Source organism: Erithacus rubecula, assembly GCF_903797595.1.
Source record: "Erithacus rubecula genome assembly, contig: scaffold_333_arrow_ctg1, whole genome shotgun sequence".
Taxonomy (NCBI): domain Eukaryota; kingdom Metazoa; phylum Chordata; class Aves; order Passeriformes; family Muscicapidae; genus Erithacus; species Erithacus rubecula.
The window spans coordinates 6809-77831 of record NW_027635998.1 but is presented as its reverse complement, the minus strand read 5'-3'; the positions used below and the strand labels follow the sequence as shown (position 1 = coordinate 77831).

General features: G+C 50.7%; 1 protein-coding gene and 1 pseudogene across 2 annotated transcripts; one reads left to right on the top strand and one right to left on the bottom strand.

Moving 5' to 3' along the window:
- Positions 1-19804: 19804 nt before the first annotated feature.
- On the bottom strand, positions 19805-28631 carry LOC306816013 (olfactory receptor 14C36-like; annotated as a pseudogene). The gene is made up of 2 exons: positions 28550-28631; positions 19805-20757 (listed from the first exon to the last, which is right to left on the bottom strand). The product of its transcript is annotated as an olfactory receptor 14C36-like (transcript).
- An 8079-nt stretch (positions 28632-36710) lies between these two features.
- On the top strand, positions 36711-39087 carry LOC306816014 (olfactory receptor 14A16-like). The gene is made up of 2 exons (XM_079332513.1): positions 36711-36925; positions 38134-39087. The coding sequence occupies exon 2, from the start codon at positions 38152-38154 to the stop codon at positions 39082-39084; it is 933 nt and encodes a 310-aa protein (XP_079188639.1). The 5' UTR covers positions 36711-36925; positions 38134-38151; the 3' UTR covers positions 39085-39087.
- Positions 39088-71023: the final 31936 nt, after the last annotated feature.

Sequence of the window (71023 nt, the reverse complement as noted above, 5' to 3'; positions counted from 1 at the left end):
CACCCTTCTCCAAAATCATTGCTCCAACAAAACCACATCTGTCCTTCCAAGAAAGCTATAGGTACCATTATTCAGACTGAGCAACAGGGTTACAGGCTGCATTCTAACCTTGCCAGTGTTTTGGTCTTTATATTACTATACTTTTATTTTCATTTTCCCAGTGAAAAACTGCTATTCTAAATCCCATATCTTTGCAAGGCAGCTCCTTAATTTCCAAGTCATATTAATTTAGAGGGAGGGAGTTTACATTTTCCGTTTCAAGAGAAGCTCCAGAGCTCCTTAGCAGACACCTGTCTTTCAAACCAAGACAGTGCCCTGCTGCAGCTCCATCCCCATGGCAGGATCCGAGCTGGATGATCCCCAGGGACCCCCGGTGGGCAGAGCCCCCCTGAGCCCTGGTGCTGCTGATCCATGTTGGGAAGAGACCTGGCTGGGGGCTCCACATCCTCCTGGCTCATGGTGGCCTGGATTTTCTTTGCATTTTTCTTTGTCCTTCCAAAATACCCAAAAGCAGGGTAAAAATAGAGATGTTAAATAACGACCTGCTTGGGGACACGGGGGGATCTTCCGGGGGGTATGGGGGACGCTCGGTTCCAGGGATTTGAGGGGTCCTGGGAGGGACCTGGGGGTTGCTCAGGACATTGGGCACCCCAGTTCCAGCGGCTCTGGCTGTTATGGGAGACCCTGGTGGAGGTTTTAGGGCAGCTGATGACGGACCGCCTGCCCTGGACCTGTCCTTATCTCCCCCCATCCCACCTTCCATTGTCCCCTGTCCAGGATCCCCCTCTCCCCGCTGTCACTCCTTTTGGCCCCAGCCCATTCCCGTGTCACCCCATCTTTGTCCTGTGCCCCTCCCAGTCCAGATCCCATTCCTGGTCTCATTCCCATATTCTCGCTCCCTGTCCTGTATTCTCTGCCCACTTGCTGTTCCCATAGTCCCAGTTACATATACCCTGTCCTGTTCTCATTCTTGTATTGTCCGTCCCAGTCCCATTCCCATATTTCCAATTCCATATTCCCTCTCCTGCTCCCATATTCCCATTCCCAGTGCTATTCCCATATTCCCTTTGTGTTCCCTGTTCCCATCCCTGCTGCCTTGCCATTCTTAATCCCCAGCCCATATTCTCTCAACTATTACTGTTTCCATATTTCCAGTCCCTGACCCCATTCCCAGAACAATTCCTGAGGGCGCCTCTGCCATGGGGACCTGAGGGCTCCACAGCTCGGGCTGCCTGTGCCACACGAACCTTCAGCCCTGCTGCTGCCCTTGGCCAGCTGCAGAGAGCACAAGGCTTTGGGCATTGCTCACAGGCGCCCAGATGGCCACAGCAGCCCGTTCCCCTCGCCATTCCCTTCTCACTCCCATTCTCCATTCCCAATGCCTGTCCCCATTCCCACTCCCTGTTCCCATTCCCGATCCCTGTCCCCATTGCCTTTGCCTGACCCCATTCCCACTGCCTGTCCCCATTGCCTGTCTCCATTGTTTTTCCCCATTCCCGATCCCTGTCCCCTCTCACCAGACGCCGCCGCCATCGCTCCGTTCCCCTCACGTGACCGCGTAAACCCCGCGCGACTCCTGCCCACCAATGCCAGCGCGCGATCGCTCCTGGATTTGCATAACCACGCCCTCGGCTCTGGACCCGCCCAGCGCCGGCCGCAGCTGCCTCTGGGCGCTCTTTGCTCCCAGTTCCCTCCCAGTGCTCCCAGTAAGAGCACCCCTGGCAGGGCAAGCGCTCCCAATTCCTTCCCGGGGCTCTCAGCATCGCTGCCGCTGTTCTCGCTGTCATACCCAGTGCTCCCAGTATCACTCCCAGCACCGCACAGTTTGCAGTCGCTTTGTAACCGCCCAGGGCAGAGCGCGGCTCATTTTGGATGTCAGCACCAGCCCGGGCCGGACTGAGAACGGAGAATGAGTGGGAGGAAGAGGAGGGGCGATTTTGCAACCTCGCGCTTTCCTCACCCGCAGCTCCACCAGGTCCGGCAGCATTGCTCCCCCAAAAACCTGCAGGTGAGCGGGGAGGGGAAGCCTGCCCCAAATCCATCATGGGGGGCTCCGGGAGGGTTTTATTTTGTGGTTCAGGGGATGTTTGGATCTTACAGGTGCCGGAAATGCCCCTAGTAGGATTGTGGCGGGCCACGCGTGGTGATCGCGCAGTATCGGCGGGGACGAGGCGATATCGGCTCTGGGGATCCCTGGCAGAGCCGGGGGGAAAGGTGGGAGCTCCGGAGCAGGGAGAGCGCAGATGGGCGATCCCGGAGCCGGGGGACCCCCGGCAGCCTGGAGGGGTGCGGGAGGTTGGTGCTGAGCGGGCTCCGGGCCCCCGAGGCTGAAAGGGGCGCTGACTGCTCCAGCTGCCCTTGGGCAGTGCCACCATCAAACCCAACACGCTCAGCCCTTGTTTTTCCCCCCAAACCAGGATTTCCCAAACCTCGGCACTAAGGAGGAGGAGGAGGCCGTGAGGAAGAGGAAGATGGCCCGGGAGCCGCATGCAGGTGAGGAGGAAGTCAGTGCCCCTTTCCCCCTGTGTCCTCCATCTCCCAGCCCAGCACGACCGGGCTGCAGCACAGCCCTGGGGGGATCTCCTTGCCCTTGCCTCTGGCATGGAGGCAAATCCCATCCTGTCCTTGTCCTTCCTCCCCCAGACACGGAGCTGAGCACGGACACCAGGGAGGACAAATTCCCACAGCACAGCCTCGGGCAAGAGGCCGTCTGCAGCAGCTCCATGGCGCGGGAATCCAATGGGGAGGAAAAGCCCCACATATCCTGCAGCAGGAGGAGCTGCAAACGCACAGCCCAGGGATCCCAGCAGGAAAGAGCCAGCCCGGACCAGGGAGGCGGCCAGAGCTTGGAGCTGGGGCTGCGTGAGCAGCTTCACCATGGGGAGAAGCCCCACAAGTGCTCGGAATGTGGGAAGGGCTTCAGTGTGAAAAGCAACCTCATCAGACACTGGAGAATCCACACAGGGAACTGCCCTACGAATGTGGGGAGTGTGGGCAGAGATTCAGAGACAGATCAAACCTGACTGCGCACCATAGGAGCCACAGTGGGGAGAGGCCCTACGAGTGTGATAAATGCAGGAAGACATTTCAGAGCCGCCCCCCTCTCCTCCTGCACTATTGCACTCACATGGAGGAGAGGCCTTATGAGTGTCATGACTGCGGGAAGGGCTTCAAGCTCAACTCTGCCCTCATCAGGCACCGGATTTTCCACACTGGGGAGAGACCATAAGAGTGTCCTGAGTGTGGGAAGATCTTCTCAAGGGGCTCTACCTTGACCCAACACCAACTGAGGGAAGTGTCCACTGAGGGAAGCCCTGTGAGTGCCCTGAGTGCAGGAGGAGTTTCGTGCGGTGCTGCAGCTCCATCCCCCATGGCAGGACCCGCACTGGATGATCCCCAGTTACGCCCGGTGGGCAGAGCCCCCCTGAGCCCTGGTGCTGCTGATCCGTGTTGGGAAGATACCTGACTGGGGGCTCCACATCCCCCTGGCTCATGGTGGCCTGGATTTTCTTTGCATTTCTCTTTGTCTTTCCCAAGCATCCAAAGCCAGATTAAAAATGAACATGTTGAAAAAAGGTATGGTTGGGGACTTGGAGGGATCTTCCAGAAGATGTGAAGGATGCTAGGTTTGAGGAACAGGAAGCTGGTCCCTATTTCAGAATGGGGCTGAGCACATGTTTATGGGACAGGAGCACTCCAGGGCTGTCAGGGACCTGCAGCTTTCAAGGTGCTCTGCTCTCCCTCAGCTCCTCTCTGAGAGATGCCAATCTCAGCTCAGCGCCTCAGGGCACTGGGGCCCTGCAAGTGGCACTGCCTGTTCATGGGCAGACAACTGATGTCTGCCTGCAAAGGGGCACAGGTTTAGTACTTGCACACTTCATAATATGCAAGCATATTTTTATTACCTGGGTCATTGGAGTATGTCCTGGTTCAGGGCAAATTTGGGAGGAAACTCCAAAAGGGATCCCCCTAGAAAGCAGATTCAAGCCCCTTCTCCTACTGCTTCAGGAAAATATTTCCTTGGAGAAAAGTGGAAAGACCCATATTTGTTTAACAAGTGAAGTATTCACAAGCATAAAAAGGGAAAAATATTGAACAATAAAACCTCTCACTGTTCTGAAGAGATGGCAAATTCAGAAAGTCCTTTTTGTGGGTGTAGCTCAGCTCACTCGGTCTCTTATCAGTCCCTCTGGGGCTGGAATGCAGCGTCCCAGGCCCCAGTGGGTCACAGGTGTGAGCTCCTGGTGTTCTTGTGGGTTTTCAGTCCAGAGCAGGTTTGAATAGTTCCAAGAAAAAGAAAAATCACAGTCTAGGGAACTTCACTGCCTCAGCTAGCTAAAAAAATACTGACTAAAAAACAGAGGAGAGCTCCCTCTCACTGCCCTTCTATGCTGCAGACAACACAGTCAGGAGAAGGAAAGCTGAAGATCTTATCTATATATTTTGAAAACAACTGCCTCAGACATTCCCCACTTCTTCTCCCCCCACTTCACTCTCAAATCTAGTTTTAAAGGTGCAAAACTTATTTCTGGGCTAAACAGATGGATGGGGATATAATTCAACATGATAAAGTCACCCCAGGACAAGATGTAAGCTGAGTTAAATGGTGTTAAGTGTTGTTCTTTTCCTAAGTTAAGTTTAATATAAGTTATAAGCTGACTTAAATACTTTTAAGTGTTATTCCTCCGTTAAATTGTTTTAGTCATAGGTTAAAAGTTAGGTTAAATACCGTTAAATGCTTTTCTTTTGCGAAATTGTGGAGATTGAAGTCTAAGTTAAGGTTAAGGTCTAAGTTGTCCTGTTAAGTTTGAGCTCTGTTAGGCTTTGATGCCACATTCCTTTTATCCTTGCACTCACTGTCCTTATGTCACACCCACCTGAGCACACACACACGGACAATTCTCGGTTCTTTTCTGGTTTGATTGACTGGATTTTGTTTGGTTTTGTTGTTGCTTTGTTTCCTTGTTGTGCCTGAAGTGTCCAGTCAGGAGTAGGGTGACTCTTGCCAAGGAACTTTGTCGTGCTGCAGCTTAACATTAAATCTGTTTTTTGCTGATCCCATGCTGGGGATTTTTTAAATGCTCTCAGCCCCTGGCTCATAACAGGGTGAAGGAGCCCTGGCCCAGGCTCTGGCCCTGGGACACGGGGACGCTGCCGGGGGGTCCCTGTCCCCCTGTGCCACCCCCAGGGCCCGGCCCCTGTCCCCATGTCAGGCTCTGGGGTCGATCTCATGGAACATCCTCTGGGGGAGGCTGCGGCATGGGGGACGGGGGGGACCTGGGGGGACAGAGGACCCCCCTGTGCACGAGCAGCGTTGGACTGTGAGGGGGGAACGGGACAGAGTGACCTCCCCAGTGACCTCACACAGCCCTGTGATGTCACACAGCTCTGGGATGTCACACAGCACCCTATGATGTCAAACAACATCCTATGATGTCAGACAGCTCTGTTATGTCACACAGCACCCTATGATGTCACACAACACCCTATGATGTCACACAGCCCCTGTGATGTCACACAGCCCTGTGATGTTACACAACCAATGTGATGTCACACAGCCCCCAGTGATGTCACATGGCCACATGTGCTGTCATACAACACCCTGTGATGTCACACTGCCATGTGATGTCATATAGCCCCTGTGATGTCACACAGCCTCTGTGATCTGTGAAGTCATAGTCATTGCTGTGATGTCACACAATCTGCTCTGGGATGTCACATGGCCATTCTGTGATGTCACATCCTGCTCCAGGATGTCACAGCCCCTCTCTGATGTCACATAGCCACCCTGTGATGGCAGAACACGCTCTCTGATGCCACAGCCTTCTCTGGGACATCACACAGCTGCTCTGTAATGTCACAGCCTGCTGTCTGATATCACAGAGCCACCCTCTATGATGGCACAGTCTCCTCTGTGACCTCACTGCCCTCTCTATGGTGTCACACAACCATCCAGTGCTGTCACAGCCCACTCAGCAATATCACAGCCTGTTCTGTGATGTCACAGCCCAATCTGTGACCTCACACAGCCCACCCTGTGCTGTCACACAGCCCCTTTCTGACATCACAGCTGCTCTCTGGCTCCATGACACAGCCACAGAGGTGCTGCTGTGCCACAGCCCCCTCTGGGACATGACACAGCCCCTGCCAGTGCTGAGCACTGTGAGCTCTGCCTGTGCCCTGCTCGTGTCCTTGCCATGTCCTGGCAGTGCCCCAGCCCTGCTGGGCTGTCACAGGAGCTGCTCCTGGGCAGAGCCGTCTCTGCAGCGCTGCCCTTGTCAGGAGCTGCCTCTGTGCTGGAGCCTGGCCCAGCTCAGCAGCACAGGCACAGCAAAAGGACTTGAACCACCCTTTTGGGGCTTTGGTGCTGTTTGCATCAGACTCAGTCCCTGAGAGAGTGTGCTCAAAAAACTTCTCAAGAGCTCCAAGTGAGATTGAAGCACTGAAGTTTCTCATATATAACTAGATCCCAGTGAGGACTGAGAAAGTGTCCCCAGGTCCCAGTTAGAGCAGAACACTGGAGGCACTGGTGGCAGGTGGGGATAAAGCAGGGAAAGGTGTCTCTGGGGCTGAGCACAGCTGGATGTGTTTCAGGAATGCAAAGGGCCAAGGCCTGAGCCCCAGCCCCTGACAAGGCAGATCCTGTCCCTACCTCATTGCTCAGGGCTCTTCCCGGGCCACTGGGCTCTGGGGATGTGCAATGCCCAGGGCAGGACCATGGGGTGGCCCCTGCCAGGCTGTGAGCAGGGACAAGGGGGCAATGAGGCCTCAGCACAGCCAGGCTCACTTGTCCCCTGCTGGCCTCAGGCCTAGGGCCAGCAGCCATGGCCCAAGTGCTGCAGCAGTTGGCTCTGGCAGGGCCTTTCAGCTGCTGCCCATCCCTGTGCCCTCTGCAGCCCAGGCTGTGCTACGGTGTCCATGCCCTGCACCTCTGTCCCTACAGGCTGTCATCATCCCCCGGTTGCCCCACCTCACTGGCCCCTTCGTTTGCTGACAGCTCTGTGTCCTGCCTGCCTCTGCCTGGCCACACAAAGCCTTGGGCTACTCCAGACTCCTTTTGAGGGACGTGTTGCACCCTAGACCTGTCCTGGAAGAGAAATTCCTTTCTCCTTTTTTCCAGTGCTGACCTCCCCAGCTGCCACTGGTGTTAATTCTTTCTTACACCAGCTGCTCTCTACTGTGCTAAAATGATCCACCATCTCTGAAACTGCCCTCCACGCACTCCCACGGCACTCCTCTGCTGTCCTCAGTCTCCACTCAAGTAAGCATAGAACTTTTTTGTTCCTAAACAGTGGTCATGTGCTTGCGGACTGCAAACCTCATCTTTGGAGATCTCTGGGCCCTCTCTAATGTGTTGGCAAAAACATTTTGTTCATAGTCCACGGAAATCAGCAGAAAAACAAAAGCAGCCAGACCTCTCTGTTCTGGCTTCTTTTGCTTGAGAGGAATCCTTGCCTATATAGAATTTGGGAGGCCAAATCACAGTTTTGGCCATGGCCCCTGAACCAGAAGGCTGGTTCCTTTTAATAGGTAGGAGGGAATGTACCTGAGTGTCTCAGGGGCCGATGAGTTGCAACCACCAGAGGCTGTCATGGCAGCTTGCATCTGGGAGAAACCCTTGAATATATGAAATATTTTAGGGTCAGTACCAATTTCAGCCAAGGGTTCCTGGAAAGAGGGAAAGTTCTTTTCCATTGGAAGGAAAGCATGGAGCCCCAGTTCTACGGGAGTAAATGAGAGGCAACCTTCCACATGCCAAAGTCAGCTGAGTTTGTCAGGTAGTCCCTGGGAGGCCAAACCCACCAGATAAGTTCCATGTCTCCCTGGTTCCATGAGGCCCTGCAGGGTCACAATGGCCCTTTGGTTCCGTGGGACCCCACAGTGTCACAGTGGTCTCCATGATTCCATGGGGCCTTGAAATGCCACAATGGTCTCCATGGATCCATGGTGCCCTGCAGGATCACAATGGCCCTTTGGCTGCACGAGGCCCTTTAATGCAGCAATGGCCTCTTGGTTCCACACAGCCCTGCTGCTGCACACCAGCCCCTTGGGACCATGCAGCCCAGCAGGGCCACAGTGATGTTTTTGGTGACACGGGGTCCCCAGTGTTTCAGGGGCACATGAGAAGAGACCATTGATATGCCAAGGGCAGTTGGATCAATCAGACAAGCCATCCAGACCTGATACCTGTTCCTTTGTTTCCATGTGTCCCTGTAGTATCACAATGGCAGTGTCATACTGGATCCTTGGTTCCTTGAGGCCCAGATGTGTCACATTAGCCTCTTGTTTCCCTGGAGCTCCATAGTGTCACACTGGTCCCTTGCTCCCATGGGACCTTGCAGTGTCACAATGGCCCCTTGGATCAATGAGGCTTGTAGTGTCACAATAGTCTTCATGATTCCATGAGGAATCCTTGCAGTGTCACAACAGATCATTGGATCCATTGAGTCCCACAGTGTCACAACAGCCCTTTGATTTCACTGAGCCTCTCGGTGTCACTGTGGTCCCCTTGGCTCCACAAGGCTTTGAAGTCCATGATGGCCCTTTGATTTCACAAGGCCTCAAAGTATAAAAATGACCTCCATGATTTCATGTAAGAATGCACCTTTGATTCCATGGGACCCCTTAGTGGCACAATGGTATCCTTGGTTCCATGGTGTCAGAATGGACCCTTCATCCCATGGAGATCCACAGTGTTCACTGTAGTGCTCTTGATTCCATGAGGCCCTGCCATGATATAATGCCCCTTGTTCCAGTGGGTCCTGAAGTGTCAGTATAGTCTCCATGGTTTCATGAGGCCCTGCAATGTCACTGTTGTCCCCTTGGTTCCACAGGGCCTCACTGTGTAACAATGGACTCTTGCCTCTATGGGGTTCCTCAATTACAATGGTCTCCTTGAATAGGCAGTGTCACAATGCCCCCTTGGCTCCTTGTGGCCACAGTGTAACAATGGCTCAGGGCTCCATGAGGCCACATGGTTTAACAATGGACCCTTGGTTCCACAAGGCCTTGCTTGGTCACAATGGACCCTTGGTTCCATGAGTTCCCTAGTGTCACCATGGTCTCTCAGGATCTACCTTTTCACAATGGACAATTGGTTCCATGAGACCCTGCTGTGCCACAATAAACCCTTAGTGCCATGAGGTTCTCGCACGTCACAATGGTCTCCCTGCTTCAGCGAGGCTTTGGAGTGTCACAATGGCCTCTTGCTTCCACAAGGCCCTGCAGTGTCACAGTGGCCTCTGTGGTTCCATGAGGACCCAGAGTGTCACAATGGACTCCTTGCTTCCATGTAGCCCCACAGTGTCACAGTGGCCCCTTGGCTCTGTGGTGCCATGTTGTACACGGTGTCACTCTGGTCCTCTCAGTTCCACGAGGCCCTGCAGTGTCACAATGGCCCCTTGCTATCCGAGGGCCCTGCAGTGTCACAATCATCACAGAATCACCCAGGCTGGAAAAGACCTTTGAGAGCATCAAGTCAAACCTGTGACCCAATACCCCCTTGTCACCCAGACCATGGCACACAGTGCCACATCCAGTCTTTCCTGAAACACTTCCAGCGATGATGACTCACCCACCTCCCTGGCAGTCCATTCCAATGCCCAATCACTGTCTTTGTGAAGAATATTTCTTAATGTCCAGCCTAATCCTCCTCTGGTACAGCCTAAGGCTGTGTCCTCCTGTCCTGTCACTGCTCCCTGGGAGAAGAGCCCAACACCCACCTGGCTGCATCCTCTGGTCAGGGAGTTGTAGAGAGTGATGAGGTCTCCCCTGAGCGTCTTCTCCAGGATAAACATTCCCAGCTCCCTCCACCCCTCCTCACTGGACTTGTGCTCCAGACCCCTCACCAGCCTTGTTGCCCTTCTCTAGACATGCTCAGGCCTCCTATGTCCTACCTAAATTGAGGTGGTTCAGAACTGGACACAGCCCTCGAGGTGTTGCCAACAAGTGCTGAGTACAGGGGAAGAATCACTGCCCTGGTCCTACTGGCCACAACATTTCTGATCCATAGGAGTCCCAGAGTTGGGATGATGGAAATGGTGGGGATGAGTGGGGAGAAATTGTGATTGATTGCCAGCAATGAAGGGTCTTGATTTTCATATCCATTCAGACTGCATTAGTAGGTGCTGGGGCTCATTATCAATTTTACATTGCTGGTATACATCTAGAAACTGAAAAAGACAACAAGACAAAACTGTCCTCTCCATGTTGTTTTTCAGTATAGTATATTCACTTTGAATGCACTTCTGAAATCTGTCTAATTAACCACAAAAGAATTGAAAACTGAAATTATTCCCAGGGGCATATCTTGACTGCGTGTTTTGAACAAATGTTTATGAGTCTTTGTCACTGAATTCCTGAACTGAAGAGCTCAAGAAAGAAAAGAGCTCTGGAGCAGTAAAATTCATCAGCAACCTCCAAGTGGCTGAGGATCCATCCTCATCACAGAGAGAATGATCAGAAATGGGCACAGCTTTGTGGCTGCTCCAGCTCTGGGATGGGCCCTGGGCCTGGAGCAGGAGCAGCTCTGCAGGGCCCCAAGGCCGGGGCTGTTGTGCTGGCCTGGGCAGATGGGATGGCAGCAGGGGCTGCAGAGCTCTCAGGCGCTCAGGGAGAGGGGAGCAGGGCACACAGGGAGCCTCCTTTTGCCTTGGCCAAGCACCTTGCCCGTGGCTGGGGCTGAGTCCTGTCTGAGCTGCAGCTGCTGCTGTGCCCTTGCCAGGGGCTGAGGCCGTGGGGCCCCTGCCCAGAGCCCCCTGCCCAGAGCAGAGCTGTGGGGCCAGAGCCGGCTGGGCTGTGCTGGGGAGAGGCCCTTGGTGCTGCACAGAGCTCAGAGCAGCTGGCACAGCTTGCAGGGAGCTGGGCTGGCCTGAGAAATTCTGCCAGAGACACCAGCAGTGTCCATCTCAGCCTGGCTGAGCGTGCAGGGGCAGGAATCAGCCCAGCCCTTGTGGGGCAGGGCCAGCACCTGGGGAAGGCATTGGAAACAGGCAAGTGGCTGAGAGAGGAGGCTGCTCTGTGCCCTTGGTGGCACAAAAAGAGCAGGGAGGGGGCCAGGACATTTGTCAGCGCCAGCCTCTGTCCCCAGGCATTGCCAGCCCTGGCTGCTGAGCCCAGGTTTGCCCTGGGCTGAGTTTGGCTGTGGCCCAGCTCCATCCTCCTGCAGGGTTCAGGGTCTGTTCCCGGCCATGGCCAGCCCTGCCCGGCCTCTCTGCTGGCCCAGAGCCCAGCAGAGCCCGGGGCAGGGCTGTCAGTGCAGCCCACAGGTGCCACGGGCTGTGCAGGAGGTGGCAGAGGCTGCCCAGCTGGGAGGCCATGGGGCACAGAGCCCCAGGGCTGCTGTGGGCACCGCGTCTCAGGGGCCATTCCCACCCGCAATGCTCCTGTCCTGGGCTGGGCTGCACAGGGGCTGTGCCACAATGGCTGGGGTTGTAAACTGAGAACAGAGGCCAGGGTGGCAAATCCCCCAGCAGAACCTTGTGAAGGAGTCTGTCCTGAGTGGTTCCACAGTTCAGGAATCCAATATGGAGGAGAAGCCACAGAGATTGGGCAGAATGAGGGGAATTTAAACCCAGCTCAAGGTGTTCTGAGGTGCAAACACCAGTCCTGTGCTGGGAAGCCCTGTGAGTTCCCCTTCTGCAAGAAGAGCTTCATCCACTGCTCAACCGCTATCTGAGGACCCACATTGGACAGTTGCCCTGGTGACCCACATTCCCCTTGCTTCACAATGGGGAGACACCTGAACTGGTGGTACTTGTTTTTTGGACCTAATTTTCTTCTGATTCCTCTTCAGCCTTTTAAAACACAATATAGATGGCAAAAAAGAAAGATATTAAACTAAGATATTTAAGACCCCCTTATTTTACTTGTATTTGAAGGGGAATTTAAGGTTTGGGGACATATTCTGGAGAATTTTTAGGTTCTGGGTGGATTTTAGGCAGGGTTCTCCATTTCCTTGCTTTACAAAAGACAAGATGGATAGATCTATTTTCTCAAATGACTCAGTCTCACTGTAGAGAACTCAATTCTACCCCCAAATATCTCAATCCCACCACAAAATGGCTTGTTCTTGTAAATCTTAATCACATCCCAAGATCACTTGATTCCCTAGCCTCCAGGGTAAGAAGAGGTTGGAAGGGGATTGGGAGAAGTGGGATCCAAATTTGGAGGGGTGGAATCAGGACTGTGTGGAGTTGGATGAGTGGGATATTTTTTGACAGTAAATGAAGCTTTCAGAATTATTTCTTTCTGTTCCATTCATTTTAAGTCAATTCCAGTTTGTTTTTCAGAGTGCAACCTTCTCAGCTGATGGCATTTGTGTCGTCCATCCTTTTCTGCCTCTCTCTGCCTGCTCTGTTTCTCTCTCAGTGGCTCCCTTAACCAAGGGCAGCTCCCACCCAAGACCCTTCCCTGATTTAATTCCCAATCCAGGAGCTACAACAACCATGGATGAAGTTCTGAAGGCTGGCAGTGAAATGTCCCTGTAAGATCTTGCTCCACTTGGCTTTTGGCTCTCATAAGAGCTTTGCCTTCAAGGGCAGGAGCATCTTTTCCTTGCTGGGAACTGTAATTCAAGACCCTGGGAATGTGTGCCATGGATCTCAGAGGGGCATTCCTGAGGCTCCCAGCGTGCTGCTCCTGCTGTGCCTCCCAAGGAGCTGTGGAGGGCCAGGAGACAAGGTCCAGCAGCTGTGTTGGTTCTGCAGTGACACAATAGCCCCTGGTTCCATGACTTTCTGTACTGTCAGCTGCGGTTCCTTGGTTCCAATGATGTCCTGCTGGGTCACAGTGGATGTTTGGTTTCATGAAGTTATACAGTGTCACCATGGCCTACCTTGTTCCATGAGCTTCCATGGTGCCCAAATGTACTCCTTGGATGGGCAGTGTAACAATGGACCACTGGCACCATGCAGCCCCACTGGGATGCCGTGGACTCCTTGGTTCCATGAGGTTCTAGTAGTATTGCCATCGTCTCCTTGGATCCACAGTGTCACAGTGGACCATTGGACCTACAGGCCCTGCTTTGTCACAATGGCCCCTTGGTTCCATGGAACCTCAGTGTCACAATTGACTTCTTGCTTCCATGTGGCCCTCTCAGTGTCGAAATAGCCCCTTCATTCCATGAGGAATACAAAAGTATTGTAGAAACATTGAGAAAATCCAGGTTAACACACCTGGGAAAATCTGTTTGCATTCAAAAGAGGAGTTAAAGTTGAGAATGGCACCAGCAGCTTCCATTAGCAACAGAGATCCAGGGAAATGACAGAGACAGAAAATTCAGCTGAAAGACTCAGAGAATTCTGCTTACAGAGATCATTTCTGGTCACACTGTCTCTTGCAGAAAGGTGTCATCATTCCAGCCAGCCTGTACTGAGTATGTGATTTCTGAGTGGGGCTTGTTTAGGAAACCTGCTCAGGATTTCCATTCCTTCCTTACCAACTTCCTTACCTTCTCCTGGGCCTGTGTGCAGGCAGACCCCTGAGGAGAGCAGGTTGGACATGGTGCAACAGCCTGGGACAACCAGCTGCAGAGCTCAGGGGACAAGGTTCTGGTGCAGGGCACAGGGATGGCAGTCCCAGGTGGGCAGTGTCAAACATGGTGAGGTTGGGGATGAGGAACAAGTTGTCCAAACAGGGTCAGCTTGCAAGGGGCTCATTCTTCTCTGTGCCCAGTCTTTCTAAGGAGACATTCAGCATCAAGATCACTTGGGGAATGGTTCAATCACCTCTTCTCTGAAATGAAAAGTAAAATTGACTCACTTTATTAAACAAAAAAAGTAATGTGGTACACTTTGAAATCTGCTTCCTTAAAGGAACTCCAAACTGACTCCAAGCAGCTGCACAAGCCCTGGAGACACCAAGACAATTGAAGAAAGATAAAGAGTTCCTGAGAGATTTCCATATTTAAATCTGCCCCAAAATGGTTTTGCTCAGAACAGGAGCCAGAGCCTCAGGCATGGAGAGAAGTTTGAAGAAGCTGCTCAAGGAGTCCGAAGCAAAATTCCAAATCCCTTGGAGCATCAGTGGCCCCACTGAGGGCAGGGACTGCCAAAGGCTTCCCAGGGACTGGTGAGAGCAGATCCTTGAGGGCAGGACTGCAGGAGCCAAAGGCTGTGAGCAGGAACTGCAATGCTGAGCAAGGCCTGGGCTGGTTGGAGGCAGCAGAAAGGCCAAGGGCTGAGCCCAGGCCTGGCCCAGCAGGGCCTGTCCCTCACGGGTGGCTCGGGGCTGTTCCTGGGGCACTGGGATGGGAGGGGCAGCAAGAACAAATGGCATCACCCTGCAAGCCCTGCCAGCCTGCTCAGGGAGGGCCGAGGCAGCAGCACAGTGCAGCCCCTGCAGGGAAAGTTCCTCCTGTGGGGTTCCAGAGGTGCTGCCCAGCCCAGGGCACAAAGGCCTGGGTGCCTCTGGCCCTGCCAGCCCTGCCCAGCCTTTGGCCATCTCTCCTGCAGCCTGTGCCCCTGTGCATGCTGCTCCTCTGCCCTGGCGGCTGCACGCGCCCATCTCGCTGTCCCCCCAGCATTTCTCAGCCCAGCATTGCTGTGCCCTCCCTGGGCTCCCTGCACCCAGCGCTGCCGGCTCCTGGCACACGGAGCCATGGCATGGCCCAGCCTCAGCTGGGACACCTGGGCCACCAACATTCTGCCCCGGCAGGGACTTTGCTGTTTCCTCACCTCCAAGCTGAACCTTCCAGGCTGCACTTGGAGAGGTTTCCTTCTCTTCCCACTCCCAAGGAAAGCCCTGTGTCCTACTGTTCACAAACAGAGAAGGGCTGGTTGGAGATATGGTGATCAGAGGCAGTTTGGGGTACAGTGTCCATGAAATGATTGAGTTTTTCAATATTCTGTAAAAGAAGGAGGGTCATCAACGAAACTTCCACTCTGGAATTATGGAGGGTAGTTTTGGACTATTCAAGATGCAGATTTAGATAACCAGGTATTGATTTTTTTAAGGGAAACAGTCTTTAAAAGCAAGCTATTGCAAAAAGGATGGGGACATTTCAAGAAAGAAATCTTGAGGGAGCAGAAACAGCCTGTCTCATGTGCCAAAAGTCAGCTAGCAATGAAAATAACTGGTCTGGCAGGGCATGGAGCTTTTTCCAGGAACTCGGGGACAAAAGAGGCATCACCTTTGGACAGAAGGGCAGGCAACTCAGGAAGTGTTTATTGATGTGGTTAGGTCATCCAGAAAATAAGAGGTGAAACTTCATTTAGGATATAGCCTGGCCGTGTCTGTGAAGGATAAACAACTTATTTTCTAAACACATTAACAGGAAAAGCAGGGACAAGGAGAACCTCCATTCCTTATTGGGGGAAGATATGGTTGCCAAAGATGAAGAAAAGGCTGAGGAATTTAACCCCTTTCTTGCCTCAGTTTTCAAGTGTAAGACATTTTGTCCTCAGGACAAGTGATCTCCTGAGCTGGTAGATGGGGAAGGGGAGCAGAACAGACTCCCTGAAATCCAGGAGGAAGCAGCTGGGGACCTGCTAAGCCACTCAGATGCTCATAGGTGTCTCTGGGACCAGATGGAATGCATCCTAGGAAGATGAGGGAGCTGTTGGATGAGCTCCCCAAGCTGCTCTCCATCATTTATCATCAGTCCTGGCTCACCAGGGAGGTCCCAGAGGACTGGAGGTGCCAATGTGAGCCCATCCCCAAGAAGGGCTGAAGGAGGATCTGGGGAACTCCAGGCCTGTCAGCCTGACCTCAGTGCCCAGCAAGGTGATGGAACAGATCACTTTGAGTGCCATCACAGGGCACCTGCAGGATGGCTGAGGGATCAGAGCCAGCCAGCGTGGATTTCAGTATCTGCATTGATGATCTGGATAAGGACACTGGGTGCACCATCAGGAAATGTGCAGATGACACCAAGCTGTATGTGAGTGTGGATCTGCTGGAGAGTAGGAGGGGTCTGCAGGGGTGCCTGGACAGGCTGGATCCAGGGCCCAAATTCAACAAGGTCAGGTTTAACAAGACCAAGTGCTGGATCTGGCACTTGGACCACAACAACCCCTGCAGCTCTATAGCCTGGGGACAGAGTTGCTGGGCAGTGGCCAGGCAGAAAGGGAGCTGGGGGCACTGATTGACAGCAGGCTGGACATGAGCCAGGAGAGTGCCCAGGGGGACAAGAAGGCCAAAGGCTTCTGGCCTGGATCAGGAATGGTGTGGCCAGCAGGACCAGGGCAGTGATTCTTCTCCTGTGCTGAGCACTGATTGGGTAGCACCTCAAGTGATGTGTCCAGTTCTGGGCCCCCAAATTTCAGAAGGACATGGAGGGCCTGGAGCGTGTCCAGACAAGGGCAACAAGGCTGGTGAGGGGTCTGGAACACAAGTGCTCTGAGGAGTGGATGAAGGAGCTGGAGTTGTTTATCCTGGAGAAAAGTAGACTCAGAGGTTTCCTTATCACTCTCTACAACTTCCTGAATCGTGGTTTTAGTCAGGTGGGGGTTTGTCTCTTTGACCAGGCAGCAACTGACAGAATGAGAAGACACAGTCTTATGCTTCGCCAAGGGAAATATAGTTTGGATATTAGGAAAGATGTTTTTTACAGGAAATGCGGCAAAATTCTGGAATGATCTCTCCAGGGGTTGGTGGAGACACCATCCCTATATGTTAAAAAAAAAAGACTAGGTATGGCAATTGGTGCCATATGGAGGTGTTAGGCAGGAGTTGGACTTGAAGTTCTCTTCCAACCTAGTGATTCTGTGATTCTGTGAATTTCAGCTGAAGTCTCTGTCCCTGTCCTTTCCCTGTGTCTTTGTTGCAGATGGAAGCTGCTGGTGCCATTCTCACCTTTAACTCCTAATTTGAATGCAGACAGATGTTCTTGGGTGTGTTAATCAGGCGTTGCTCAATGTTTATGTGGAAATTTTGTATCCTCATGGCACCAAGGAGTCTGTTGTGGCACTGTGGAAACTGATGGAACCAAAAAGCCACTGAGACATTGGGGCAGGATGGTACCAAGGAGATCATTGAGATACTGTAGATCCAAAGACACTGTGGTGGCTCCATGGAAACTCATGGGATTATGGGCACTGTGAAACAGCGGGGCCTCCTGGAACCAAGGAGTGAATTGTGACTGTACCAAACCTCATGGAATCAAAGAGCCATTGTGGAACTTCAGAGCCTTGTGGACCAAGGGGACCACAGTGACACTGTGGGGTCCATGGAACCAAGTGACCATGTGACACTGGAGCCTCATTGACCAATGGTGCATTGTGACACTGCAGGGCAGTATGGAATCATAGAGACAAATGTGACATTACACAGTGTCATGGCAGCAAGGGGCCATTGTGGCACTGTGGGGCCTCGTGGGAGCAAGGAACAGTGGTGGTACCATGGAAGTTGTGACAATTGTGGCACCATGGAACCAAGGAGACCATTGTGACACTACAGGACCCCATGGTACAAAGGATTCATGTAACAGTGTGGGACAAATGGAACCAAGGGACCATTGTGACACTGTGGAGCCTCATGGATCCAAGGAGAGCATTGTGACACTGAACCTAATGGAATTGTTGCAAATGATACAACTTCTAGGTTCAGGACAAGGTGTCTCCTCAAAGCCCTTGGTGGCACAGACCCTGCTCTGCTCCAGGGCACCAAGACTTGGCTTCTCCTGGGCACTGCCAGCCCTGCCAAGGTCCTTGGCCATGTCCAGCACAGCTTGTCCTGTGCTGTCCCACAGCTGCTGCTGTGTCCCTGCAGGCTGCACACTCTCATCTCACTGCCCCTGGATCTGCCCTGTCACTGCCAGCCCTGCCCTGACCTCTGCTCACTGTCACCCTCTGTGTCTTGGGACACACACACAGTGAGCTCATCTGCCTTTTCCTGGGTGCTTCTCCTGCCACAGCACTGCCCTGGAAGGGTTCATTGCTCACAGGAGCTGCTGTGTCTGTACTGGTACATTTTATATCTCTACTCTGCCTGTCTGTCAATTCTGTCTTCAAAGAGCTCTCCAAGGAATAAATTCATTGAATTGTGGAATAACACAAAGGTGGCAAGAGCCCTGTGAGCCCCCTTGGCCTGGGTGTAGCTGGGATGGAGTTCCCTTTGCCCAGAGCAGCTCCTGTCCTGCTGTGCTTGTCTTTTTAAACTGGAGTGGGTTTGGTCCCAGCCCAAGGCTTTGGCTGCTCCTGAGAAGGGCTGGCCACACATGAGGCATCTCTGCAACCCATAAACCAATGGCCTGGGGAGGGGCAAGTGTTCTTGGGGACACAGGGATGGGACAGCTGGGCTGGACTGACCCAAGGGATCCTCCATCCCATAAGATGTCCTGATCAGCAGGAACATGAGGGGACAAGAGGGCCTCTGGACTTTCTGTATTAATATATTTGTCTTCCAGAAAAAAACCATTATGTGTGGTGAATTTTTGTCTCTCCATGGTTTTCCTTTCTTCTACATTTGGCCCTTGCTTTGTAGTCCCCCTGATATTAATCTCTCTTTATGGTGACCCACAATTGTTCACCTTATTTTCTCCTGTTTTTCATGTAAGGAGGGACAGTGACAGAGACACTCTGTTGTCACTAGATGCCCAGAAAGCTTTAACCACAGCCAAATTGCCCAACTCTGCTCTTATGGGCATCCCAGAAATGTCAGGGCTCTGCCAGGTGCCCACCCCTGAGCTCATGCCCTGCTCACAGCCCCAGGGGTGTCCAGGGACACGAGTCCTTCCCTGGCACACACACAGTTCATTTCAGCAGGGCAGGGGCTCCCTGGGCTCTGCTGCCACTGCCAGAGCCTGGCAGGGACCTCAGCCCTGTGCCTGTCACCCTGCCCTGCCCCTGCCTGAGGTGCCCCAGGGCCAGAGGGATGGACACAGGGAGCTCTGGGCACAGGAGCTCATCCCAGCCCTGCATGCAGGGGTTCCCAGGAGATGTTAGACTCTGGAAACTCCAGAAACAGCTGAAGTTGTTTGTGTTCACTGGGTTTATGTCCCCTCACACACACACAGGATGTTTAGGACTGTGGAATGTCCCTGTGCTGCAAACACAGACTCCTGACCCGGTCACTTGATGTCCCTCCACAGAGGGAAGAACAAACTCTGTGCCCTGGGGTGAGAGGCACTGCTGGAAGCAGCACTGGCTTTGCAAGGGCACAGCTGAGACAGCCCCACCCTGAACACTGCCACACTTTGGCTGTCACTGCTTTTCTCATCTCCACGGCACTGTGTTGGGCACATCCTTGAGAGGAAATGGGGAAGGAGATTGAAGCTTTCAGGCCCTGCACTGGGGAGATGCTCTTGCATGAAGGAAATGCTGTTGCAGAGCCCAGCTCTGTCCCAGCAGTGCCCATGGCCTGTCCCTGCCTGCAGTGCCTGGACAGTCACACAGCAGGACTGGGACTGAGTTAAAAGAGCCCTGAGGCCTTAAACCAACACAGGGGCTCTGAAGGGGAGTGTGGAACTGAAGGAAGGGAAGGTTATGGAGCAGAAGCTTTGGGGGTGCCTGGCAGTGAGGAGCACTGGGGTTCCCTTTTCACCCCAGATCTGCACAGGGGCACCAACCTGCAGCTCCAGAGAAGCCAAGGAGGAAAGACATCAGGCAAACAAAGCAATACCAAGTACTTTATTTTGTGTAAGCACATATGTAGTACAACTCCAGGATTATATATTCTATGGTTCACACTAGGAATGCAAATACTGAATTAAAACCGGTTTTCTGTGAAAAAATTCTAAAAAGTGTCATACCTGTGCCATCAAAAAAAAAACAAAACCAAAAAACAACAAAACAAAACAAAAAACCAGGACGTAGAGTGGGGATTAATGAGTACTATTATGAGAGTGATAGAAGAGAGTGAGAGTTTATTTTTTCTGAGAAACATTCATTATGATTTTCCTCAAGCCATCCTTGAGCTCCTGATTCCTCAGGCTGTAGATGAGGGGATTCAGGGCTGGAGGCACCACTGAGTACAAAACTGACAGTGCCAGATCCAGGGATGGGTAGGAGATGGAGGGGGGCTTAAGATAGGAAAATGCGTCAGTGCTGACAAACAGGGAGACCATGGCCAGGTGAGGGAGGCAGGTGGAAAAGGCTTTGTGCCATCCCTGCTCAGAGGGGATCCTCAGCACGGCCCTGAAGATCTGCACATAGGAGAAAACAATGAACACAAAACAGCCAAGTGCTAAACAGATGGAAATTACAATGAGCCCAAATTCCCTGAAGTTTGAATGTGAGCAGGAGAGCTTGAGGATGTGTGGGATTTCAGAGAACTGGCCCAGGGCATTGCCACGGCACAGGGGCAGGGAAAATGTACTCGCCGTGTGCAGCCGTGAATACAGAAAGCCACTGGCCCAGGCAGCTGCTGCCATGTGGGCACAAGCTCTGCTGCCCAGGAGGGTCCCGTAGTGCAGGGGTTTGCAGATGGACACGTAACGGTCATAGCACATGATGGTCAGGAGATAATAATCTGCTGAGATGAAGAACAGAAACAAAAACACCTGTGCCACACATCCTGAATAGGAGATAGTCCTAGTGTCCTAGAGGGAATTGTGCATGGCTTTGGGCACAGTGGTGCAGATGCAGCCCAGGTCGCTGAGGGCCAGGTTGAGCAGGAAGAAGAACATGGGGGTGTGCAGGTGGTGGCCGCAGGCTACGGCGCTGATGATGAGGCTGTTGCCCAGGAGGGCAGCCAGGGAGATGCCCAGGAAGAGGCAGAAGTGCAGGAGATGCAGCTGCCTCGTGTCTGCAAATGGCAGCAGGAGGAAATGGCCGATGGAACTGCTGTTGGAAATTTGCTGTGGCTTGGCATGCAGATCTGTAAATAAGTTAATTGTGGCATAGTTTGATTTGGAGAGAATTTAAATATCCCAGCCCAGCTTGGTGACACTTTCTCCCCAATGCCTGCCCAGGGTTCTGATGTCTGGAGCTGTCCCTGCCAGCAGCTGCTTCCCTGTGCCCAGTGCTGCCAGAGCCCAGCCCAGCCCTGGGGTCTCAGCTCTGCTCTGCAGACCCCTCCCAGCACAGAGCATGTCTCAGGGTCAGCTGAGCCTCTGCAGAATTGTGATGGCAATGTCAGAGCATCCCTGAGGATGCTGGAAAAGCAATGCAGATGCTGCATTTAAGGTATCCTGTGCTGATTTTTTTCACTGCCTAATGTTTGAGATCTGAGGAATTTTCTTAGCTTTTTATCATCCTGAAGTGAGAGAGGCATATCAGTGTGAAATCTCCCATCGAGGCAACCCAGAGCAGTAGATTAAAAAATGAAGGATTTTCCCTTTTACACAGATGCTTCCTGGCAGTGCTTCCTGTAAAATCTCATTGGAAATCATTGGATTTAAATGTCATGCTGTGGGCAGCCCTGAAAAATGCAGCATCCTCACCACAAGGAGAAAACTTTCAAACCTTACTACTCTGTTTCCTTCCACCCAGACCTTGTCCCTCAGTGCTGGGGCAGCTCCCAGGGCTGGCTGAGAGCTGTCTCTGGCTGGCAGCAGAGTCCCTGTCCCAGCACAGCACCCTGGGCTGCAGGACCCTGCTCTGCAGCACAGCCCTGGGCACCCCTGGCTGCTCTGCACAAGAGAGAATCAGAGAATGTACTCACAGAGTCTGTAGGCATTGGGATGTTCCAGCTTTAGGAGATCACTCCAAGAGCTGCAGCTGCCTTGTCCTGCAGCCAGAGGCTTCCTGTGTCAAGGGCTGGGATTGATTCTGGCCCAATAATTTCTGAGCATCTTCCCAGCCCTGACTGATTGCAGCTCTCTGTGGCTCTGTGCTGTACCTGGGGTGGCTGCAGGCAGTGCCCTCAGCCCTGCTGGGCTGGGAGACGAGCTGCTTCTCAGCAGAAATGTCTTTTTGAAGCTCTTCTTGCTTGTCAGGATTGCCCTCTGCGCCAGGAGCTTGGCCCAGTTCAGCAGCACAGACAGAGCACAAGTAGTTTAATGACCTTCTCAGGGCTTTGGTGCTGTTTACATAAGACTCAGTCCCTCAGAGTATGTGCAAAAAACTTTTCAAGAACTCACAGTGAGTATTAAAGTCCAAAGTTTCTTGAAGTTCTAATGGGTCCCACTGGGGGATATGATTGAGAAAGTGTCCCCAGATTCCAGTGAGAGTAGAACACTGGTGGCAGTGATGACAGGAGGGGACAAACAAAGGAAAGGTGTCTCTGATGCTGAGCAAACCTGGATGTGTAGAATGACGTGTCCACATAAGCTTAGGAGTTATCCCACATTGGACTTGAGATCTGAAAAAATGATGCTCACTTTAAAACCAAATTAGTGTTAAGAAGTCTTAGTCTGATATTTTGGAGATTTGGTTACAGCAGGGCCTAACAGAACCAAGAAGTCACCTGTGACACTGTGAAACCTCTAGGAACAAAGGGACCTTTTAACACTGTGGGACTGCATAGAACCAAAATCCGTTTTGTCTGAGTGGGGCCATATGGAATCTGTGGTCACTTGTGACACTGGGAAACCTCATGAAACCAAAAGTACACTGTGACAGAAAAGGCTTCATGGAACCAAGGGGCCATTGTGACACTGTGGGGCCACATGGAACCAATGGTCCATTGTTATACTGCAGATCCAAGGAGGCCATGGTGACACTATGGAATCTCCTGCAGCCATGGGTGCATTGTGACACTGCTGGGCCCCACAGAACCAAAAAGTCTATGGTCACACTGCAGAACCTCATGGAACAAGGCAACCATGTTATACTACAGAACCTTGTGGGACAAAGTGTCCATGGTGACACAGCAGAACTGTTGGTGAGATTATGAAAGCTCATGGAACTAGAAGTCCATTGTGACCAAAGGTGTCACCATTGTGACACTGTAGGGCACCATGGATCCAAGGATCATTGTGACACTGTGCCTCATGGGGTCTCGTGGAACCACAGGCATCATTTTGACACTGCTGGGCCACATGGTCCCATAGGGCCAGTGTGAAACAGCAGGGCTTTGTGAAACAGCAAGGCTTTTTGAAACCAAAAGACCATTGTGGCTTTACAGAGCCTTGTACAGCCAAAGGGCGTCTGTGATCCTGCAAGGCACCGTGGATCCATGGAGAGCATTGTGGCACTGCCAGGGCCCATGGAATCATGGAGACAATTGTGATGCTGTGGGTTCCCACAGAACCAAGGGGACATGAAAAAGGTCTGGCATGCTTGGCCTCCCATGGACCACCAGACAGGTCAAAATGAATTTTGCATGGTGAGGGCTACCTCTCATCAGCCCCTGGAGTACTAGGGCTCTGGGCTTTTCTTCCTATGGAAAAGAACTCTCTGTCTTCCTGGTGCTCATGGCCGAAATTGGTACTGCCCCTAAAAAACTCCCTCTATGCAAGGGTTTCTCTCAGACAAAAGCTGCCATGACAACCAGATATGGCTGTCTTTGGCTCTGGTGGTCAGCTCTTATCTGCCCCTGAAACAATGAGTCTATTCCTTACTTCCTATGGAAAAAACCTGTCTTTCTCCTCCAGGGCCAATGGCCAAAACTGGGATTTGGCCTCCCAGATTCTATTGTCCAAGGATTGCTCCCTGACAAAAGTGGCTAGAGCAGAGCTGTCTGGCTGGTCTTGTTCCTCTGGTGATTTTCTTAGATTATGAGCTCAATGTTATCAATTGTAAATACTTTGGAGAGGACCCAGAGAACTCCTAAGATGAGGTATGCAGGCTTCAGGCACATGACCACAGTATAGGGACAAAGGAGCTCTGTGCCCAGTGGAGTGGAGACTGAGGACATTGGAGGAGAGCCATCAGAGTGTTTAAAGAGCTGTTTCAGAAATACTTTTGATATAGTGTAAAACAGCCTAACAAAGAAAGAAAGAATGAATGCAAAGTGCAGCAGGGATAGTCCAGACTGGATGCAAGAAGAGCAGAATTTCCCTCCCAGGGCAGGGCTGTGGTGCAACACATCCCCTGGATAAACCTTGAGCAGACCAAGGCTGCCCATGTTCTTCTTCCTGCTCAACCTGGCCCTTAGCAACCCGGGCACCATCTGCACCACTGTCCCCAAAGCCATGCATAATTCCCTCTGGGACACCAGGACCATCTCCTATGCTGGATGTGTTGCTCAGGTTTTCTTTTTTGTTTTCTTTATGTCAGCGGAGTATTTCCTCCTGACCATCATGTATTACGACCACTACGTGTCCATCTGCAAACCCCTGCACCACAGGACCCTCCTGGGCAGCAGAGCTTGTGCCCACATGGCAGCAGCTGCCTGGGCCAGTGGCTTTCTCAATGCTCTGCTGCACACAGCCAATACATTTTCCCTGCCCCTGTGCCATGGCAATGCCCTGGGCCAGTTCTTCTGTGAAATCCCACACATCCTCAAGCTCTTCCTGCTCACACTCAAACTTCAGGGAACTTGGGCTTCTTGCTTTTAGTGTCTGTTTAGCACTCACTTGTTTTCTGTTCATTATTTTCTCCTATGTGCAGATCTTCAAGGCTGTGCTGAGGATCTCCTTTGAGCAGGGATGGCACAAAACCTTTTCCACCTGCCTCCATCACCTGGCATTGGTGTCCTGTTTATCAGGACTGGGTTTTTTGCCTACCTGAAGGCCCCCTTCCATCTCCTCCCCATCTCTGGATCTAGTGGTGTCAGTTCTGTACTCGGTGGTACCTCCAGCACCGCACCACCACAGCCTGCTGGCCACACCATTCCTGATCCAGGCCAGAAGCCTTTGGCCTTCTTGGCCACCTGGGCACTCTGCTGGCTCATGTACAACCTGCTTTCCATCAGTGCCCCACAGGTCCCTTTTTGCCTGGCTGCTGTCCAGGACTCTATCTCCAGCCTATAGCACTGCAGGGGTTGTTGTGGCCAAAGTTAAAAAAAACTTGTTAAACCTCACCTTGTTGGATTTGGGCCCTGGATCCAGCCTGTCCAGGTCCCTCTGCAGAGCCCTCCCACCCTCCGGGAGACCCACACTCACACCCAGCATGTTGTCACCACGGTCTTATGAGGCCCTAGAATGTCACAATGGTCTCTATGATACCATGAGTCCTCCCTTTGTCACAATGCCCCTTTGGTTCCATGGGACCCCTTGATGTCCCAAAGTCCCTTGGATTCCTGGGCCCTACAGTGTCACAAAGGCATTTTGGTCCCCCAAAGCCCTGCAGTGTCACAGTGGATCCTTGGTTCCAGGAGGTCTCACAGTGCAGCAATGCTCTCCTTGCTCCCACAGTGTCACAATGGCCTCTTTGTCCCAAGGGGCACTAGAGTGTCAAATATGTTTCCTTCATTCCCTGCGTCCCTGAGGATCAGCACTGGCCCCTTGGTTCCATAAGGCCTTCGAGTGCCACCATGAATTCCCTGGTGCTGCAGTGTCACAATGGAGCTCTGGTTCCACAAGATCCTTCAGTGTCACGAGGGTCCCTTGTTTCCATGGGGCACCACAGTGTCACAATTGTTCCCTTGGTTCCAAGAGTCCTTGCAGTAGAACAATGGCCTCTTGATTCCATTGGCCCCAGGTTCTCACAAGGCTCTTCTTGGTCCCACAGTGTCACAGTGGCCCCTTGCTTCCCCAGGGCCCTGCAGTGTCACAATAATCACAGAATCACCCAGGCTGGAAAAGACCTTTGAGAGCATCAAGTTCAACCTGTGACCCAACACCACCATGCCAACCAGACTGTGGGACTCAGTGCCACATTTGGTCTATCCTGAAACACTTCCAGGTACAGTGACTCACCCACCTCCCTGGGCAGCCCTTTCCAATGCCCAATCACCCTTTTTGTGAAGAATATTTCCTAATGTCCAGCCTAATTTTCCCCATGTGTAGCTTAAGGTTGTATCCTCTTTTCCTGTGACTGTTAAATGGAAAAAGAGCTCGACCTCCACCTGCCTGCACCCTCCAGTCAAGGAGCTGTAGAGAGTGATGAGGTCTCACCTGAGCTTCCTCTTCTCCAGGATAAACAACCCCAGCTCCCTCAGTTGATTCTCACAGGACTTGTGTTCTAGATCCCCGACCAGCCTTGTTGCCCTTCTCTGGACAGGCTCCAGCCTCTCCATGTCTTCCCTAATTTTTGGTCCAGAACTGGACACAGCACTTGAGGTGCTGCCCAACCAGTGCTGAGCACAAGGGAAGAATCACTGTCCTGTTCCTGCTGGCCACACCATTCCTGATACATTGTAGTTCCAGATGTTGGATGAGGGAATTAGAGGGAGGGGGTGGGGACAAAGTAGTATTTATTGTCGTCCATGAAGGGTCTTGATTTTCATGTCTATTCAGACTTCATTAGAAGATTCAGGGTTTCAATATCAATTGGACAGTGCTGGTATCAACCAATAAATACGAAAAGAAATAAGTAAAAAATACTTCTCCCTGCATTGTTTTCAATATAGTATATAGTATATAGCCTATTCACTTTGAATACACTACTGAAATCTGTCTAATTAATCACAAAAGAATTGAATAGTTACATTATTCCCAGGGGCTTTTCTTGTTTGGGTGTTTTGAACAAATGCTTTTGAGTTTTTCTCACTGAATCCCTGAACTGAAGAGGTCAAGAAAGAAGAGTTCAATATTAAGTTTGTCGTGGATTTAACATTGGCCAAATTGCCAGTGCACCCACTAGAATTATTTACTCATTTTCTGCTGTGAGATGGGATTAGGAGGAAGACAAAACTAGCTCAAATTTTAAAGGATACAAAGAAAAAGATTTATTACTAGAAACTACCCCCCAAAAAAAAAAATCCTCAATAAAACTTCCAGAACATTTCTCTTCCCCTACAACTTCTTTTCTTTCACACTGATAACATACAGAAATGTATCAGTCAATTTACCATCTCTATAAATAGCCTTTCACCCATTTACTTGAGTGAGCAGAGCTTTTAATCAGGCTATGGAGATTTTGCCACAAGAAAACAGTTTTCTCCCGGCCCGGTGTCACAGTGAATCAGCCATTCAGGAGAATGTAAATCTGATCACTGTGTAAAAATCCCTTCCATATCAAGGACCATATCAACCTATGAGGCAGCACTTACGGGCTTATGTCCTCCCCACCCCCTTGACCCAGGAGTTTTTGGAAAATCTTATCAGGGGCAGCATTCCAGCTATGCCATGGGCCGGTCTGGCCACTCTGGGGGGAGGGGGAAGCAGGCAGGATCTCAGCAGCTGATGGCGCTGTCTAGGAATACCCCTTTCCCAAGTTACTCAAAATTTGGAAGAGGACAGAAACAAAAGAAATAGAAAACACAGAGAGAAAGATAAAGATAGAGAGATGCACACTCTTGGATTCCAGTACTGTTCAGACAGAAATTCCAAGAGGAGGTAGCATCAAGACGTGCGCTTGCCTAGTGGTCTGCCTTAAATTTTCCTTGGTCTTCCTGGTTCCTCCACCCAGGTAGGACTTTTGGTCATTTAGTCACTCAGGAGCTGGGCTGAGGCTCCAGGGATGAGTGTGGAGCATTGCCTTTGGTGTGACACAGGCCACAGGAGCAGACAGGGTCTTGGACTGAGCATGTGCTCCGTGGTTTTTTTAAGCCTCTGGGCCTTCATGGGCCTCCCCCAAGTGGATTTTGTGATTGCTGGGGCAATCATTGCCTGGGTCAGCACCAGCCTGCTGTGTGACTGATTGACAGCTCATCCCGAGGTGTCTGGGACATTGATCTCATCCAGCCTCTGACAGCGACCATGGTGACACTGCAGAACCTCATGGAACCATGGGTCAGTTGTGACAAGGACAGCAACAGATCCAAGGACACCATGGAGACACCATGGAGCCTCATGGAACCAGAGACCATTGTGACATTCTTGTGCCTCATGGATTCAGGGGGACCATTGTGACTCCAGACCCCTATGGAACCAGGGGTCAAGGATGAAGCTCTGGGGTTCATAGAACCAAGGAGCCATTGTGAAACTGAAACAGGGGGAATTAAAATTAAAATTAATGAGTTAAGTGTAAAAATACAGGAGGATGCTTTAACTAGAAGGGGACTGGCAAGATTCTCTGAGTGCTTAACATTCACTGTCTTTGTAAAAACAGGACAGAGCAAGGCTTCAAGATAAGATAGTGGGCCAAGAATGTGCAAACAGGATGGAAGAGAGAGGCCCCTTTCAAACAAGGGGGATTCCTTAGATCCCTGAGTCAGCAAAAACTGGGATCAAGGTCTGGAAAGAAACCTAAGACTAATATGCAAAGAAGCTGAGTTTAAAAGTTCAAACTAAGAGGAAGACTGCTTGCTTCATCCCAGAGCAACCAATTAGGAGCAGTGTGCAGTCACAAAGTGCCATGGAGTTAATTTTAATACGAAGCAGGGACAGGGTGGATTAGGAAATGAATATGTATTAGGCATATTGTGCAATCCTAGTTTGTAGAGAATAAAAAGAGAGGTGCAGGTCACCAAAGGTGTGCATGTTTTTGGAGGAGCTATCCCCCATGCACCTCAGTGCTGAATAAAATACATACCTATAACTTACTTTGTGGGTTATAAAGTTTTTCTGTGCATCAATTTGGGTGGCTCCGCTGCTCCCCTGAGATTTCGGGGTGCCCTCTTTTCCCACCTCTGAGCTGGAGCCGGTGCAGAATGCCACCTGCACCGACCACACAGACCAAAGCACCTGGGTGTACCTGCACTGCATCATCTCCTGAGGTAACTCAGGGCTCCCTCCCACCTCTGGGGCCCTTGCCTTGAGTTTTGGGGTAACCCTGAATGTTCACGTGCCCCCCGGCAGCCCCCCCACCACGGAGGGTCATCTGTGTCCATGCTGACTGAAAGGATGCAACGGTGGCCATTATCTTTTCCCAGCCCATCCAGGAGAGTTGGGACACTTGGGTGCTCCAAACATCACCTGGACATCCCCAAAAATCACCTGGATACACCTGGGTAGCCACCAATATATCCTGAATCACCACAAAAATCACCTGGATACACCTGGGTACCTCTTGGATCACTGGCTCACCCAAAACCCCTAGGGCCCCTCAGAACTGGTGTCCCAAAAATCCTCATTGCTTTGACTGGGTGGACCTGGTGTCCCTAAATTCGCATTGACTTCAACGGCTAAACCCAGTGCCCCCAAAATTTTGTTGCTAAAAAACTCAATTTTGGCCTCAGAATTCCCAGAATTTGGACTGAAAATGAAGATTTCTGGGCTTACCTGGAGCACAGCACCAACACAGGTCACAGGTGTGGGATCAGGGATTTGGAATTAGCTTCCAGGAATTCATCCAGGACTTCAGAGAATCAGCATCATGATCCTGGAAGGGAAATTCCTGGAATTGAGCCCAACATTTGCCCCACATTTTACCCAAATTGCCCCATTTTAGCACCAAAGTTCCACAAAAGTCCTGTTGAATTCAATGAATAGGCTGAGTGTCCCTAAATCCACTGAGACTTAAACAGGGTAGACCTGGTGTCTCTAAATCCTTATTGATTTATTTTGGGTAGACATGGTATCTTTGAATCCGTATTGATTTCAATTGGCAGGCTTGATATCCAAAATCTGCCCGTCAGAACATCATTATAACAAAAGATGAACAACTCAGAGACATTGTAAAAGACAGTTTATTACTTTATTACACCAGTCTCATAGAAGGGTAAGACTTTAAAGGTGTTATATCCAATGCCATAATATCTGAAGCCATCTCATTCTTAGTTACAATGCCTTACATTAGTTTTTTAGCCAATCACATGTTTCTATGACCTTTGCTAACGTCTTTTACACCAATCATTAAATGCTTTGCTTCTCACAGCTTTGCTGCCAGGTGCATTTTTCAACCAATCATATAACACTTCACAAACTTGTAATGATACATCTTAAACTTCTAACTAACTAACCAGCTAACTAACTAACACCACCCTGTTACCCAGACCATGGCACTCAGTGTCACATCCAGTCTATGCTGAAACTCTTCCTGGGACAGTGACTCATCCACCTCCCTGGGAAGCCCATTCAAATATCCAATCACCTTCTTTGTGAAGAATATTTATTAATGTCCAGCCTAAACCTTCTTTGGGGCAGCTTTAATCTGTGTCCTCTTGTCCTGTCACTGTTCCCTGGGGAAAGAGCCCAACTCCACCTGGCTGCACCGTCCTGTAAGGGAGTTGTAGAGGGTGATAAGATCTCCTCCGAGTCTCCTCCAGGATAAACATCCCCAACTCCCTCAGCTACTCCTCACAGGACTTGTGTTCCAGATCCCTCACCAGCCTTGTAGTCCTTCTCTGGACACTCTCCAGCTCCTCCATGTCCTTCTTAAATTGGAGGCCCAGAAGTGGACACAGCACTTGAGGTGCTGCCCAGCCACTGCTGAGCACAGGGCAAGAATCACTGCTCTGGGCCTGCTGGTTGCACTGTTCCTGGTCCACAGGAGTCTGAGGGGTTGGATGAGAGAAATGGTGAGGAGGGGATGGGGATGGAGACAAAGTGTGATTGATTGACCATCATGAAGGGTCTTGATTTTCATATCTATTCAGACTGCATTAGAAAGTGCTGGGGGTAAATATCAGTTGGACAGTTCTGATGTCCATCTATAAACAGGAAAAGAACCAGGAGAAATCACTTCTCTCGGCATTGTTTTCAATATAGTATATTCACGTGGAATACATTTTTGAAATCTATCCAATTAACCACCAAAGATTTGAAAACTTAAGTTTTCCCCAGGAGCTTTTCTTATGGGTGTTTTAAACAAATGTTTATGAGCCTTTGTCACTGAATTCCGGAACTGAAGAGCTCAAGAAAGAAGAGGCCTCTGGAGTAGTAAAATTCATCAGCATCCTCCTAGTGGCTGAGGATCTATCCTCATCAGAGCAGGAATGATGGAACAGAAATAGGAACAGGTGACGCACTGATCGTCCACTGACTGAGCACACCCGCTGACCTTACCCACTGACCACATCCCACTCACCACCCAAATGACCATACCTCCAATGATCACACCCACTGACCATAACCACTACACACACTCATTAACCACACCCATATCCTAGAAACCAGTGCCAAAAACCCAATGACCACAACCACTGACCACCCCAATGACAAATCCTATTGACCACACCCACTGACCAACCCAACGACAACCCCTCTGAAAATACTGAGCACATGCAGTCCTGATTCTTTCTGCTCTCTCCTCTAAGTTATTCAAAATCCCCCTTCTCCAATAGCTCAAACAGCTGGCTACTTCCTTCTCCTATTTGACCAGGCAGAAATTCCATGAATACACCCTTTTATCTCAAATACAGAAAGTTAAACTACAAGGGGAGTCTTACAATTCATTTTACCAAGGTGGCATCATTCCCTGTCTTTTTCAAAAATATCCAAATTCTCTGGCTTTAAACCTTATCCACAGACTGGACTCACGGTCTTGAACTGATCATGTGCTACTTCCCAATTATAGGAACTCAGGAGTTTCAGGGCACATCTGGGGCACATAGATCTCCTTTTATTAGATATACAATACCATCTCTTGTTGCACCCTCTACAGAGGAGAAGGCCCAACTTGGTTGTCACCCTGGTCCACAATGAATAATCATCCACCCACACAAAAAGCAAGGAATTACCCTTATTAGTCCCCACTGTTGTGGGTTTCTGAGATTATTCCCAACTGGTGGTAATTCCCAGTCAAAAGCCAAACAATTACTTTTTCAAAGATAGCCCTTTCAGAAACTGTCCAGGAAACACCCAAGCAATGAGCACCCGTCAATTATTGATGATTAAGATAACCAGAGCCATCAGGAAAGCTACATCTGAATTCCGGCTTCCCATAAACCGAGATCTGCATTCACCAAATTCATTGTGTCCCAGACATGGTTTTGTCCAGCCCAATGCAGAGAAAGACTGCATGAATATGTGCAACAACAAAAAGAAAGACCTCTGCTCCAGGCTATGAAAAACTGTATAAAATCTGGATTGACCAAGGTGGCTTTGTGAGCACTGGGGGATCTGATGCCATAGAGGATGGATCAGAGTGTGCTCACCTGGCGCCGATCCCGGGCTCAGCGCTGTCCCTTTTTGATTGTGGGTAAGGAGGACCTTATTTCAGTTGCAAAATAAATTATCACTTATTCTAATTATATTTAATTCGGCTTAATCTTGTTTATAACACCTTCATCTACAGCCTGAGGAATCAGGAGCTTGAGATGCCCTGAGGAATATGACCACTCTGTGTTTCCAGAAACAATCAAGTGCCTGTTTGTTTCTGCATAGCGTTCAGAATGGGACTCATTACAGACTGCCCAGACTACTTAGTTCCATGTGTTTCTATGTTTCTATTTGGTGTGCTCTACTTTTCCTTTTTTTTTTTTTTTTTTTTTTTTTTTTTTTTTTTTTTTTTTTTTTTTTAGCTTTTCATAGTATTTTCCATAAAGGGATGCCTTTAGTCACTATTGCTACATCAGTATCTACTGTGCTTGTGTTCAGCGTAGACAGTAAGGAGCCATGATCATTGTGCACTGAGGTAAAATAAAGTGTCCTGCTCTGCCCTGTGCGACCCAGGTGCTTCCCCAGCCCTTCTCTGACTCTGCAAGGGCAGTGCCTGTGAGCAGAGGTGGAGGGACTCCCAACACAGCAGCACAGCCAGGTAAAATGGCCCTGGCTCTTCCCACATCTGCTCTTCCCAACTCCACCCTCTCCTTGCCAGCCCTTCTGTGGTTGTAAGACCGCAGTGCTCTTGCAGCTTGGTCACTGTCCTGCTGCGTGTCCCAGCTGTGAGCACAGGCAGGGACAGGCCATGGGCACTGCTAGGACACAGCTGGGCTCCAGCACAGCAGCTCCACCAGCAAAGGGATCTCCTGAGGGCAGGACAGGAAGGCTTTGTTCTCCTCCAGAGTCACTCTCAGGAACAGGCCCAAAGAACAGACTCTGAAGAGGCTCCTTGTGTTCCCTGTTCTCCCAGGGCTCTGTGGGATGAGATCAAAATCCCAGTGTGGCCATCAAGGGACTCAGGTCTGGGAACGGTTTGGCTTGTTGGTGGCCAGTGCCCATCAGATGGTGAATGGTCTGTGCTGAACCTTGCTGGGGCTCTGCAGCTTGTCCCAGGGCTGATGGCAGGGCAATGTTTGTCTGCAGGGCCTTGGGAGCTGCCAGGAGAGCACAGGGGACCTGCAGGCACAGGGTGTGCCGGGGAGCAGCAGGGAGTGGAGCTCACTGGGCACAGGCCTGCCCATGGTGGGGTCACCCTGAGATCAAGAACTGAATGTCTGCTGTGACCAGGAGAGCTCTGCAGCCCCAGGGACACAGCAGGCCCAGAGAGAGGAGTCTGGGCACTGAGTGCTCTGAGCCCCAGGGACACAGCAGGCACAGGGAAAAAAGTCTGGCACTGAGTGCTCTGAGCTCCAGGGACACAGCAGGCACAGGGAAAGGAGTCTGGCACTGAGTGCTCTGAGCCCCAGGGACACAGCAGGCACAGGGAAAGGAGTCTGGCACTGAGTGCTCTGAGCCTCAGGCACCTTCCCCAGGAGGATGCAGGGCAGCCCCAAGGGCATCTGGCAGCACTGGAACAAGGCAGGCACCTCTGAGCCCCTGTAGGACCCAGCAGAGCCTGTGTGGGAGGGGGTCAGTGCAGGGAGCACCATCAGCTGCCTCTGTGTCCCAGGCTGAGCAGCAGAGCCCAGCAGAGGCAGCCCAGGGCCCTGGGCAGCACAGCCCCCATGCTCTGCAGAGCAGCAGCCCCAGCTCGGGCTCTGGGAGCAGGGCAGGGGCTGCAGCAGTGGCTGCTCAGGCCAGCACAGACGTGTTCCCCTGGCACAGGCTCTGTGGGAAGCTGGAATGTGCCAGAAGCAGAGCAGGAGCCCCTGAGGCGCAGAGGAGCCCTGGCAAGAGGCTGCCCTGTCCCTGGGGCAGCAGCAGCTGCCTGAGAAGCCCCGGGGTCAACTCTCAGCTGCTGTGCTGGCCAGCGGGGCTGGCCCTGGGGCTGCAGGAGCTGCTCAGGCTGAGCATCTGCTGAGCATTCCAGACACAGAGTGGCTGTCCCTGACCTGCAGTGCCTCCAGTTCAACCTGCAGGAGGTCATTGTGTATTTTAGAGTAAGATTGTCATCTTGTGACAAAAGTTACAATTGCAGCAAACTGGTAATTTTTCTCTGTGTTTTCTGTGTTGTTATTCTGGCTGGTCACTCTGCCTCAGCATCCACTCACAGTTTACTCAGAGAAGTCCAATGCTGTTCATGCCCAGGAGGGTCCCCCCTTCCCCTGGGTTCCCCCAGTTCCATTTGGGCCACAGCTTCCACCAAGGATGTTCCACAAATCCACCCCAGAACTTGACACAGGGACAAGGGGCTGGGGCTATGTGACTAGGACATCAAGGACATGTATTATCCAGGTCACTGGGGCCTGGTTTGGGTTTCCCAGGGCAGGAAAGGTGTCTGGAAGATGGAGCAGGGTGAGGGAAGGGCCTCCAAGGTGGGGCTGGGGCCCTTTGGCTGTGAGGAGATGCTGAGGGAGCTGGACTTGTCCAGCCTGGAACAGGGAAGGCTGAGGGGCTCCTCATCCCAGCAAGGACAGGAAGAGTTTACATGAGTCTGGCTGGTTTCAGCATTTCCTCTACACCAAAAGCAGCATGACTTACCTTTCTTCATCCACCACTGAAAGCTTTGCAAACAGGGCATTTTTCAAGCCGTTTTCACCGCACTCCAAGCAGATCATTCTGATACAACACCTTGCTTGTGTTTGTATCTATCATAGCATCATCTTTCTGATGCAAAAATTAAAGGGTTAATAGCTTAGCTGAGGAATAGAAGCTATACATATAATGATCAGAGTAGAAGCAATTTAGAAAGTTAATAATCAGTGGCTGAACAAGTAGAGATAAGAAAATAAATCACTTGCTTGGCTTTGTTGTGTCAAGTTGGGCAGTTGGAATATTGTTGAAGTGAACAAACCATAACTGCACCTGGGCCCTGCAACTAGAAGGAACCAGGATGGGAACCTGAACTACAGTCAATGGGCCCGAGAACCTCGGAACATGATTAAGGTGAAAAGCTGAAGGCAAAGAAGGCTCCCTGACTTCACCATTAGGAGACCTCTGACCCATTTCAAACACCCATTGACCCATTTGAAGGAAAGAACTGCGCAAGGACTGTGCAAAAGAACTTTGAGCTAATTTTAATGCAAACTGAGGGTATGGGGTGTTAGGTAATTCATACCTATAGGCATATTGGGTAACTAAATGAATATATATGATTTTGATGGAAAAAATAAGGCAAGAGCCCAGGGTATTTTGCACATCCTTGTGGACGATTTCTCCTGGGCTTGCCCAGCATTGTAATAAATATACTACTTTCTAACTTAAACTGGCTGGAGAGTCCTTTTTTCTCAATCAATTGGCGAGTTTGCCATGAGAAACTCTGTTTGGCTGCAAGAGCAACCCGGGCTATGGATGTCTCTGGGACCTTCCTCGAGGGACCTCCGGTCCCCAGCTGCTCATCATGGGGACAGACAAGACATGCTGCTGGACTGCAGACAAAATTGTACGTTTTAAATTATGCCTACACATGTCTAAAAGGCAGCTGACAAGATGCAGAAGACGTTCTGTGCTCAGCGCAAGCCTGGGCAGTTTTGCTTGCAAGCATCAGGAAGGTGCAGTGGCCACAGAAAGAGTTTGTTCTGTCAGGGAGATCCACCAGCAGTTCTTTGGGTGAACTGGGCAAATCCTTGTTTGTTACTGCTATTTTAATCATTATTTTGATTGGGTCCTGCCTCTTTGAATGACTGTTTGTGTGACTGGTGAGATGTACTTAGGAAGAAGTGAGCGGGAGCTTGGATCTGTGTTTTCTTTTTGGGCAGCTGAAACGGCTGGAGAAGAACAAAGTGTTTGGGTGATCGTTTAAAATTGCTGTATACTGTGTGCTGTGTTGACAAGAGGTGGATGCTTTCTCCCTTAATAAAGAGATACCCTTGCCTGCAGTGATTTTGACTTTTGGATTCGGGTTGTGTGTGAGGAATTCCTGTTTAAGGGGGACGGCATTCCCTGTAACTCTCGGTGTTCGGGCTTATCCAGTACCCTGCCGCCACTGGTCATTGTGTATTTTAGAGTAATATTGCCACCTTGTGACAAAAGTTACAATTACAGCAAAGTGTTAACTTTTTCCTGTGTTTCTGTGTTGCTAACTGGATGGAATATATCGAACTTCTGCAGGGAGGTTGGTAGCTTTGGACTGGGAAAAGTCTGCACAAGAGGGTCTGGACATTCAAGAGAGAAGAGGAATAGCTTGCTTTTGTGGGTGTTATGAGGCTTTTGGGGCTTCCATGAAGTTGGCACTCTCCATGGCTACTGTTACAGTGCAAGATTTGTGGAAAACTTTGATATTGTTCCTCTGAGAGACGGCAAGGTCTATGCCCTCAGTGTAAATCGAGACATTCTAACCAAGCTGATTTTGAACCTAAGATCCTCAATTTGTGTGTGGCAAATCACATTCAATACCTGCAACTCAGGCATGTGTGTGGGAGAAAGATTGGGAAAGGACTGTGAGGCTGTATGGAGAGATATTTGGGTGGAAACAGGATAAGACAAAAAGGAGGAGGTAATGAGTACTAGACAAAGCAAGGAGATTTCTAAGGCTAGTCTTTTAGTCTGTATTTTGACACACTGGAAAGAGTTAGTGGGGTATGGGGGCACTGAAAAATAGCAAAGTTTGATCACCTTTCACAGACATATCCCTCAGGAGGATCCATTAAAACTGGAGGAAAATTTGGTGTTTCAATTTAACTTTGAACTCTTGAGAAGTTTCTTTAACACACTGAGGGACTTAATCTGATGTAAACAGCACCAAATCCCTGTGAGGGTCATTAAAATCCTTGTGCTGTGTCTGTGCTGATGAGCTGGGCTGGTCCCCTGGCACAGAGGCAGCTCCCAGGCTCAACCAAGAAGAGCTTTAAAAAGATATTTCTGCTGAGGAGCAGCTCCTCTCCCAGCCCAGCAGGGCTGAGGGCACTGCCTGCAGGCACTGAGGGGACAGGAGCCAGGCACAGACAGGCTGAAGGCAATCAGGACTGGCAAGACATTGAGCTGAGACTTCACTTGGGGAAACATCTTCACAGCCCTGGACATGGTGAGTCTGTGGGTGCAGGGCAATGTCCCCTGTGCTCCTGGAGGGATCTGGAGCCAGCACAGCCCACAGCCTGGGGATGTGTCAGGAGGACTCTCCCAGTTTCTCTGAGGCACAGGAGGAGGAGGAGGAGGAGGAGGATGTGCTGCAGAGCAGGGCTGCCCTGGACACCGTCAGAGGGACAGGGCAGGACAGCTCCTGGTGCTAGGGTTGGTTGCAGGGGCTGAAGCTGGGGCTGCAGCCAGAGCTGCCCAGGGCTGTCCTGCAGAGTAGCTCCTGCAGCCCTCAGGGCTGTTGGCCAGCCCAGAGCATGTGCCACCTGCCAGGGACAGCTCTCAGCCTGTCTGGCTGCTCCCCATGGGCTGTAGGGAGAAGTTGGAGGTGGAAGGAGCCACCCCAATCAGGGTAGATTCCTTCTGCTTTGCAGATGGTGCTGCATGGCCAGGGCTGCTCTCAGCTTTCTCCTCAAGGCAAGGGAAAGGGGCTGTCAGGTGTGTCTGTGTCACTGAGACTCCTGCACTGTCCCACTGGGGATCAGCAGATCTGCCTCACATCTCCCTCACAAAGTGCCTCCTCACCCTCCTGTGCCTACAGATAGCAGCAGCAGCAGCACCTTGGCTTGCAGCATCTCAGTATTTCTGAGCTGCCCTTCAGGTCCTTCTGCCAGGGAGATGCCCCTGGGCAGTGCCCTGTGCTGGGACGGGTGTGCAGGGCAGAGATGAGCCCCTAGGGGTGGGCTGGGCTCTGGGAGCACTGGCAGGGACAAGCTTTGGTTGCAGAGAAATAGCTCTGGCAGTAGAGAGCCACACCAGCCCTGAATATCCCTCCCTGTCCATCTGCAGAGGAAAAAAAGGTGGGGGTTTAGAGAGATTCATTTTGAAACTGGAGTCTGAAAAAGTTTTTTATGAAAATTTTATGTGTGAGAACCCTGTAAAAGCAGGAGGTAATGAGCAAAGGGCAGATTTGTAGGACCAGCAGGTCTGACTGCACAGGGGCACAAAGAGGCCTTTTATACCAAAGGGATCCTAAAAGCTCTGGCTGAGAGAAATACTGAATTTGAGCCAGCAACTCAACAGCAAAACCATAATCTCAAAAAAAAAAAAAATTTACAAATTACTACCGAAGTATGAGAAGATAATTTGAAAGGATTCTAAAGAATATTTTGTAGGATTGGCTCAAAGAATTCCCACCTTGTCAAAGTCTTCTTTCAACAGCTCAGAATGCCCAGAGTGGAGCGATGTCCAACAGCAGCTCCATCAGCCACTTCCTCCTGCTGGCACTGGCAGACACGCGGCAGCTGCAGCTCCTGCACTTCTGCCTCTTCCTGGGCATCTCCCTGGCTGCCCTCCTGGCCAACGGCCTCATCATCAGCGCCATAGCCTGCGACCACCACCTGCACACCCCCATGTTCTTCTTCCTGCTCAACCTGGCCCTCACTGACCTGGGCTGCATCTGCACCACTGTGCCCAAAGCCATGCACAATTCCCTCTGGGACACCAGGAACATCTCCTATGCTGGATGTGTCATCCAGCTTTTTTTATTGCTGTTTTTCCTTTCAGCAGAGCTTTCCCTCCTGACCATCATGAGCTACGACCGTTACGTGTCCATCTGCAAACCCCTGCACTACGGGACCCTCCTGGGCAGCAGAGTTTGTGCCCACATGGCAGCAGCTGCCTGGGCCAGTGGCTTTCTCAATGCTCTGCTGCACACAGCCAATACATTTTCTCTGCCCCTGTGCCATGGCAATGCCCTGGGCCAGTTCTTCTGTGAGGTCCCACACATCCTCAAGCTCACCTGCTCTAATTCCTACCTCAGGGAACTTGGGTTCATTGCTCTTAGTGCATTTTTATCATTTGGTTGTTTTGTGTTCATTGTTTTCTCCTATGTGCAGATCTTCAGGGCTGGGCTGAGGATTCCCTCTGAGCAGGGACAGCACAAAGCCTTTTCCACCTGCCTCCCTCACCTGGCCGTGGTCTCCCTGTTCCTCAGCACTGCCATATTTGCCAACTTGAAGCCCGTGTCCATCTCCTCCCCATCCCTGGATCTGGCCCTGTCAGTTCTGTACTCAGTGGTGCCTCCAGCCCTGAACCCCCTCATTTACAGCCTGAGGAACCAGGAGCTCAAGGCTGCAGTGTGGACACTGATGACTAGCTGCTTTCAGGAACATTAAAATGCTGGCTAGGTTCTGAAAAATCACAGAATAACAGCCATCTTTGATACTTCATCTTGGTTTGGTTGTGGGGTTATTTTTCCTTTGTTTTAGTTTTATCATATTGTCCATTAAAAAAGCTACTCTGTGTTCAATTGCTCATTATGTTTCTCCATCTTCCCTGTGGCCACAAAATGTGTCAATAAAGGGTTGCAGTCTTCGTGGCTTTAAACACACTGAAGGATTTCTCTCCCAGCCAAGTTTTCTCCAGAGATGCCCCTTTTGTTCCCATCTCTGGAGCTGCAGCAGCAACTGAACCCTGGGGGTGGCAGTGCCGGGGCTGCAGCAGGGACAGGCCATGGGCACTGCTGGGGCAGCGCTGACGCCTCAGGGCACGGCCTGGGGGCTCCAGGCTCCTTAGTCAGGCTCTCTCCACAACACTTGGCCAGGCCAATGCTGAGCAGAGAAAACCCCATGAGCAGCCCCAGGCTGGCCTTGGGCAGGCTGGGGGCAAACAGCATGGCTGGTGCTCTGCAAGGTCCCTGCAAGGGGGAGAGCCTGGCAAGGAGCAGCAGAGCAGGGGCTGATCCATCCCCACTGCACTGGACAGCCCAGGGCAGCATCCCAGAGCGTCCTCATGCACCTGCCAACAACATCCCCCCTCTGCAGCTCTGGCCTCTCCCCCAGCTCACACAGGTGCCGCATCCTTGCAGGCACAGACACGGCAGCACTGGCTCAGGAGCCCCTGTTTGCACTGCACAGAGCAGGCGTCAGCAGCCCCATGGTGCTGCTGTGGGGAGATGGAGCTGAGTGAGCACAGATGCCATCAGACCCTGGGGCCAGCAAGATCTGGGGGACACAAGGGAAACCATTCAGCTTTGTCAAGGCCTCTGCAGTCAGCCAGAAATTTTGTTCCTATGAGCTGTGAGTTTCCTAGTGCCAATGTTGTTGCCCAGAGCCAGGGCTGCCTGGCCGGCACCCTCAAACTGCCCCAAGCATTTTATTGGCTCCACTTTTGCTTTCTTTCCTCTTTCCGGATCCAGATTTCTTCTTATTTCCAGTCCCTATTCCCTTCCATTCAAACAGCCCATTCCTATTTTCCCATTCCTCTATGGCCGCACTTCCCATTTTGGTTCCTGAGTTGGCACCATGGGAACGTCCCTTGTACAGCAGGATGATCCTACAAGTGCTACAGGAATTGTCTGCAGGCTCCTGCAGTGCCTCGTGCTGCTCCCTTGCCAGAGGCACCACAGGCCATGAGGGCACATCTGGGCTGCTGTGTCTGGGTGTGGGGCTCCCTGTTCTGGGCAGTGAGGAGGGGCTGGTCAGACTCTGCAGGACTGACAGGATGAGCTTTGGAGCTGTGAGGAGAAGCTGAGGGACCTGGGCTGCTGGATCTTCTGAAGAGGAGGCCCAGGGCTCATCCTGCAACTGATCCAGGGGTGGTTTCAGAGAATCACAGAATCAACAAAGCTGGAAAAAACCTTATAGATCATCAAGTCCAACCTGTGCCCTGACATCATTTTGTTTTCTTGAGCATCCCCTTCTCCAGGATAAGCATCCCCAGCTCCCCCAGCCACCCCTCAGAGGACTTGTGTTCCAAACCCCTCATCAGCCTTGTTGCTCTTCTTTGGACACACTCTAGCCCCTCCATGTCCTTCCTAAATTGCAGTCCCCAGATCTGGACACTCGAGATGCAGCCGAAACAGTGCTGAACACAGGGGAAGAATCACTGCCCTGCTCCTGCTGGCCACACCATTACTGATCCAGGCCAGGGTCCACTGGCCTTCTTGGCCACCTGGGCACACCGCTGACTCATGTCCAGCCTGCTGTCCCTCAATGCCCCCAGGTCCCTTTCTGCCTGGCCACTCTCCGGCCACTGTTTCCCCAACCTGTAGCACTGCAGGGATTGTGTGGCCAAAGGGCAGGATCTGGAACTTGGACTTTTTAAACCTCACCTTGTTGGGTTTGGGCTCTGGATCCAGCCTGTCCAGGTCCCTCTGCAGAGCCCTCCTACCCTCCAGCAGATCAACACTCCGAGCCAACTAAGTGCCACCATGGTTCCATGAGTACCTAGAGGGTCACAATGGTCTCCATGATTCCTTGAGGCCTCCCAGTGTCGCAATTTCCATTTGTTCCATGGGACTCCTAGGTGTCACAAAGTCCCTTGGATCATTTGGCCCTGCAGTGACACAATGGATCCCTGGTTCCATGAGGTCTTGCAGTACAGCAATGCTCTTCTCGGCTCCACAGTGTCACAATGGCCTCTTGAGGCCACAATGGCCTCCAAGAGGCACCACAGTATCGAACGTTTCCTTCATTCCAGGAGTCTCTGAGGAGCAGCACTGGCCCCTCAGTTCCATGGGCCCTGCAGCGTCACAATGCACCCATCATTCCACAAAGTCCTGCTGTGTCACAATGCTCTGCGCAGTTTCTCAAGGTTGGAAAAGAACTTTGAGAACATCAAGTGTGACCTAACACCACCTTGTCACCCAGACCATGGCACTCAGTGCCACATCCAGTCTATGCTGAAACACTTCCAGGGATGGTGACTCAGCCACTTCCCTGGGCAGCCCATTCCAATACCCAATCACCTTTTTTGTCAAGAATATTTCCTAATCTCCAGCCTAAATGTCCCCTGGTGCAGCTCCTGGTTGTGTCCTTTTGTCCTGTCACTGCTCTCTGGGAAAAGGTCTCAAACCTGACCTGGCACCCTCCTGTCAGGGAGTTGTAGAGAGTGATGAGGTATCCCCTGAGCCCCCTCTTCTCCAGGATAATCATCCCCAGCTCCCTCAGCCACTCCTCACAGGACTTGTGTTCCAGACCCTTCACCAGCCTTGTTGCCCTTCTCCGGACACGCTCCAGCCTCTCCATGTCCTTTCTAAATTGGGGGGCCCAGAATTGGACACAGCACTCGAGGTGCTGCCCAACCAGTGCCACACACAGGGGAAGAATTACTGCCCTGCTTCTGCTAGCCACACCATTCCTGATCCATAGGAGGCCCAGGGGTTGGATGACGAAAATGATGGGGGGCGAGGGACAAAGTGTTATTGATTTGAGTCATGAAGTGTCTTGATTTTCTTATCTATCCAGACTGCATTAGATGGTTCAGGGGTTCAATATGAATTGGATATTGCTGGTGACAGTCGATAAATACAAAAAGAAATCTTAACAGGATGAAACACTTATTTCTGCACTGTTTTCAATATAGTATATTCACTTTGAATACACTTCTGAAATCTGTCTAATTAACTGCAGAACAATTTAAAACTTAAATTATTCCCAGGGGCTTTTCTTGTTTGGGTGTTCTGAAAAAATATTTATGAGTTTTTCTCACTGAATTATTGAACTGAATAGGTCAAAAAAGAACAGTTCACTTTTAACGCTGTCATGGATTTAACGTTGGCCAAATTGCCAGTGCACCCACTAGTATTATTTACTCAATTCCTGCCATGAGAAAGGATTAGAAGGAAGCTAAAACAGGCTTAAACTTTAAAGGGTACAAAGAAAAAACTTTATTACTAGAAACTTCAAGGCAAAAAACCCCCTCAGAATAGAACTTCCAGAACACTTCTCTTCCCCGCCACAATTTCTTTTCTTTCACACTGATAACGTACAGAAACAGATGAATCAGTTTACCGTCTCACCCAATTGACTTGGGTGAGGAGAACTTCTCTTCAGTCTAGGGTGATTTTTCTACAAGCTAACAGTTTCCTCCTGGCCTCTATGTCTCAGTGAATCAGCCATTGAGGAGAATGTAAATCTGATCACTGTAAAAAGCCCTTTCTCAAATTACAGTTTTCCCATAGTTGTCTTTGAGGACCATATCAACTTATGGGGCACACTTTAAGGATTATAAAATTTCAAACAAAAGCTCTCTTCATCTTTGAAAACACAGTTATTTCATCTTCTCTTCCCTGGGGGACAGCAGGGATCTTCATCTCTCTCCTCTCTATTCAAAATTCTCATGGAATCACAGCCATTTCTACATCTGCTTTCTTCAGCACAAATGCCTCTGCTCAAGTCTACAGTTAAAACACTTCATCCATAATGCATTTTCTATGAGTTATAGGGAGACAAGAGTCTCTTCTCCACAGCTTAAAAACAGGGAAATTTCAGTCCAAAACTCAACTTCTTCTCTCATCTGGGACCTGACTCTTCCTTCTGTCTGACCTTGCTGTTTTCATGCTGTTTCTGTGCCTGTATTTATCTTGGTCCTCCTCTTTCACTCAGGAGAGAGAATAAAGTAACTGCAAGTCTCATTCTGTCAGTGAAAGAGTTTATATTTTGTCCAGGCCTGCAGATTGTCAAGTGATCTCTCCTGAGCCACAGCTCAAAGCTATTTTACAATGGAAACTTTTTTAGTGGCTGTGGTGGGGCCTGGGCCAGGATAGCAGGGGCCCAGGCCAGATGGGCAGGGGCTGCTCTGGGAGGGGGGCAGGATCTCAACAGGCCGGCTTGAACTCAGAGGCTTCACCCATGGGCCGATGGCACCCTCTCCCCCTTGCGCAGTGGTTTCTGGAAAAACTCAGCAGATGCATTCCAGCCACACTATGGGCAGGTCTGGCCACTCTGGGGGAAGGGGGAAGAGGATTTCAGCAGCTAATGGACCTGCCTAACAACCCCCCTCCCCCAAGTTACTCAGACTTTGGAAGAGGACAGAAGAAGAAACAGAACACACATAAACAAAAAAGACACCGAGATGCACACACACAGCTACAAACTCCTGGACTCCAGTGGCATTCAGATAGAAATTCTAAGAGGAGGAAGGGTCAAGAGGTGTGCTTGCCTAGTGGTCTGCCTTAAATTCTCGTTGGTCTTCCTGGGTCCTTCCTCCAGGTGGGACCTTCAGTCATTTGGTCACTCAGGAACTGGGCTGGAGCTCCAGGGTTGGGTGTGGAGCATTGCCTTTGGTGTGACACAGACCACAAGAGCAGGCAGGGACTTGGACTGAGCACGTGCTCCATGTTTTTTTAAGCCCCTGGGCCTTCATGGGCCTTCCCCCAAGTGGGTCTTGTGATTGCTTGGGCAATCAGAGCCTGGGTCAGAACCAGCCCACTGTGTGACTGATTGACAGCTCATCCCGAGGTGTCTGGGACATGGATCTCATCCAGCCTCTGACAGTGACCATGGTGACACTGCGGAACCTCATGGAACCATGGGTCACTTGTGACAATGTGGGTCCAAGGACACCAATTGACTTTAATGGGGTAGACCTGTTTCCTTATATATCATTATTAATTTCAATTGTTCCTCTGATGTCCAAAAAATGTCTGTTGGGATATTATTATTGTGAAAGACAAAGCAACTGAGAGATATTGTAAAAGATGTTTTAATGCCTCATGGTGTCAGTCTCATGGAAGGCTGAGACATTAAATGTGTTACATCAAACGCCATAATATCAGAAACCACCTCATTCTTAGTTACAATGCCTTGTGTTAGATTTTTAGCCAATCACTTCAAAGTTAGCTAGCATCTCTTTACACCAATCATTAATTGCTTTGCTTCTCATGGCTTTGCAGAAATGCATCATTTTTCAACAAATCATATAGCACTTCACAAACTTATATTGATACATCTTAAGCTTCTAACTTTTTTGCAGGTTCTTTTGTTAAACTTTAAAATCATTTACTACCTTACTTAGCATAATGCTTTGCTTATATATTTCTGTTAGCTTAAAATATATTTCTACTTTAACTGCAAACTTCTATTCCTGTTTCATGTCTATTTTACTTTTAATGCTTTAATTCTTCAAGCCTTCTCCAAGGTCTTAGGTCAAACGTTGTATCCATCTCTGTCTCTGAGCCTGTATGCACCAGGCCCTGAGAGCTCTCCATGCCTGCATTTCCCACACCACCTGCCATCTCTGCCTCCAGTTTCTTGCTCTAACTGGAACCTGGGGTCACTTTCTCAGTCTTGTCCCTCAGTGGGACCCGTGAATGGTATCAGAAACTTTGGAGTTCAGTTATGAATGAATTCTTGAGAGGATTCCTAACAAACCATTGCTCTGCCTTGATTTCCCTCTGGTGTGGTGCAGTTAATTGAGAAGGTTTTCAACTCCAGTTATGGAGAAATACGTCAAAACGATTCTTAGAAATATCCATTCCAATTTTCAAAAGTGCATTTTATTCCTATTCTCTTTAGAACAGAGGCAATTGCAGCATTCTGTGATCGATTGTTGTGAGAAATGGATTTGTAAAGGATTCTCAAAGCCTGGCTGAAAGCTCAAACAGTCTTGTACACCTGTATGCAAACTCTGAGATAAGGTGTGCTGACTTAGAAAGGCCAAAGAATAGAGAAGACATTGTTGAGAGGGAGACTGAACTAGAAACAATTTTCAGACAATAGCCTTGCAAAAAGGGCAGATATTTTTGAGAATTAGAACTTGCATTGTGGCAAGACTACGTGGGGTAAAATAATAGGTAATTGGTGTTAGAAGTATTAGCATCGCTGTTTGGCAAAAGTTACTAGGCTGAAAAATGTTTCTAAGGTATTGTAACCAGGAAATAACTTGGCTTTTGATAGAATGACATTGAATTTTATACTTCTTATGTTTCAGCCTTCATCAAGACTGATCATGGAGTAAAATCGTTTAAAATGCCTCTCAGTTGTCCTGTCTCTGGAGAGCTAGGATTTTCCAACAGTGCTGAGTCCCTAGACATCAGTCCCTGAGAGAGTGTTTTCAAAAAATCTTCTCAAAACTCAAAGTCAGATTCAAACTCGAAAATTTCTTGAAGTTTAATGGATTGCACTGAGGGACACAACTGCGTAAGTGTCTCCAGGTTCCAGTTAGAGAAGAACACTGGTGGCAAGGATGACAGGTGGGGACAAACAAAGGAAAGGTGTCTCTGATGCTGAGCACAGCTGGGTGTGTTTCATGAATGCAAAGGGCCAAGGCTGAGTCCCAGCCCCTGGCAGGGCAGATCCTGTCCCTCCCTCATTGCTCAGGGCTCTTCCCAGGGCACTGGACTCTGGGGATGAGCAATGCCAAGTGCAGGACCATGGGGCAGCCCCTGCCAGGCAGTGAGCAGGGACAAGGAGGCAATGAGGCCCCAGCACAGCCAGGCTCACTTGTCCCCTGCTGGCCTCAGGCCCAGGGCCAGCAGCCATGGCTCAAGTGCTGCAGCAGTTGGCTCTGGCAGGGCCTTTCAGCTGCTGCCCATCCCTGTGCCCTCTGCAGCCCAGGCAGTCCTACGGTGTCCATGCCCTGCACCTCTGTCCCTGCAGGCTGTCGGCATCCCTCAGCCGCATCTGGCTAGCCCCTTCCTTTGCATACAGCTCTGTGTTCTGCCTGCCTCTGTCTGGCCACACAAAGCCTTGGACTTTATGCCAAAAGGGATCATTCAGTTTTAATGTGCATGTAAACTTCAAGCAGGGGAGCAGTGTGTTTAAAGACTTCTTTCCCATCTGAGATGATTTGAAAAACCAGAAGAAGACCTCTGCCTCAAGAGTGCAGTGATAGAAAAAGTGAGGATAGAAACTGGAAATTTACAGTGGGGTTTATGGAAATGGGTAAGTTGTAAGTCACAGGTAGCAACTGTATACGGGAAATACAATTTTAGAATCACATATCCATGTTAGGTGTTATCCCCTGTTGGATCTCAGGCCGTATGGCCTCATGGACCCAAGGAGTCAGCTGTGACACTGGTAACTCGTGGAACAAAGGGTCCATTGTGAGACAGAAGAGCTCCTGTCCAGGCACTCCAGCCCCACTCACGTAGTGCTGCAGGAGTTGTTTTTGTAAAAGTTCAGTACCTGGCACTTGGACTTCTTAAACCTTTGGTGGATTTAGTCCCTGGATCCAGCCTTTCCAGATCCCTGTGCACATCTCTCCTACCATACAGGTAATTAACACTCCCAGCCAGCTGGGGTTCACCAATATTCCATGAAGTTTTCCCAGTTTCACAATGATCTCCATGATTCCATGAGGCCTCCCAGTATCACAAAGTGCCTTTGGTTCCATAGGACCCTTTGGTGTCACAAAGTTCCTTGGATCCTTGGGCCCTGCAGTGTCACAATGGATCCTTTGTTCCATGAGGTCTCACAGTGCAGCAATGCTCTCCTTGGTCACACAGTGTTACAATGGCCTCTTGCTCCCAAGGGGCACTATGGCATCAAATATGTTTCCTTCATTCCATGAGTCCCTGGAAGGAACACTACCCCCATGCTTCCATGGGGCCCTGCAGTGTCACAATGGCCCCATCATTACACAAGGTCCTGCCCTGTCACAATGCTCTGCATGGTTCCACAAGGCCCTACAGTGTCACAGTGGCCTCTTGATTCCATGAGGCCTCCAAGTGCCACCATGAATTCCTTGGTGCTGCAGTGTCACAATGGATCCCTGGTTACACAAGATCCTGCAGTGTCATGAGGGACCCTTGGTTCCATGGGGCACCACAATGTCACAGCTGTTGCCTTAGTTCCAAGAGTCCTTGCAGTGCAACAATGGCCCCTTGATTCCACTCAGCTCCAGGCTCTCACAAAGCTCTCCTTGGTCCCACAGTGTCACAATAGCCCCTTGGTTCCACAGCTCCCCTGCAGTGTCACAGTGGCCTCTGTGGTTCCACAAGGACCCAGAGTGTCACAATGGGCTCCTTGCTTCCATGTAGCCCCACAGTGTCACAGTGGCCCCTTGGCTCTGTGGTGCCATGTCGTACACAGTGTCACTCTGGTCCTCTCAGTTCCACGAGGCGCTGCAATGTCACAATGGCCCCTTGTTTCCCCAGGGCCCTGCAATGTCACAATCATCCCAGAATCACCCAGGCTGGAAAAGACCTTGGAGAGCATCAAGTCCAACCTGTGACCCAATATCACCTTGTTACCCAGACCATGGCACTCAGTACCACATCCAGTCTATGCTGATACATTTCCAGGGACAGTGACTCACCCAGCGCCCTGGGCAGCTCATTCCAATGCCCAATCACCCTTTTTGTGAAGAACATTCCCCAGTGTCCAGCCTAAACATCCCCTGGTGCAGCTTAAGGCTCTGTCCTCTTGACCTGACACTGTTTCCTGAAGAAGAGCCTGACCTCCACCAGCTGCAGGCTGCTGTCTCGGAGTTGTACAGACTGATGAGGTCTCCTCTGAGCCTCCTCTTCTGCAGGATAAGCATTCCCAGCTCCCTCAGCTTCTCCTAATGGGACTTGTGTTCCAGATCCCTCACCAGCCTTGTTGCCCTTCTCTAGACACACTTCAGCCCCTCTATGTCCTTCTTAAACTGGAAAGCCCAGAACTGGACACATCACTTGAGGTACTGCCAAAACAGTACCAAGCACAGGGAAAAAAATCACGGCTCTCGTCCTGAATGGGGCTGGCCGCATCATTCCTGATCCATAGGAGTCCCAGTGGTTGGATGAGGGAAATGGTGAGGAGGGGATAGGGATAGGGACAAAGTGTGATTGGTTGTCAATCATGGAGGGTCTTGATTTTCATATCTATTCAGACTGCATTAGAAGGTCCTGGGGGACAATATCAATTGGACAGTTCTGATATCCATCTATAAACAGGGAAAGAGCCAGGAGGAAGCACTTCTCCTTGCATTGTTTTCAATAGAGTAGATTCACTTGAAATATACTTTTGAAATCTATTTAATTAGCCACCAAAGATTTGAAAACTTACATTATTCCCAGGGGCTTTTCGTATGGGTATTTTAAACAAATATTTATGAGCATTTGTCACTGAATTCCTGAATAGAAGAGCTCAAGAAAGAAGAAACCTCTGGAGTAGTAAAATTCATCCAAGTGGCTGAGGATCCATCCTCATCAGAGCAGGAATGAACAAACAGAAATAGCAATAGCTGGCACACTGATCACCCCCTGACTCACCATACCTGCTGACCATACCCACTAACCTTGTCCACTGACCACATGCCACTCACCAGCTAAACAACTATACCTCCAATGACCACACCCACTGACTGTTGCCATATGAAGAGTTACAGAGCAGCGAGAGAACTGCAACAAGGCACTCTCTTACTTGGTGCAAGAAAGAGCAATTTATTGAAGGAAGCCATGGCTTTAAATAAGATAGTTTGTGAAAAACAGAATACAAACAGTTCATTGGACAAAGAAAGAAACACCTCTTCTCCCTGGCTTTCCCATGGATCCAGCAGGTGTTTATCTCTGTTATGATTCTTTCTCTTATATTTACAGTAAAGAAAAAGTCTCTAGCCAGGGAAAAATCCTGGCTGCAGCTGAGAAAGTTTCACAGCCTGAGAAGAAGACTGAGAACCTTAGAAAAAGGCCTGGCAGAAATGTCCTTAGGTCTTTTCAGCCTCGGAGCTTCTTTTTTCTTTCTCACGCTGGGAAATCTTTTCCATGCTGAGAGAGTTTCTCAGCTCCGGCCTGAGCCTTTGCCAAGATGATAACATTCGGGAAAAACAGAAAGGAATTAATAATAAAGATTAAGCACCTGGTGTTGACTGAGAAACAGTTCTCATGCTATGTGACAGGATTTGTTTTCTTCTATTGTCCAATGGACTGCTGTTCTGTTCAAGACTAGCAAACCACACTATAAAATGTAGTTTGCTCTTTCAATAAATTGTTTCTTTGGCCACACAGCTGAAGAAGTCTGTCATTATTTATGTGACTCCTAGCGTGCATAGTGACATCTGGTGGTATACACCGAGCTTGCACTCCACTTGCACAGTGTCTGGGACCAGTCTCTGAACTTTGGAGTGCACAGAGCCCTCGCAGCGTGTGGCAGCGTGAAGGGGCCCTGAGCCCTGATCAAGCCTGGACAACGAGAGCTGCAAGCAAAGTTTTGACTGTCTTTCTCCCCATCGAGAGAGGTACTCTGTGTTTTTCCCCCTCCCAGCAAAGTGGCTAGGTGGGAAAATCTGAAATAATGGGAAATCGTCTATCTAAGCAGGAGGAAACCATATTCTCGGTTTGGAGGGATGTTCTCAAAGTCTTGGATGCCCCAATTCCAGACAAGGATTTGGTTGCTTGTTAGTGTGGGCCAAGGAGAGTGGGTTCCGAAGATCAAGGAGTAGCCTTTTCTTTGAAAGCTTGGGGACAGCTAGGGGACCGATTGTATGGAGCCCTGTGGGAAGGGGATGTCTCACTTTCCCCTCTGTTAAACACCTGGGTAATCATTAATCAAAGAATAATGGAGGGGGAGGAAGGCAAGACAGGCTCTGAATGGAGCAAGGCAGATTCAGAATAGAGTGAGGAAGAGTCTGTCTGCTATTTTGGGAACTTCCCGAAGACAGAGTTGCCCCCCCCCCCCCCCCCCAAAGCCCCCCCAGGCAATGCATTTGTCACTTAATGACTAAGTTCCGCCCCCATATCCTTCTCCAAAGGACTTTGTTCAACCAGTGTACTCACGCTGGTAGACTTAGATGGACAAAGCACCAGCAGCACAGAATGGCCCCGCCCATTTGCTCCACAACACACTGTGGCATCCATTCCCCGGGGGGCAGGGCCGGGACGGACACAGAGACAGTCACTCACTGATGTCACCGTGCCCACCACCCCCCCATGGCAGGCAGGGACAGTGCAAACGCCAGCTATTTCGCTTCACATGGTGGTGCAATTATTGCTTGTGGCCATGACAGGGCAAACGAAGGCCCTGGAGAAAGCTTTGTATACCATCAATCATCTTACTGTGCCACAAGATTCCAATAATCCTGTTATTGTGAATCATTTCACTTCCTTACAGGCTGCAGATGAGACACGCATGTCTGGAGCAAAAGCCTTCATACAGGACTTGACCACAAACAAGTGGGAAGGCCCACATGAACTCATCGTTTGGGGTCGCAGGTACGCTTGTGTCTCAATGGATACTGGGGTACACTGGCTGCCTGCAAAGTGTGTGCGCCCTGACCTGTGACATCAGAGACCTGATGCAGCCGAGGCACAGCCTTCAAATGCTGACCAACATGCTGATCACCAGCCAGATGGTCCCTCTACAAGCAGAGGATGAACTCTTTCTGTTCCCTTCGAACTGTTTTAAGCTATTGGACATTGTTAGATGAGTTCATTGAAATGTATTAGAAATTATAAGTCTGGTGAATGGTGGCAGGTTTTTTGTTATTGTAGTAGAATTAAGTTTGTTAGAAAGGCACCAGGTGTGAAGACTTCCCTGGACACTTCGGGGTATCTGTGGATCTCCTGACTGGTGTTTGTTCTCCTTTGCAAAGGGCCCTGTGGAGGATTACAAACACTTCTCTTACTTTTTCTTTTAAACTAAAAGGGGGACCTATGGACACCACTGAGGGCCCAGGCAAAATTTGCTAGACCTTTTCAGGCGCTCCTTTTCTCTTTCTCACTCCTAGCGTATACAGCGACACTAATGCAGTGCAGGATTTGAAAATATAAAGGCTAAAATCTTAAGGCAGCACAGTCCTCACTGAAGCAAGGGGCCATTGTGAAGCAGCAGGGCTTTGTGGAACCAAGAGGCCGTTGTTGCATTACAGGGCCATGTGCAGCCAAAGGGCCACTGTGATCCTGCACCGTGGATCCATGGAGAGTATTGTGGCATTGAAAGGCCCAATGGAATAATGGAGATCATTGTAACACTCTGGGGTACCACGGAACCAAAGGGCCATTGTGAACCTGCAGGGCCTCGTGGAAGCAAGGGGCCATTGTGACACTGCAGAAGCAAGGAGAACATCGTGACACCGTGGGGGCCCATGGAACCAAAGCACCATTGTGAGCCTGCAGGGCCTCATGGAAGCAAGGGGAACATTGTGACACTGAGAGACCGTATGGAACCAAAGGGCAAATGGAACAGATCTGGCTGGTTTTGTTTCCTAAACGGCTACCTCTCAGGTCTGGCTGACGTGGAATGTTGAGGGCTGCCTCTCATCTGCCCCTGGAGAACTGGGACCCTGTGCTTTCCTTCCTATGGAAAAGAAACATCCATCTTTCCATGTGCCCATAACCAAAATTCATACTTCCCCTGAAAAATTCCCTATATGCAAGGGTTCTCCCAGACAAAATCTGCCAGAACAGAATGGAGAGCTCTGTCTGGCCTTGGACTCTGGTGGTCACCTCTCATCTCAAGGAAGCCCTAAGGAAAGTATTTGGGCAGATTTGACTACTGGAACATCAATGAGTCTTTCATCCTCTGAAAAACTCAGATGCCGGTCTGATCATGTGTCTTTTTTTTCTCATTGTGTATTATGCATGAAATGCTATTTTCAGCTAAAAAATATTTTTCTTACCACTCTAGCAGTGTTATATGACTCAAAGCATGTCCTGTACATATGGATCCAAGTCACCTGTATAAGCAAAGACAATAAAGAATCCAGCAGGAATTATTTGTCTCTGTTTCCAATTTTCACAACTCCTCTGGAGCTGGAGGTGCAGCCCCAGCACTTGGGAGGGTTCAAGAGTTGACAAGCTCAGCTCCCACACAAGGAACTTGCAGACCCTGTGGTGCCCCTTTCAGCCTCAGTGCCCAGAGTGTTTCTGCAACCTTCCCCCTGGAGCTGCTGCTTCCCTGCAGCCCCAGCCATGGACAGCAGCAGAACCTGGTGTGTCCTGAGCAGCAGTGCCAGCTCAGGGCTCTGTGGGTAGCAGGAGCTGGGCCAGCAGGACAAGTCAGCCCGGCCAGCCAGGACACGTTCAGCTGGGGAAAGGGATACCCAGGGAGAGGAGCAAGGGAGTGTTTCTGAACCTGCAGGAATGCAGAGGAAGCTGCTGCTGCAGCACCAGCTCTGCCAGGTCCCTCTGTCCCTGCCCAGGGCTGCTGTGCAGGCCAGGGGAGAGAGAGGGGCTGGCCCTGAGCAGGCAGAGGCAGCCTGTGCTGGCCATCTCCTGGAGCCAGGACCATCAGTTCTGCACTGTCACTGAGCTCCATTTCCTCTGCCATGGGGAGCTCCAGCCCTGGGGCTGATGTGGAAGCAGACCTCCCTCTCTGCCCCTCAGCAGCTGCTGAGCCCTTCAAGGGGCCAGGGCTATGGGGCGAGTTCTCCCAGTGCTGGAGCACCCCAGAGTGGGCACTGCCATGAATCTCACACAAAATGGGCTGCTGGGCTGGGCTGGGCTGAGCTGGGCTGAGCTGGCCAGAAGCTGGGCTAGACTGGGAAGTGCCCAGGAGATAAAACCCACTTGTGTCAGCCGAGCTGTTTGACTCTGCAGGGCCAGGACACATTCCAGCAGGTGTGTGGTGCTGTACCAGTCTCCTGGCAGGGATCTCACACAGGCAAATGCAGCACTGAGGAGGTTAGTCTGTGGCCTTGGTGGCATGGCCAGCCTGAGAAGGTGCCCCAGGCAGGACTTTGAGCATCCCTCCAACCTCTTCCATCAGCCACTTTCAGACCTGGGCACTCCTCCCAGTTTCTTGATCTATTTGTTCTGTGGTTATCTCCTTTCTCCTGCTGATTTCAGCACCGCTGTAGGGACAGCATCAGCTCTGCCCAGGCTCCCTCTTCACTCAGCCCTTGGCAGACGCCAGAGCAGGGCTCTCTGTCATCCCTGGCATGGGTGGGTCGTGGAACTGGACACTGAGGTCTGGAGTGGACACTCGGTGGGGAATGTGCCCACCCAAAATACTGCCTGAGCTGTGCCGCGTCTGGTGAGGGGGATGTGGGGCCTCTGTTGGCCAGGGTGGCTGTGCTGCCTCAGGGACAAATGCCAGGCATGAGCCACGGCACAATGACCAGGAGGAGGATTTCATAAATCTGACCTCAGTGTGTGTTCATGTGTTTAGGAAAGCCAAAGCTCAGCTGGAACTGATGGAGGCTGCAGGCAACATCCAGGGCAAAGTCAATTCAGTCACTGTGTTTGCAGTAAATGGCTGCAACAGGAACAACCTGCTGCTAAATGAGGCAAGAAGGGGCAAATCTAGGATCATATAATGGCTTGGATTTGGATCCTAAAGATTATCCAGTTCCAATCTCCTGCCATGGGCAGGGACAGATCCCACTGGACCAGATTGCTCCATCCATCCTGGCCTGAATTCCTCCAGAGGTGGGGAGTCTGCAGCCTCTCTGGGTAACCTGTGCAAGGGCCTCACCACCCTCACTAGGAAGATTTCTTCCCAATGCCCCATCTAAACATGCCCCCCTTCACCTCATGGCCATTTCCCCTTGTCCTGTCACTCCAGGCCTCTGTCGAAAGTCCCTTTCCAGCTCTCTCAAAGCACATTTTGGTGCTGGGATGGGCTCTAACATCTCCCTGAGCCTTCCTGACCCCAGGCTCTCTTAGTCTGGCTCCAGAGCTGAGGGGTTCTAGCCCTCAAATGTCCACTGTGACACTGCAGGATTCCTGTAACCAAGGGTCCGTTGTCACATCCTGGAGCCATGGAGACCCTTGTGACACTGGGGTGCCCCATGGAAACAAGGGACTGTTGTGACACAGCAGAGCCTCATGGAACCAAGGAGAGCATTGTGACACTGCAAGGGCTCATGGAATCGAGGAACCCATGTGACAGAGGGTGAAGCATGGAAATAAACTTCACAACCTATAAAGTTGTGGAGTAGGTACGTATTTTATTCAGCGCTGGACACAGGGGGAGAGCATCTTCCCAAATCCTGCGTACCGTACATGCTTCTAACCTTCTATTTATCTAGGAAGTTCATGCATATTCTAAATCACCTATTCATATTGATTATCTGCCCTGCCTGTTCCCCGCTCCGTATGGAAATCAGCTGCATATTCATTGCGGCTGTGTAGTTTATTGGGTCGGTGGTCTCTAGATGAGTCGGTGGGCTGGAAATGATGAAGAACAGCAGTCTTCCTCACTGTTGAACTTTTCACCTTGTCTTTCTATGCATGCGCTGTTTTCTCTTGGTTGTGATATTTTGCAGACTCTGCACTTTTACAAAGAGGGGCCCCCTTCATTTTTGCAAGCCCAGCAAGATCTATACATCAGGGGGCTCTTATGTGCATTCCTTAAGTAATTGACACCATGTGTCTTACTCTTCATTCTATTTAACCCTTAAATCTCCTGTTTCAGGGCAGTCTCGTGACTATCAGGATGTCTGTAAAGCCAAGGGAGCGGTGCCGGATGGAACGTGTCCATGGAGGGACATCCCCAGCACGTGCCTGGGATCGGAACTGATCGGAACTTAAATTTTAGTTTTCCTATTTTCCAGATTCTGAACTGCCTTAGTGTGTGACTATGAACTCCATGTAAAGTGTTAGGAGGTTCTCCTCACAGTTCAGTCAGACAAAACAATCCTTTTCCAGCCCTAGGACCAGGGACATTGCTGCAGCTTCAGCCTCAAAAAGTATAATTTATACAAAAAGTGCAAACAGCAGTGAATTGGGGAGAGCAATCTGGGAGGGTGGGATTGCATAACCTGGAACTGGACAATTAGCCCCAATATGGAAATGGACCGAAACTTCTAAAAGTGTGAAAACTCATAACTCTGAGTCCAGCTTGGTCCATCCTTGTCTGGGCTCTTGTAGTGCCCAAGGTGTATGCTTGGAATCCTCTCACTAAATTCTATTTCATTCCTTTAACTCTGTCCAGCCTCTCTTCCAGGTCAGCCTCTTTAGGCATCAGAATGAGGGGTACTTTAACAGTTAAATGAATTTATTTGGATCAGGGAGAGGATCCCTTGGTGGGGTTTTAGGGGTCCCTTGCTGAGGGTTTCATCAGGGGGGTGGAGACCCCCAGCCCCTGCTGGGAATTTGGGGTGTTGAGGGGCTGAGGGTCCCTTGCTGAGGGTGTGGTGAGGTTTGGGGTGTCCTGAGGGGTGGAAGGTCCCTTGGCGAGAGTGTGACTGGGGGAAGATGGGCCCATGGCCCTTGCTGGGAATTTTGGGGGAGATCCTGGATCTGGTGTTCTCCAGTTGCTGCTTTTTGACACCCAAAATTGTAACTTTGACCCAGAAAACACCTTCCCATGGGAATATTCCTGATATTCCTGCCATGTGGAAACTCATCTTCCCCCTCAAAACCAAAATTGCTTAAGTTTTGTGGCTGTTTTTGGGCTGAAATTCCTCAAATCTTAGTGTGGGTGTTGATTTTCAAAGATGCCTCTGGAGTCTCCTCCTGTCATTGCACTTTGCTCTGGGTTGGCAAAGTGTGATTACTGATTAATTCCAGAGATTTCTGAGCTGCAGAAAAGTTTTGCTGCCAGCTCTGGAAGTCCAAGGGGTGTGAGGAACTGTCAGGACCTGTCTGTGGCCAGTGAATCCTGCAGAAATCCTGGCTGCGATTTGGGTCTGTCCCAGCTGACCCAAATTCCCAATTCTTTGATTTTTCCATATGGGAGAAGCTCTAGGAGTGGGCGGAATTCTGCACCTGGATGAGCCAACCAGGGAAGCAGTGTTCCCAGGCTGAGGGGGGAGGGTTTTGTGGGCATTTGGAGGAAATTTTCCCCCATTTGTGAGTGTTTAAAATGCTGGGAATGCCCAAAACAGCCCCTTGGGACTGGCCCCAAGGCCCCAGGAATCCTTTGCACCGATTCTCTGAGGAGAGGGGATTTGAGGGAGCTCAAAGGGCATCACTGGGCTTTGGCAGAGCTGCTGTGGACACAGAGGGAATTCAACTGCCATGGCCTGATCCTGACTGCCCTGGAAAAAGGGGAGGTTCTGGAACCCCCCAGGGCCTTTGTGACATCGTGCTGTGGGGAACACGGCACAGGAGGTGTTTGGGAAAGGTGACACGAGGATCCAGAGCCTCCTGAAGGCTGCTTTGGCCATCAGAGCAATGAAGATCCAGGGCCCTGCCAGGTTCCTCTAGTGGAGGAATTGAGCTGGGGGAATTGTCTGGGGTTTGTTCCTTGTTGGGCTTTCCCTGGAAATGGTTCCTTTTGTAACCCTTTGGATTCTGACCCTTGTTGCTGTTGCTGTTGGTTTTGTTCTCTCGTTGCAGTTTGCAGGAAATTGTTCTTGTCTCAGCCCTTTGGGACCTTTGCCATTTGTGCCTACACTGGCAGGGGAGGGGCACCAGCCCCTGTTTTTTAGTGGCAGCCCAACATTGGAGAATTCCATTCCTAAAACTCAACAGAGCTGAACAAAGAAACACCATCTCTGCCAGCTGAGCCAACAAGGTGCATTTTGGTGCCAGTAAGACGAAACGAGTCCTGTGTTCCCCTGGCAGTGGGAGGAGAGGTGGGGAACCATGAGTGTACTGGGAGCACTGGGAGCGGGGAAAGGGGAGCACTGGGTGCCCTGTGCAGCCCCCTGACTCATGGTCATCACCCTGGGCAGGATGGGCAACCACGGGAGCCATGGGATGGGGACTCCCAGTGTCCCCAGTGTCACAGGGTCCTGTCAGCTCTGTGTGGGTCACTGTGAGAGTCCGTCTGAGCCTCTCGTCTGTTTCTGCCCAACGACCCTCGCCTGAGGCCTGCGCTGGCCAGGGATGGGAGGAACGCCAAGTGACTGTTCCGCAGGTGATGCCTACCAGGACTGGTTTCTCATGACAACTAGTCAGGGGGTGCTGATTCAACAAAGCTCCCACAGATGGAAGAACAATGGACTGGCCCGGTATGGGCTGCCCTGCGTGTGTTCATAACAACAAAGATGGTTTGGTGTGCCTTGAAGCGTCCTGTTTCCACCTGTTCCTCAGGGTAATGAGCTCCACGTACAATAGTCCATAAATCTTCCTACCTTTTGGCCAGAAGCCACTCGCTTTGGGAAAGGACTATAAAAGTGACTTTCTCAGAGGAGACCCCTGAGATCTCCCCAGATGGCAACAGACATCTATTGGCTGCTCCACGAGGATTCGTCTGCCCGTCTTGGTAGCTATAATCCCGATCCCCCTTTCTCTCTCTCTCCCTCTCTCTCTCTCTCTGTCCTACTATTGCATTTTGGTTGGCACTAAATAAAGTGCATTTCTGTAGAAGTAAACTAGTTTTGTCCCCTGCTGTGTCTTTTGCACTCTGAGATCCATAAAAGAACCAGTCATGACTCCTGCTCGGGTTGGGCGGATCATGACACATGCCCAGGCCAGGTCCCGCTGCAGGAAAAGCCCCAGGCAGCCCCAGCACAGGGAAGGGCACAAATACAGAGTGCCATGGTGGGACCTGTGCCAGGGAGAGCCTGAGACAGCAAAGGCACCTTGGCGGCAGCAGCTCCCTGCAGGGCATGGCCAGAAGCCTCCCCTGGCAAGCTGGCCTGGTGGCCACCAGTGCAGAGCTGCTGCCTCAGGGGCCATTTCTGGCTGGGCTCTGCAAAGCCACTGGTGCTCCAGGAACCTCACTGGGAAGCAATTGGCCCCAGCACCCTGGGGACAAGATATTAATGACAAAACTGTTCATCCCTGCAGAGACAGGACAGGGACAGAGGAAAGGGAAGAGCCAGGCCCAGGGACATGGCTGCAGTGGTGATGGCTGTGAGGTCACTGCCACTACAGCAGCCTGGCTGACCCTCAGCATACATTCTGGCCACAAGTGCTGTGAGGCCACCCAGCACATGAGAGAACCCACACAAGAGGAATTCTATCCTTGGGGAGGGCAGGGGTTTCACCATGTCAGCTTTCACAAAGCTCCTGCTCTTGGAGCGTTCCTGGCATGGGGCATCCACTTCTCTGGAAAAGCACTTGCAGTTTTGTGCCACTCTCACTGTAAAATATTTTCTCCTTCTAACAAATGTAGATCCACATTGATCCAGTTTAATGATATGGACCCTTGTTCTGTCACTGCAAGTTCTGGGAGAGAATAACACTCAATTTTTCATCGACTTTGACCACTATGTTTCCATTTACAAAGACCTTGGAGAGGACCCAAAAATCTCCCAAGACTGGGTTTGGAGGCCTCATCACATCATCATCAGGCAGAGGCTGAGGGCCCTGGGCTCAGTGGAGACTGAGGACGGAACAGGAGTAGCCTGAGAGGGATTGAAGGGAGGTTCCACAGATGGTGGAGCTTTCCTTCATTACATGAAACAGCCTGAAAAAGAAATATTGGCACCAAGGGCAGCTGGGGAGGCCCAGACTGGACACAAGGAGAAAGGAATTTCTCTGCCAGGGCAGGACTGTGGTGCAGCACATGGCCCAGAAGGAGTCTGGAGCAGTCCAAGGCTTTGTGTGGCCAGGCAGAGGCAGCAGGAGGCAGAGCTGTCAGCACAGGAAGGGCCAGCGAGGTGGAGCAGCCGGGGGATGGGACAGCCTGCAGGGACAGAGGCACAGGGCATGGACACCGTAGGACAGCCTGGGCTGCAGAGGGCACAGGGATGGGCAGCAGCTGAAAGGCCCTGCCAGAGCCAACTGCTGCAGCACTTGGGCCATGGCTGCTGGCCCTGGGCCTGAGGCCAGCAGGGGACAAGTGAGCCTTGCTGTGCTGGGGCCTCATTGCCTCCTTGTCCCTTCTCAGCAGCCTGGCAGGGGCTGCCCCATGGTCCTGCCCTGGGCATTGCTCATGCCCAGAGCCCAGTGCCCCGGGAAGAGCCCTGAGCAATGAGGGAGGGACAGGATCTGCCCTGCAATGGCTGGGGCTCAGGCCTTGGCCCTTTGCATTCCTGAAACACATCCAGCTGTGCTTAGCACCAGAGGCACCTTTCCCTGCTTTGTCCCCACCTGCCATCAGTGCCTCCAGTGTTCTGCTCTAACTGGGACCTGAGGACACTTTCTCAGTCTTGTCCCTCACTGGGATCTAGTTAAATATGAGAAATTTCAGTGCTTCAATCTCACTTGGAGCTCTTGAAAAGTTTTTTGAGCACATTCTGAGAAACTGAGTCTGATGCCAACAGCACCAAAACCCCAAGAGGGTGATTCAAGTCCTTTTGCTGTGCCTGTGCTGCTGAGCTGGGCCAGGCTCCAGCACAGAGGCAGCTCCTGGCAAGGGCAGCACTGCAGAAAGACAGCTCTGCCCAGGAGCAGCTCCTGTGACAGCCCAGCAGGGCTGGGGCACTGCCAGGGCATGGCAGGGACACGAGCAGGGCACAGGCAGAGCTCACAGTGCTCAGCACTGGCAGGGGCTGTGTCATGTCCCAGAGGGGGCTGTGGCACAGCAGCACCTCTGTGGCTGTGTCATGGAGCCAGAGAGCAGCTGTGATGTCAGAAAGGGGCTGTGTGACAGCACAGGGTGGGTTGTGTGAGGTCACAGATTGGGCTGTGACATCACAGAACAGCCTGTGATATTGCTGAGTGGGCAATAGTGACAGCACTGGACGGTTGTGTGACACAGTAGAGAGGGCAGTGAGGTCACAGAGGAGACTGTGCCATCATAGAGGGTGGCTCTGTGATATCAGACAGCAGACTGTGACATTACAGAGCAACTGTGTGATGTCCCAGAGAAGGCTGTGGCATCAGAGAGTGTGTTCTGCCATCACAGGGTGGCTATGTGACATCAGAGAGGGTCTTTGACATCCTGGAGCAGGATGTGACATCACAGAATGGCCGTGTGACATCCCAGGGCAGATTGTGTGACATCACAGAAATGACTGTCACATCACAGATCACAGTGGCTGTGTGACATCACAGGGTGATGTATGACATTACAGGGCTGTGTGACAGCACATGTGGCCGTGTGACACCACTGGGGGCTGTGTGACATCACAAGGATTGTGTGATATCACAGGGCCGTGTGACATCATAGCGTGCTGTGTGACATCACAGGGTTGTGTGACATCACAATGATTTTGTGACATCATAGGGTGCTGTGTGACATCACAGAGCTGTGTGACATCATAGGGTGCTGTGTGGCATTATAGGGTGCTGTGTGAGGTCACTGGGGAGGTCACTCTGCCCCGTTCCCCCCTCACAGTCCAACGCTGCTCGTGCACAGGGGGGTCCCCTGTCCCCCCAGGTCCCCCCGTGCCCCCGGTGCCACAGCCTCCCCTAGAGGATGTTCCACGAGATCGACCCCAGAGCCTGACACGGGGACAGGGGCCGAGCCCTGGGGGTGGCACAGGGGGACAGGGACCCCCTGGCAGCGTCCCCGTGTCCCAAGGCCAGAGCCTGGGCCAGGGCTCCTGCACCCTTTTATGAACCAGGGGCTGAGAGCATTTAAAAAATCCCCAGAACGGGATCAGCAAAAACCTGATTTAATGTTAAGCTACAGCACGACGAAGTTCCTTGGCAAAAGTCACCCTACTCCTGACTGGACACTTCAGGCACAAGGAAACAAAGCAACAACAAAACCAAACAAAATCCAATCAATCAAACCAGAAATGGACCGAGAACTGTCCGTGTGTGTGTGTGCTCAGGTGGGTGTGACAAAAGGTCAGTGAGGGCAAGGATAAAAGGAATGTGGCCTCAAAGCCTAACCGAGCTCAAACTTAACAGGACTTAACTTACACCTTAACCTTTACTTATACCTTAATCTTCACAATTTAGGAAAAGAACAACACTTAACAGTATTTAACCTAATTTTTAACCTATAACAATTTAACAGAGGAATAACACTTAAGAGTATTTAACTCAGCTTTTAACTTATATTAAACTTAACTTAGGAAAAGAACACTTAACACCATTTAACTCAGCTTACATCTTGTCCTGGGGTGACTTTATGATGCTGAATTTTATCCTCATCCATCTGCTTAGCCCAGAAAGAAGTTTTACACCTTTAAGATTTGAGAGTGAAGTGGGGGGCAAAGAAGAAGCAGTGGAATGTCTGAGGCAGTTGTTTTCAATATATATAAATAAGAGCTTCAGCTTTCCTTCTCCTCACTGTGCTGTCTGCAGCATGGACAGGCAGTGAGAGAGAGCTCTCCTTTGTTTTTAGTCAGTATTTTTTTAGCTAGCTGAGGCATTGAAGTTCCCTGGACTGTGGTTTTTCTTTTTCTTGGAACTGCTCAAACCTGCTCTGGACTGAAAACCCAGAAGAACACCAGGAGCTCACACCTGTGACCCACTGGGGCCTGGGACGCTGCATTCCAGCACCAGAGGGACGGATAAGAGACTGAGTGAGCTGAGCTACACCAACAAAAAGGACTTTCTGAATTTGCCATCTCTTCAGAACAGCAAGAGGTTTTATTGTTTTATATTACTCACTTTTTATGCTTGTTAATACTTCACTGCTTAAATAAACAGGGTTTTTTGCACTTTTCTCCAAGGAAATATTTTCCTAAAGCAGTAGGAGGAGGGGCTTGAATCTGCTTTCTAGAAAGATCCCTTTTGGAGTTTCCTCCCAAACTTACCCTGAACCAGGATATACTCCAATGACCCAGGTAATAAAGATGTGTTTGCATATTATGCAGTGTGCAAGGACTAAACCTGTGCCCCTTTGCAGGCAGACATCAGTTGTCTGCCCATGAACAGGCAGTGCCACTTGCAGGGCCACACTGCCCGGAGGTGCCGAGATGGGATTGGCATCTCTCGGAGAGGAGCTGAGGGAGAGCAGAGCACCTTGCAAGCTGCAGGTCCCTGACAGTCCCAGAGAGCTCCTGTCCCAAAAACATCTGCTCTGCCCCATTCTGAAATAGGGACCAGCTACCTGTGCCTTGAACACAGCATCCTCCACATTCCTGGAAGATCCCCCCCAAGTCCCCAACCACGTCTTTGTTCAACATTTTTATTTTTACTCTGGATTTGAGTGGTTGGGAAGGACAAAGAGAAATGCAAAGAAAATCCAGATGACGAGGAGCCAGGAGGATGTGCAGCCCCCAGCCAGGTGTCTTCCCAACATTGATCAGCAGCACCAGGGCTCAGGGGGACTCTGCCCACCGGGGGTCACTGGGGATCATCCAGCGCGGATCCTGCCATGGGGATGGAGCTGGAGCAGCGCACAAAGCTCTTCCCGCACTCAGGACACTCAGAGGGTTTCTCTTAGTGGAGACTCTGTTGGTGTTTGGTCAAGTGAGAGCTCCTGGAGAAGCTCTTCCCACATTTGGGACACTTGTAGGGTCTCTCCCCAGTGTGGATGTGCCGGTGCCTGATGAGAGTGGAGTTGAGCTTGAATCCCTTCCCACAGTCGCAGCAGCAGAAGGGCCTCTCATCCCAGTGACTGCGATAGTGCCGGAGGAGACTGGACCTTCGCTGAAACCTCTTCCTACATTTATCATACTCGAAGGGCCTCTCCCCAGTGTGGATCCTCTGGTGCACAGTCAGGTGTGAGCAGAGCCTGAATCTCTTCCCACACTCTCCACACTCGTAGGGCCGTTCCCCTGTGTGGATTCTCTGGTGTTGGAGCAGGAGGCATCTCCACCTGAAGCCCTTCCCACATTCTGAGCACTTGTGGGGCTTCTCCCCATGGTGAAGCTGCTCACGCAGACCTAGCTCTGAGCTCCGGCCGCCTCCCCAGCCCGGGCTGGCTCTTTCCTGCTGGGATCCCCGGGCTGTGCGTTTGCAGCCCCTCCTGCTGCAGGATCTGCGGGGCTTTTCCTCCCCGTTGCATTCCTGTGCCGTGGAGCCGCTGCAAACGGCCTCTTGCCCGAGGCTGTGCCGTGGGGATTTGTCCTCCCTGCTGTCCGTGCTCAGCTCCTTGTCTGGGAGAGGAAGGACAAGAACAGGATGGGATTTGCCTCCATGCCAGAGGCAAGGGCAAGGAGATCTCCCCAGGGCTGTGCTGCAGCCGGGGCCGTGCTGGGCTGGGAGATGGAGCAGGACACAGAGGGAAAGGGGCACTGACTTCATCCTCACCAGCCTGCGGCTCTGGGGCCATTGTCTTCGTCCTCATGGCCTCCTGCTCCTCAATGCAGCCAAGGTTTGGGAAAATCCTGGTTTGGGGGGAAAACAAGGGCTGAGCGCGTTGGGTTTGATGGTGGCGCTGCCCAAGGGCAGCTGGAGCAAGTCAGCGCCCCTTTCAGCCTCGGGGGCCCGGAGCCCGCTCAGCACCAACCTCCCGCACCCCTGCAGGCTGCCGGGGGTCCCCCGGCTCCGGGATCGCCTCTCCGCGCTCTCTCCGCTCCGGGGGTCCCGCCTTCCCCCCCGGCTCTGCCGGGGATCCCCAGAGTCGATATCGCCCCGTCCCCGCCGCGCCCGGGCGATCCCACATGGGACCCGCCAAAATCCTGCCAGGGCCATTTCCGGCTCGGCTTTGGGCTCCTGCAAGATCCAAACATCCCCTGAAACGAAAAACAAAACCCTCCCGGAGCCCCCCATGATGGATTTAAGGCGAGCTTCCCCTTCCCGCTCACCAGCGGGATTTTGGGGGGGCGATGATGCCGCTCTCGGGAAAACTGCAGCCTCAGCGACCAGGCAGGAGAAGCGCGTGGTTCCAAAAGCGCTCCTCCTCTTCCTGCCGCTCCTCCTGTGTCCCTCCTCTTCCTCCCGCTGCTTCTCTTCCGTCTCTTCCCGCTCGTCCTCTTCCTCCCGCTCCTCCTTCCTCTCCCAGCGCAGCCAGAGCCGCTGGAACTGGGGTGCCCAACGCCCTGAAAAACCCCCAGGTCCCTCCCAGGACCCCTCAAATCCCTGGAACCGAGAGTCCCCCGCATCCCCTGGAAGATCCCCCCGTGTCCCCAAGCAGGTCGTTATTTAACATCTCTATTTTTACCCTGATTTTGGTGTGTTTGGGAAGGACAAAGAGAAATGCAAAGAAAATCCGGGGAGGATGTGGAGCCCCCAGCCAGGTGTCTTCCCAACACGGATCAGCAGCACCAGGGCTCAGGGGGGCTCTGCCCACCGGGGGTCCCTGGGGATCATCCAGCGCGGATCCTGCCATGGGGATGGAGCTGCAGCAGGGCACTGTCTTGGTTTGAAAGACAGGTGTCTGCTGAGGAGCTCTGGAGCTTCTCTTGAAACGGAAAATGTAAACTCCCTCCCTCTAAATTTATATGACTTGGAAATTAAGGAGCTTTCTGGCAAAGATATGGGATTTAGAATAGCAGTTTTTCACTGGGAAAATGAAAAAAAAAGTATAGTAATATAAAGACCAAAACACTGGCAAAGTCAGAATGCAGCCTGTAACCCTGTTGCTCAGGGAGTTGGTTACAGTCTGAATATTAGTACGTGTAGTTTTCTTGGATTGACAGATGTGGTTTTGTTGAAGCAATGATTTTGGAGAAGGGTGTAGTTACTTTTTTAACAACTAGTGGTGATTGAAGATAGACCTGGTCTTCTTCTGGGAATTTAGTGGGAAAGTCTGCTCTGATGTTTCAAATTTAAGATTTTCTTTAGGTAGGAAATCTTTTGCTTTTCTCCTTGGCTGGGGCATCTGCCATAAGGTATAACTCCTTCTGGGGAGGAGTTGTGAGGGATGGGTCATGGAAGAGATAAGGAGCCCTGCTCCACCTGGTTTCAGCAGATGCTGATAGAATGTATACTTCTGCTTGCATCTTGCATTGCAACTTAAGACATGATCTACTCCTTATTCTATTACCATCTGCATCCTGCCTTAATTAATACCTTCTTTCAACTCTGCTATATATTTTTATCCACAGTGAAACTTTACACACAGTGCTCACTTAAGATTTGTTTTTCCTGTGGTACTCAATGTGTTTCTTTATCTTTCTGCATTACCTACTTAGTGTAACTAGGTTTTTGAGCAAAAACAATTGTACGGATTGGTTTGCCTTTGCTTGAGGTGAGCCTAATCTTAACAGTCTTAAAATACCTTTTATGTGTACTACAGGGACTTTATCCCCATGCACTGTGTGCAAGGCTTCAGACTGGGCAGGACTTGCTTGAGTGATGGACTCTCAGGTGTTGACTATTTAGGTGGCTTTTGTTAAGTTAATTTCTCAATGTTTGGATGTTTCCCTGCCAAGTGCCTTTAGGGTAATTTGAAGTAGTCTGTTGTACAGTTCAACTTTCCTGGCAGCTGGTGTGTGATAAGGGATATGATCTATTTATTCAATATCCTGGTTTTTGGCTGAGGTGTTTCTAAGGCTGTTCTTGAAATGGGTCCTGTTGTCTGACGATTCTCTCAGGGGTGCTGTGTCTTTATAGGACTTGCTTTTTTGGGCTTCAGACGGTGTTTTGAGTAGTAGTGTGAGGTACAGGGTGGGTTTCTAATGATTTAGTGGTGGCTTCTACAATTGTGATCACGTAGCACTTGCCTTGGGAGGTTTGAGGCAGTGTGATGTACTTCATTTGCTTGGCTTCTTTATACTTATATTTGGAATAGTGCCCCCCATATTAGAGAGGCTTTATCGGCTTGGCTTGCTTGATTTTAGCACGTCTTAAAGTTATGGATAACTTGAGAAATACAATTTATAGTTAAATCTGCTTTTCAGTTTTGTGCCTACTTATAGGTGGCATTTTTGCATTGATGGCTTGAGGCAGTATGAGCCTATTGAGCTAGGAACAACTCTCCCTTATGTTGCTAATTTAAATTTATTTGTGACGTTTCTAATTTTACAGATTTATCTACTTGGTCGTTTTTTTACTGTTCTTTATTCACCTGACTTTTGGGTACGTGACCATTTACATGATGGACTTTTACAGAGAGTTTGTCTGAGTGGCAATGTTTTTGCATTCATCAGCAGCCTCAATTGGTTTTCCTTGATGTTGCTAGCTGGCCTTTTTTTACCTTTGTAACTAACTCCACAGAGCATTGGTTACTATTTATGATTCAGTATAAGGGTAGAGCTTTGGCCAGTACTCTGTTTCAGCAGTGTCCAGGGTCAGCTGAATGGCTTTGAGTTCAGCAAGTGCACTTGATTCACCTTCTCTTTCAGTAGCTTGTGTGACTCGTCGTGTGGGGCTCCCTGCGGCCACTTTCCACTTCTGGTTCATCTCAACCATGAGACAGAAACTGTCAGTGACAAGAGCACAGTGTGTTTCTTCTGCTGGTGGTTGGTTGTATGGTGGCACTTTTTATCCTGGGTTACTTGTTTCTCCTCCTTTTTGTTAGTGAGACTAAAGTTTTTATCTTGTGTCCGGTTTGTACTGTTTTTAAAATTTCAGGGTGATTTGTGTTTCTAATCCGGCCGTGCTGTGTGATGAGAGCAATCCATGGGCTCCATGTGGTGTGGGTGGCGTGGTGGGTAGAGGAGCCTTTTCTTTAAACACCCACCCTAGCCCTGGGAGTCAGGGTGCCAGGAGGACTTGTGCTTTTGTCATAATTTCTTTTGAGGTGGCTTGAACTTTCATCTTATAGGCAGATAGATTTTATTGGGTTTTTTGTTTTTTTGTTTTTGTTTTTGTTTTTTGGGGTTTTGTTTTGTTTTGTTTTGTAAGTTTTTGTTTTTGTTTTTTTTCTGTTTGGTTTTGTTTTTTGGGTTTTTTTTGTGAGTGTAGTTAGTTTCAGACTTTCTTTAGCTTTGACTCTAGAATTGTAGTGATCTGCCTTGAGTCTCCCCAGGCACCTTCTGCTAAAGACTCCAGGACAAGCCATTGTTCTTGGCTGCAGAGTAAAGCACATTCCTCACCTCTGGTCCCGTCCTGACTGTGCCAAGGGCAGTGCATGAGCGATTTTCTCCTTGGTCTGGGTGAAGGTTTGTTGGTGTTCAGGGCCACAGCTGGAATTGTTCTTCTTAGGGTGACCAGGTAGAGAGGGCTCACAATGTGGCTGCACTCAGGAATGCATTCTCTAAAAACCTATGGCCCCTAGGAAAGCTTGTGTTTCCTTCTTGCTGGTTGGTGCAGACACTGTGATGATCTCATTGATCATTCCAGTGGGGATCTGGCTCTGTCCATCTTGCCACTCTACTCCCAGGAACTGGATCTCTCATGCAGGTCCCTTGACTTTGCTCTTCCCGATGGTGAAACCTCCTTCTAGCAGAATCAGGATGGTTCTCTCTCCTTTCTCAAATACTTTTCTTGCCCTGTTCCTCCACACAATGATGTTATTGATGTATTGCAGGTGTTTTGGATCTTTACCCTTTTCCAGTGCAGCCTGGATCAGCCCGTGGCAGATGGTGGGGCTGTGTTTCCACCCCTGGGGCAGTCGGTTCCAGGTGTACTGCACGTCCCCCCAGGTGAAAGCAAACTGAGGCCTGCACCCTGCTGCCAAAGGAATGGAGAAAAATGCATTGGCAATGTCAATGGAGCCACTTTGCTGCCTGGGGCTCCAGCTTTTCCTGGAGATCCAGTGTGTCTGGCACGGCAGTGCTCAGCACTGGAGTATCAATGACTGGGAGAGAGAGGGGCTCTACTGACTGCTGATCTGAATACAAATTTACTCTCAGCTTCATGTGGTTATATACCATTTTTAGGAAAGCTTTTACCACATTGGTTGCATTAATCATCACACAGAAAAGCTTACACATTTTGCAACATTTCTATCTGATTCATTCTCTATTCCTGTCACCAGTCTTGATCCAATCTTCATGGAGTCTTCAAAGCTCTGTTTGCTCTTGCCAAGGCATCTTGGTTATCAAGCTGCTTATGCTAATTAAATGCACAGCACTCTGTCTTAGCTCCCACAGTGGAGTGACTTCATTCAAGGCACAATAGCCTGCAGTCAATTTGTATTGTCTGTCAGACTTGCCCACAGGCAAACTGGGGCTGTTGAAGGGAGAATGGGTTTTACTGAGCACCCTTTGACTTTCTAGCCAAAATTTTATGGGTGGGGATAATGGCATCTTGATTCATCTGATACTGCTGGCTGTGTGCTGTTGAGATGTGTCACAATCCGTCCAACGCGAGCAGGAGTCGTGACTGGCTCTTTTATGGATCTCAGAGCGCAAAAGACACAGCAGGGGACAAAAACGGTTTTGGAGTAAATGCACTTTATTTAGTGCCAATCAAGGTGCTATAGTGGGACAGCGAGAGAGAGAGAGAGAGAGAGAGAGAAGGGGGTCGGGATTATAGCTACCAAGATGGGCAGACGAATCCTTGTGAAGCAGCCAGTAGATGTCTGTTGCCGTCTGGGGAGATCTCGGGGGTCTCCTCTGAGAAAGTCACTTTTATAGTCCTTTCCCAGAATGAGTGGCTTCTGGCCAAAAGGTGGGAAGATTTATGGACTATTGTATGTGGAGCTCGTTACCCTGAGGAACCGGTGGAAACCGGACGCTTCAAGGCACACCAAACCATCTTTGTTGTTATGGACATACTTGGGGCAGTCCATACTGACCAGTCAGTATACTGCCCACCATCTTCATTCCAGCTGCCCTCCATTTGCACTCTTGCAAATGCTGCTGGTGCACTCAGGCTCTCCATTCCAGGCAGTCTGGAGCTCCTGCTCAAACCCATCACTCTGTGTCCCCTCTTGGATGGAATATCAAGCAAGCAACACAGGATGTGCAGAGAACCTGAACTTTATTCACTTTAGTACTCTAAAAGTCTACGATACAGGGGGACTGGAAGACTATGGGGTAAGAACCTTATGCCTAAATTACTGAAACACTTAGAACCAGAACACTAAGGGGAAGGTCAGCTTTATGTGGAAAAGGTGATGGGGGTTGCTACAGCTAAGGATGGGGTGTCTCTAAGGCCTAAGATGGGGAATGGCGCCGTGCCCAGGCTGGCATGGGTCACCCATTCCCTGCAGTGCTCTGCACGCCGTGCTGGAGCTAGAGGTCAGCGCTGAGGCAAGATTTAGGATCTCTTCCTGCTCCTCCTCCGGCTGGCCCCCTGTGCTGCTCTGCTGTTCTGGGCCCTCTGCTGGGAGCAGCATTGCAGGCACAGCTGCGGCATGGTGCGGTTGTTCCTCAGCAGCTGGATCAGCTCTGTGGGACAGCCTTGTCCTGGGCTGCTGCTGCAGGGCCTCTGGTGCCGATTCTGCAAGGCAAAGCACAGGGATCCCGATGGAAGGGGCAGAGGGGCAGAGCAGGGCCCCTCTCTGGGCTGCCTTTGGGCTCTGAGCAAGAGAGCCAGGCCTGGCCAGGCTGCAGCAAGCAGAGCTCTGGCTGCCTCTGCCTGGGGCTGTCCCTGAGCTCATCCCTGGCCTGATTCCCAGCCAGAGGCTCAGCTCCACTCTGCCATGGGGCCTTGGCCAAAGGGCTGCCCAAGAGCTCCAAGCCCATCCTTCCTGCCTGACCCCCCATCCCTCACCCTTCTCCAGCCTCTCCAGCGCCCTCGGTAGCGGCGCCATCCTAGGACAGTGCCTGTGGCCAGCAGCTGCACCAACAGGCATGTCCAGGACTGCCATGACATACCTATGCACGGGGTGGTCGGCTCAGGGTCCCTGTCCTGCGGCTCCGCCTCCTGCACATACAGGACCGTGCCCGACCCAGGATGGCTGGTTGGGTCGGGACGATGGCCCAGGAGCAGCAGCAGGTAAAAGTTGACAAGCCATGGAACAGGGTCGGCCATGGTGCTCTATGCAAGTGCCACCACCACACACGCTCTGGACGTCTGTCCTCGCCGAGGTGTGCCCAGGCTGTGGGGCACAGCAGTGGCTGGGGACAGTTGCCAGGCACCATGCTGCCCCAGAGACTGTGATGTCACAGAATCCAAGCACTGGCTTGGAAGAGTTCTGGGAGATCAACTCCAACCTGTGATCCATGGTTACCATGGCAAGCAGATCTGAGCCTGGAGTGCTATGGACAGGCTTACCTTGAACACCTGCTGCAACGGTGACTGCACCAGTGCCCCCTGGGGCACACCATTCCCATATCTCATGCCCCTTTCTGGGCAGCAGTTCTTCCTAATGTCCAGTGTACACCTCTCTTGGCACAGCTTCATAGCCTTTCTTGTCCTTGCCCATCTCTGAGACGGCTGGCACCACCTTGGTCACTCTCCTGTATGTGGACAAGAGGCTGTGCCAACGAGTGCCACTCCTTGTTTGCTTGTGGCTGCTGTGGAAAGGAACATTCATGTATATTGCCATTTCTTATAGGTTTTACCCCAGACTTTCAGTCACAGCTGTTCTAGTGAAAACAAGTCTGTTTTCATGAGTATTTGAAGGGTCATAGAACACAATTGGAATTCCATTGAATTAGGGAAATTCTGCTGATTTCGTTATCCTGAGGTTTTGAGATGAGTTGCAAATCCCAAAAAGTTTCTCTTTGGGGAAATAGTAATTCCACCGTTTAGATTGTGGGGATATTGATTACTCAAATTTGAGGACCTAATATAGCTTTCTGCACAATAAATTTTAAGCATCCTCTAATTATTCTTGAAACAAAAACCTATTAAATCTGTTCTGTGGACAGAAATGGCTTCTGTGTTATTTCTCATAATTTATTAAGAATCTCATGCCAGGAAAAAGTCCGTAGTGCTGTGTGATTACCTTGGTACTGTTCTTTGGAATGGCTTTCCCCCCATTTTCTGAAGCTGCCCACAGAAAGGTCCTAGATATGTGAGCAGATCTGAAAGGAAAACTGGGTATTTGCCTCCTGTTTAGAATC

What these genes read in the sequence shown, in the direction of transcription:
- LOC306816014 (XM_079332513.1), top strand. Translation starts at nt 38,152, where the DNA reads ATGTCCAACAGCAGCTCCATCAGCCACTTCCTCCTGCTGGCACTGGCA.